This window comes from Temnothorax longispinosus, chromosome 1 (assembly GCF_030848805.1).
Source record: "Temnothorax longispinosus isolate EJ_2023e chromosome 1, Tlon_JGU_v1, whole genome shotgun sequence".
NCBI lineage: Eukaryota > Metazoa > Arthropoda > Insecta > Hymenoptera > Formicidae > Temnothorax > Temnothorax longispinosus.
In genome coordinates this window covers 14,053,034-14,125,122 of record NC_092358.1, presented here as the reverse complement: position 1 = coordinate 14,125,122, position 72,089 = coordinate 14,053,034, and the positions used below count along the sequence as shown (strand labels likewise).

At 41.5% G+C, this 72,089-nt stretch overlaps 1 protein-coding gene and 2 pseudogenes across 1 annotated transcript; 2 read left to right on the top strand and 1 right to left on the bottom strand.

Annotated features, from left to right (window-relative positions):
• Positions 1 to 1,983, top strand: part of LOC139815386 (uncharacterized) — a 3,354-nt pseudogene extending 1,371 nt beyond the window's left edge.
• A 43,112-nt stretch (positions 1,984 to 45,095) lies between these two features.
• Positions 45,096 to 52,646, top strand: LOC139824183 (uncharacterized). Its single transcript, XM_071796680.1, has 3 exons — positions 45,096 to 45,319; positions 50,648 to 51,545; positions 51,819 to 52,646. The coding sequence occupies exons 1-3, from the start codon at positions 45,096 to 45,098 to the stop codon at positions 52,644 to 52,646; spliced, it is 1,950 nt and encodes a 649-aa protein (XP_071652781.1).
• Positions 52,647 to 55,723: 3,077 nt separating this feature from the next.
• LOC139824175 (uncharacterized) lies at positions 55,724 to 57,266 on the bottom strand (annotated as a pseudogene).
• Between the last annotated feature and the right edge of the window lie 14,823 nt (positions 57,267 to 72,089).

Genomic DNA, 72,089 nt, shown 5'->3' with positions numbered 1-72,089 from the left:
CCGATTAACGCGAGCCTCCGATTAAGTAACAAATCCAGTGGAACTGATCAATTGCACTGCTTAAGGACAAATACGATTGTACAGTTCATTGGATATGTCGTACTTAATTGGAAGATTGCGTTAATCGGAGATGGTCAAACCGAACCTAAGCCCCAAGAAATTAAAATAGTTGATTATTCTTTTTAAATTCACACTTACACACAAGCCGTCAATAACGTTTTTTCGCTTGAAGTTAACTACGTTTCCGAGTTGAGGAATCATATCAAAATGATGTATGAATATCTAGATGTGATAAATACATGTAATATTCTTTTTATTGATATCTTATGTTGATATAATTTTTGAAAAATATGTATTTTTTAAATTTATTAACAGGCCAGACGTTTTACGGTTGAAGAAAAGATATTTTGCATAGGAATTTGCCGTAGATCCCGCTCATCATACAAATTTCTCTCCAAATATCTATTGTGTCCTTCAATAACTACTTTGAATAAACAATTGCAAACTATTCCTTTAGACACTGGGTGCAATAATATCATGTTCAAATATTTGAAATTAGTCGCAACAGAAATAGATCCCAAAGATTTACACGTAGTATTAATTTGGGATGAAATGTCATTGCAACCTGCCCTGCATTATGACAGAAGTAAAGACGAAATAGTTGGAATCGAAGATTGGGGGATGCAAAGAACGAGAAAATTTGCTGACCATGCAATCATGTTTTACATTCGATGTCTTACATCTGGTAATCATATGCCTATTGGCTATGGCTTTTGTAATAGTGCAACTCGTACTGCTCAACTAATAAGATGTATAAAGCAATGGTTAACAGTAATTATAAAATGTGACTTCAAACCTGTGGCAACCGTATGCGATCAGGGAGGGCAAAATATTGCAGCAATTAATATGTTGATAAAAGAGACTAATAATCTACGGTATAAGCAGCATAATAATCCTAGTAAGTAAATTGTAGTTTGTTATTTAATTTTATAAATTATAATACGTAATTCGTTTCTTTTGTAACTATTTCTTACATATCATGTAATATATGCTCATTAGGCTTTATTTTTATTGCAGAAAATACATTTATTATTGGAAACCATGAGATCGTTTCTCTTTACGACTATGTGCACCTGCAGAAAGGTGTATGTAATAATTTATTAACGAAAGATTTGGTTAATAATAAGTATAAGAAAAAATCGGAAAGACAATTTGCATCATGGAACGATATTGTAATAGCATATAAAATGGATATATTATTGGATATGGATATATTCTTTTCTAAAACAGCGACAGATGCCAAAGTTAAATGACAGACACATTTTCCCGAATCTCATTCCAAAAATGAAAGTGAAATATGCAACGCAAGTAATTAGCCATACCGTAGCAAATTTTATAAACATCGTACTTACATGGAATAAAGGTAAAGTGCATTCATTATTGCCAAATAAAATGATAAATATGTTTATTTAAGTTATGTAATACAATACAACGGACATAATACTCAAATGCTGTTTTTTATTACAGGTATTGTGAATACCGTAAAGGGGGAAATGTGCCTACCAGCCAGTGCTGCAATGACAGCAGACATAATATTATTTTTCGATAAATTGTTTGACTCCTTCAATAAAAAAGAAAATAAGGAATTGTCATGTATTATAAGTCCAGTAAGTAAACACATTTTATTTTGGCAAAATGCTGTTAATAGAATTCGGCAAATGGATTTTGTTGAAAATACAACCCATAAACATATACGACATAATGCAAAATGTCTAACGAATTGGATATGGACTATCAAAGGGCACAGTATGTGTAGAATATACTGCAAAAATGTGGATTTTCTTCATTCAATTTAAGATATCTGAATCAAGATCTTGTAGAAAACTGTTTCAGTCAGATTAGAGATCACGGGCACAGAAACAATAATCCAACCTCATATCAATTCTGTGCTTCTTTCAAGACGCTTGTGACGACAAACTTGACATCTAAACATTCTATTTCTTCTAATTGTAAGGAAAATGAGGAAGGGACATCATTATCGCTATCAAAAATGATTTCTACAGCTGCAAGTTGTGAAAACGACGAAAAAGAAGAAGAAACTGAATGTACAGATTCTTCAATACCATCAGCGACAAATTGTTATATTTTCGTGGATACAGATAAAATAATAAAAAATATTATAACAAACAAATAAAACTGTAATGTAATGTGCAGAATGTGTACAATGGCTAAAAAATGAGAATATTTTAAGAACTATAGAGCACGCATTTCAAGTTGCAGAATTGAAATTTGTAAACTTCTTCTATGAAACAGAAATCAAGAAGAAATTAAAAAGTATTTTATATTTAGAAGTATTTACAAGAATTTCAACACATTGTTCCACGCTACTTGATTATTTAATAGAGGAAACTGCACAAGAGTTTATTGTTCAATGGTGCAAATTTGTTAATAAAATATTAAATGGAACCCAACAAGAAAATTATGGAAACAACTACATTTATAATGGAGCGAAAAGAATGTCAATAAGGTTCACAAAAAAGAAAAATTTGAAGCAAACAAAATAATTGTATCAATCTAAAAGAAGTGGCACCATCTTTCGACAGATTGTAAGTATATTACAGTGTCTTGATTATTTTAATTATTATTAATTAAATTATCTGAAATTGAAATAAATATTTTATGTGCAAATTAACAATAGATTAGTGACAGTAATTTTGGTATTTTTTATTTATATATAGCAGTAATAATTATATAGTAGACGCACTTTTTGTATCAATAATATATTTCTTATTAAAAATTATGTCAAAAGTTATTTTATATCACTAAATTATTGAATGTTATATACTTAATTTAAACAAACAACTTATTTTTTTTTCTTTTCTTTTTGCAATTTTATTATAAATGATTAAGACGCTATTTTTCTTATCAATTTTCTAAATAATTGATAATATTTTGTCTACGTGTACACATATATTGCTGATTTATTTGCGCAGACAATAATATTACTGCAAATAAATGTTTATGTTTTGATTTGACGTTCTTATAACTCACACAATCTATATCGTGTAAATTTTTTTTTGCAGGACGAGGTGAACACACAAATTGCAATAAACAATAACAATAACAATAACATTAACAATAATTGAGTAAACACAAAAATTGCAATAAAGCTATCAAAAGAATAAAATTTTTTAAAAATAAAGATACTATTTAACCAATTTATTATTTTATTATTTTTAATTTATTTGTTTGTATATCAATGATAATTAAAGAAACATATATATATAGTTAAAGAATATACGGCTTGTACATCTTGAAGATAGATTAATAAATTAAAACGTAGTTTGTAATGCGATAAGCTTTATTTTTTATACAATCACTCCTTTTTGATAATTTTTAGTAAATTTTTGTAATTTTTAGTAAACTCTTTTATAACTTAATACTGATTAGAACAAAAAAAATGAGTGTAAAATAAAAAAAATACACGGTTGGTATATATTGAGGACATATGCTAATAATTTAAACCAGGTTATGTAATACACTAATACAATAATCTCTTGATTTTTTTGTTCTTTTTATGTCTGTTTATTAAATATTTTGAATACAATTTTTCGTATTCTTATAGAGGTGATTTAGAAATGTAAAAGTAGGAAATATAAACATATGCACATATATATTTCGAGGACATATATTAGCAAATTAATATAAAGATTGGATTATTATATAATTTAATTTTTTTGCAGGTTTACTTTTGATAGAATTCATTTTCTTTGCTTTGACTTGGTGAAAATAAAGTAAACACTATTAAAGTAGCAAAAGTATTTGGCACATTTTGCGTTCTTAAAATATACCAAATACATCTTAATATTAAAATGTATTTGGTCTATTATAAGGACTTTTTTCTTGGCAGATTTTATGTCCTTGATTTTTACCAACTAAAAAACTTGTAATTTTAAGGACAATCCTCAAAATATATCAAATTGAAAAAAAATAATGAGAACGGTCCTCGAAAGTACCATATGTCCTCAAAATATACTATATGTGTCGAAAAATGTCCCTAAATAGTACCAAAAACATATATATATATATATATATATATATATATATATATATATATGATATCTTAGATTGATATATATATAATATATTATATATATATATATATATATATATATATATGAAATATGATATTTATTAAATTGTATTTTTTCATTTCTTTTGGGAGCAGGGCCAACTCTCAGGAAGGGTATCGTCGTCTTCGATGTTTATAACTTTCTCGTGACCGCGCTGTTCCGCACCTGATGACTCCTCCTCCTCGTCGCCGTCATTCCCTCTCTCTCTCTCTTTCTCTCTCTCTCTCTCTCTCTCTCTCTCTCTTTCTCTCGCGAGCGCGAGCGCACTGTCCCGCACCCGACGGCTCCTCGATCGGTGGTGGCCAGCCGCGCGACATCACGATGCATCGCGCGAATATTTGTCACGAACAACCGTATTTGGTTACGCGACTTTTTTACCAGTGTGACGTCCTGGGTGATGCGAGGTGGCTCGATCCGGCAGAACGTCTCCGTTGATGGGTTCTTTTTCTTGCAGTTAAGGAGGTAAAACCCCAGGATAATTAACTGTTGGTCGGCGCTGTGGATTATGGCTCCTTGGATCCGTTGAAGGTAAGTATTCAATAATCTTTATCTTTCTTTTGATATAAAAGAGTATGATATTTATTGTAGAACTTTTACGATACAAGTGGTTTATATGGGAGGATGGAACAAGTATAAGATATGTGATCTTTCCTGGCTCGTTCCACACTCTCCGTCGAGAGGGTGAAAGATTCTGCTTTTATACAATTTTGGAAACGGTAGTGGGAGGTGACCGCACCTCGTTACAATGAGTCATAAGGCGTTGTCTAGCGGATGTGAGTCTACTTCTAGTGGTGTGGCTCGCTTGCCAGCAATGAGTCATAGGGTGGTATCTTGAAATTCATTACCTTATATGGTCATGCGTTGCGCTCTGCTTCGACATGTCCATATATGGTCTATGCGAGGACTAGATTCACTCGAATGAGTCATACGGGTGACTCGACTGAATTTCATTTTTATTCTCTAGTCTAACAGCGATTTGTATTGAGAGCGATACCTTCTTTCATTATAAAATTTCAATATGACTTTTATCATAAAGGAAAAGAAGAAATCTTTAATATTTAATCTTAAAATGTGCAAATATATGTTGAATAATATTTAAGTTTCTTCAGACATACTTTACATAGGGTAGAATAATTCAATAATACAATTAAAGTTTTTATTAGTATGTCTAAAGTATAAAAGTTATTGCTCTCTTCGTCTAACAGTTAATATGGTATATCTGACTCTCTCTTTCTCTCTTTCAGATCGTACAATACTCGCATCTCGCTCGTATTCGCGCTCCTTATGCTACGCATAATACAATTTTATCTTTCTCAGGTTCGTGAGTAACGCTTCGACGCTTGACGCTCGACATTTATACTAATTTTAATAAGTATATATATATTTGTTAATAATAATATTGATAAAAGTGATGTTAGCAGTGGTACTGATGTTTCTAATATCTTGTTAATAATGTATCGTGCAGGTAGAAATGGCCAGCATTCTCATAGTACAGGAAATAAATGAAATTAAATTGTTTATATATAATAAGATTTTTATTATTTTTATATCTCGCGAATGGTTGGGAATTTGATGGGAGTGTATTGGAAATATATTGTAGGACTTTCACTAAAGTATAATATAGCATTGGAAAAATAAATTGGTACTCTTTAATTCGCGTATTAATATTATGTTTTCTTTATTTAAGAGGTTTCGAATTTCTGGTATCATTTTGTTTATGAACATTCTTTATTTTATTTGTTATAAATATTTTGTAAATAAACAATTGCAGAAATAAAAGTTATTATCATTTTTCGTAGGTGTACTGATGCAGAGTTTACGTGCGCGATCAAAATTAGTATTTACCAAAACGGGTTTTTTATAATTATGCAGCAGTTTGACGCTCCAATGTCTCAATTTTCGCTTCTTACGTGCTTCGCTTACACTTCAGTTATTCCTCTTTTACACTCGATTCATCTTTCAATTATGCTTTACTCTTCTCTTACACTTGATTCATTTTCCAATTTACGTTTTATTAACGTTTGTTTTACGTTTTCATTTTCGCTAGGGCCCTGGTGAAAAAGAAAGCTTCTCGGAGCGTCGAAGAAGGGCAAATGAAGAATAAAAGTCTATATGACTATCCTTGTCCTTCATGGGGCGAATGTTCAATTTTCAATCTTGTTTATTAGTTTAATTAATTTAAATAGAAAATCGGCGTTAACGTTACTGGTGTTTAGGAGTATGAGGGATTCCATTTTTATCATAATAATTAAGTGTCAAAATTTTCGTTCAGAAATGAAATTTTTCGGTCTTAAAATGTATAAAAGACTAAAATATTAATGTAAAAGTGATTTGGTCTTTGTAAGTCTAAAGGGTAGGAAATTCAAAATGGCGGACGTGAAACTTTAATAATTTATAACTCGAGAACGGTAGGAGATAAAAAAATGGGGTTTCTTTTGTTGTGTTCGGACAATTAAGGGCATTATTTTAGGTTGTTTTAAATTTCTGTGTTTTATGGATTTCCATAATTTTTAATTATATATCTCGGAATTAAGAAGAGATATGATGTAAGAATTTTTGTGGGATTACTTGACATGCTCTGCTGAGTGTCTGCAGTGATTTTATTCATCATCTTTAATAATATTTTTATGATAAATTTTATTGTTAATTAGTTTATTTTGAGAGATACAATAATGGTTTATAACCAAAAGTTATTTGACTCTTTATGATAGTTCCGGTAGTCACACTAGCTAGATCTGTTAATAATATAATTTAATTGTTTATAACAATCATGTTTGAAAAAATGCTTATGAGATAATCATTATTTTAGCGTGATAATATTCGTTAGGCACAATAGGTTATGTTCTTATGAATAATATACTTTTAATTTATTTATTTATATTTTATTTTAATTTTCTGAGTTTTATTCTTATGGAACATGTATTTATTCGTGTGTTAAACTGAATTTGTATTGCATAAAGGTTCTCATAAAACCTATAATATCCATTTACGATCAATTGTAGTGATGCTGGGGAATTTTAACAAGCAATTGTCCAAAAGTTTATAGTGTGATTCATGAAAATGGGGCTTAAACTTGAAAAAGTGCCTTTAGGCAGTCATGTTCTCTAGGCTTGGGCCAGTTACTTTAAGAACGCGTGCTCGCATCAGCTGAGTGATTGTTATGACAGTTAAGTTAAGGTGTGATTATTTATTCTTATATTGTTTTCAGGTGCTGTGCAATATGGATGGAAATCGAAAAATTTATGCGGCTGGAATATAGCGGTGATTATACCGTCAGACGTGACAGGAGCGAACGACCGAGCGGATAATAATGATGCGACGGACGAGAGGCCGAGAGTAGACGCGTTGAGCGCAAACCGCTGCGCGGTCGGCAGAAACGACGCGGCGAGCGAAGACCGATGCGCCGACAACGAAAGGCGACAACGGGAGGCCACGATTAATGTGATGAAGATAAGCCAACCACCGATTGGCCAATGCGACGACTACGAAGAACAGAGTGACGAATCAACGGTAGACTACCAAGACTACATAAGATATCTGAGAAACAACAAAGAATCGGAGCAACGCGACGACGAGCAAGGCCACGTCGACCGCGTTCAGCTGAGCGAAGAGCACCGGGCGAAGGAGCCAACGACGGCTAATCGCGAACCAGCTGAAAACGAAGATAAGTCAACCGGCAGCGAGGCGGAGGCGGAAGCGGAAGAAGACGAAGACGTCGCGGAAGCCGGAATGATGAACAACGAAGGAAGATCAACGGCAACGTTGAGAATGAGAAAACACGCGAGGTTCCGCTTGACGGGACGCGCGGGGAAGGCGGATGACGCAAACCGCGAAAGTGACCGGTCGACGGAGACGAGTGCGTGAACGGAGACGCGAAAGCGAGCGGATGACCGCGCGCGTGACGAGGAAGGTCCGAGTGCGCGAAAAAGTGCGAGGGACAACGCGATCGGTGAAGAACGAAAGCGCGAACGAATCGCGAACTGAACGCGGCGCGATCGATTGATTAAAGTAAAAGCGGTAGTTAAGAACGCGGCAAGGGCGAGTGATATGTAATACGCCGACGAGACGATTCCGCGTAACGTTAAGAGTGCGCGAGCGACTGAGGATCACGAGCCGCGCGAATAACAAAGAAACCGCGAGAAACACGGCGAGACCGAGCGCGATACGCGGAATTGAAAAAAGCAATCGAGTTCGCGAACGACGAAAAGTCCCGAACGTGGCGCGCGACAACGTCGACGAAACGTCAGTCGCAAAATCAGAGCCGAGTCAACCGGACGTGCAAGCGACAGTGCGCACGAACGGAATTGTGTTGTGCGAACGCGACGTATACGAGAGTGCGGATCAAAGTGTCGAAGCAAACGAACCGAGGTGCGAGTGCTCGACACGAAAGTCCGGCCGACCGAGAGGAAGACGCCGAACCATGATGCCGTACCGAAGACCGGCAGGGTTGGACCTGCGCGACCCGATGCGACATCCGGTCGACGACAGAGACCGAGAACGACGTAGCGTTCTCACCCGGGAGATCGAAAGGATCGCCTTAATATTGCAAAACCGACAACAATCACGCCTCGTATTGTAATATGCCGAATCATACGCGGCACAATTGCCGCCGATCGATCGCGACGAAGAACAACGGCTGGACGACGATAGCCAGGTGAACGTTCGGCTTGCGAGGGCGATCTCGGCGTGCGAGGAAGGACGACAACGCACCTGGACAAGATGCGTCGATACGACGATCGACGATCCGATCGACGGCACGGCAATGGCCACGGCCACGGCCTTGGTCACGGTGACGCAACGATGCAACGAGGACGGACCGATGCCACCGCCCTATCGCATCGTCATAGATGTAAACGAGGATGGCATTAGAGCCAAAACGTATCTCGTTAACCGCAACGCGACAGCCGACAATGACAACAACGATCGCGATGAAACGTTCGTTGACGAACGAGCGGCGAGAGAGAAAGCGGCAGCGGCAGCGGCAGCGCAACAGCGACGCGAAACCGCGGAGCTGCCACGGTTAATAACCCCGCGATTGCACCGAAATGACCGGGAAATAGGCCAGGTGACCCCTATGAGACCGACGCAACCGCCAATACAGCCGGAACAAGGACAGATGACGCCGAGGACGGTGATCCAACAGCAGCAACAGCATCATCATCATCATCAGCGACCAGGGACACCGATTCCAGGTGAAATAGGCGGTTGCCAACGGACGAACGGGGCAGCGAGCGACTTGGGCAACGATTCCGAAGCGGAATCGACGACAGCCCCGAGGAGCGAAAGATCGAGCGCAGCAACGCCGAGCGAGGCTATGACAAGCAGACCGGCAAGTCGACGGACTGAGGGATCCGAAAGCGGGGAGATAGGACCGGAAACGGCAACGGAGCGACAACGGCGACAGTAACGACAACGATGACGAGGTACGACAAACGACGAACCTCGCCGAGCAAGCGATCCATGAAACCGCAACGACCGATCAAACAAGATCCGCGACAAATGCTGAAGCGCTCGAAGCGATGATCGAGATGGAGGAGGAGCATAACGCAACCCCGAACGAAACGACGACCGACAACGGGAACGCGACGATGCTCAATGTGCGAAACGACGTCGTCACGAACGATACGCGGCCGGCCGCGACGCAGGACGGCGACGGAAGCGGGAGCGAATACCGTTTGCCAACCAGCAGCGAACGTGATAGCGCCGACGAATACGGCGACGAGGACGACGTCGACGAAGACGAGGAGGAAGCAGCAGCCGACGACGTTGACGAAAACGACGACAACAACGACGACGGCGGCCACGATGACGGCCGCGACGCCGGAGATGGCGACGAGGAAGCCGACGAGATGGAAGAAAATGACCGTGGGTACGTCAGATATCAACGAGAAACGAGCACGATGATTACGGTCGAGGGAGTCGGGCGCCGCAGAGCGTTCCAAGCAGCGAGAGCAATCAACCAAAGCTTGCTGCGGGGAGAGATTAGAGAGGAGAAACGCAATCAACGCGCAAACAAGCGCAAGGCACCGAGCGTACCGACGGAGGCCGATCGGCGAGCGACCGCGGTGGCAAAGACCAACCGGGCGGACAAGGGAAAATCATTGTCCAAATTCGAGCTGACGGGAAGGATGCGACCGCCCACGGATAAACAACTGCGAAACACGGCAATACCCAGAGTCACGTTGTCACCACGAATGGCGGCGGCTCTAAAAGACGCGTTCTATCTGAACCAAGGTGTATGGGCGACAAAACCGCGTCCGTTACGAGGGCCGGCAGTGAAGCCCCAACCGGAACGACGACCAGAAACGGAAAACCGGGAGTTCCAGCAGGACCAGGAGCCGGGAACGAGCGGACTGTCGATGACAACGACCGGCACGACGGCGACAACGAGGTCGCGAGCGACGCGGAGGACGTCGAGAGCGGGAGCGTCGACGGTCGCGAAAAGGTGAAAGGACAGGCGCAAAGCGCTCGGACCAAAAGGCCTCAGGGCGAACAGAGACACCCTGTGGACCAATGTAAATAAAACGTACCGTAGAAAATAAGGATAAACGCGTCGAATAAGACGCGAGCGCGAATAATAGATTTAAGCTTGAATAGATATCATAGAAATTAAGATCCCGCGTAGATATATATCTATTGTCACTTAATTGAGGATAAACATAACGTTTAATCATTTCCGTTTCTTTTCCCGTGGCAAGAGGCACATTAGTGTAAAGTTTGAATTTTGTTTTCTCATTTCATCGTTTTTTCAATCGACTATCCGAGAGCGAAGATAGCGCATAACGATAAGATGTCTTTCCGAACTCGATTACGCAAACGCGGTGCAATGATGAACAAATAAAGAGAATTTAAGCATCGCGTAAACAAAGTCAGAGTTATTCCGAGACATGACATGTCCCATACCCCACCAAGCAGACCCACACCCGAACAACGGTGGCAGCGAACGACTGCCAGATTGGGGAGAAGTCGAGCATACGAGGCGTGCTCGAAGCTCGACTTGACGGGGAGAATGCAGCCGTCCGCCGGGCTGCACCAACCGACGACCAACCGAGCCAACAGCTGAGGAGCCATCGGCCAGAGGAGGCGACGCAGCAGCAGCAGCAGCAGCAGCGACGAGCTCGAGCGACGATAGTAGGAGACATGCGCGAGGCCAGCGGGCCAAGTAGAACCGATGTCAATCGCGATGCGGCGGAATAAAGAAAACGCGCATCAAGACCGATAGACTTATATAGAAATAAGCTCCTTTACTTGCACGAATCAAACGGGTGAAACAAACTCGACGAAGCGAAGCGGAAACCGCTTACCGCTAAGCAAGCGTGTAGTAGAGTTCACGGAGAATAGTCCGACCGAGTTGCAAGCGTATCGAAGCACGGCAAAGCAAACTCGGTGACGCGAAGCGGAAACCGCTTACCGCTAAGCAAACGCGACGTAGAGTTCGCGGAGACTCGTTCGACCGAGCTACAAGCATAGCGAAGTCGGGTGAAACAAACTCGGTGAAGCGAAGCGGAAACCGCTTACCGCTAAGCAAACGCGACGTAGAGTTCGCGGAGACTCGTGCTACCGAGTCTCGAGCAAGTTGGAGCGCGGTAATGTTCAATCGGCGTGAAAAAGCGGAAACCGCTTAGGGCTAAGCATACGCGTTGCAGAATCAACGGAGACTCGTTCTACCGAGACTCGAGCAAGTCGGGGCGCGGTGACGTTACATCCGCCCCCCTATTCTGTAACTTCTTAACGCATGCGTTATGGCCATAACGCATGCGTTAGAGGGTTCATAACGCATGCTTTACGACTTCGTATTCCGCAAATGGATCTTAACGTATGATGTGTTAACGATGGCGTTAAACAAGCGTAAACGCTTGCGTTACGGCGTTACACTGAATGTCACCAGAAAATCCTATTCTGTAAGCCACTTTAACGCAATTCATAACGCATTTTCTTGCGTTGCGTAAAAATAGTGTAACGCGAGCTGTTGGACAGCGTTAAGCTTTGTAACGCATCATAGAATTGTGCACATTTGTTGTAATAAAACTTATATTAGTGTTATAAATAGCGTTTTCGATTTGTTGACTCGACCCGACTCGGATCAGTTTGGTTTGAAACTCGATAACTAAACTATCATAGCAAAAAGCGTTTCTTAACCTCTATCAAAGATTCTTAGCGTAGATTATTGTGGCATATTATCATATTTTATTATAATTTTTCCGAACTTTCAATCTGACACGAGTCGAGTGGAGTCAACAAATTGAGAACGCTATAAGATTATTTGTATTTAAGATATGAAAATGGCTGCTGCTATGATTTTAATGGATCTATTGGAAGTTGAAGAAGAAGGAGAAATAATGAGAGAAAATTCTGAGACAATGAAAACTTTGAGAAATACTATCGACCCTTTTGATTTAACAGATCGGCAATTTGTAAAAGTCTTTCGCTTATTGAAAGATGCAGTGCGCTATTTATGTGATGTTCTTCAATGTTCCTTGCAGCGTAGAAGAAGAGGATTAAGTGTGGAAACTCAAGTAATTATATCCATTTGCATTGCAAATATAAAATAACATAGAATCATAGAATTTTTATTGAAATATATTAAAACAATTAATACAAAAACTTTAATGTTCACAGATTTTTACCGCATTACGGTTTTTTGTTACCGGTTCATATCAAAAAGCTGTTGGAAATGATTATTTAGTATCAGTGTCACAATCTGCTGTCAGTCGGGCAATAAAAGCAGTTGCAGTTAGTATTACTCAATTACTTGCTCACGAATGGATTAAGTTTCCAAGAACGGAGGAAAAACGAACAGCTTTAAAAAGAAGGTAACTCTGTAATTATAATGAAACACTAGAAATACAAATCAGAGAAACATTTATTTTCAAAACATTATATGCACATTACATAATAATATCAATCAAACTAAATTATACATGATTGTTCCGATTGCTTAGAACAATTCTTAAAAAGTCTCTTTTTTAAGTAATAAGTTCATCTATTTAATGTAATTAGTTTTCTATGAACACTTTTATTAATATTCTATTCTCTACTATATATTATTCTTACAGATTCCAAGAAGAAAGAAATTTTAAAGGAGTTATAGGTTGTATCGATTGTACCCACATTGCTATAGTAAGACCGAAAAATCACGAGGAAGCATATGCAAATCACAAGGGCTTTCATTCCATTAATGTGCAAGCAGTAAATTACATAATTAAGTACAGTAAACTACAACAAAACATAGTAATATTTTTTAATGCATGTTGCACTACATACGCTTAAACATAATTAATGTTTATTAATATTATTACAGATATCCTCGCATGATTTAGAAATCTTAAGTATAAATGCCAGATTTCCGGGAACTGTGCATGATAGTTTTATATGGAGACATTCTGCCGTGAGAAATGAAATATACATTTGTATGAATCTGGAGATCGAACAACGTGGCTTTTGGGTCAGTATTGTGATTAGCATTGTGTTTGGTATATGTATATTGAGCAATGTTTAAAAATATTTATTTATATGTGACGACAGGCGATTCAGGTTATGGCCTAGAACCTTGGCTTATGACCCCTATAACGGATGCACCAGAAGAAAGCGCGGAAGCACGATACACACACCGTCATGTCTCTACTAGAAATTGTGTGGAGAGAATGTTTGGCGTCTTAAAGAGCGTATGGAGATGTCTTCTACATCATCGCGTACTGCACTATGAACCCATCATGGCATCAAACATAATAATAGCATGTGCTATATTACATAATATACGACTTCGCTATAATGTTATTGACGTAGACTTTGATATTGATGAAGAGGATGAAGCTGAAGCTTTTCAAAGAAATATGCAACGACGTAATCTTGAAGCACGTGATCGTGTTAGAATGCAAGCACAAGAAATAATAGGAGCAGATGAAGCGCACTTAAATCCTGATAATAGATTGAGAGAAGCTAGAAGAGTACAGAGAAAAATTCTTCGCACTCAATTTGGCTTGCAAGAAGAAGAATAACAACTTTTCAATTATATAATAAAAAATATATTATGTGCATACTTTAGAAAATAAATACAATCTTTTATAAAATACAAATAAAAAATGTATTGCAAACGTAACACAATATCGTTCTTATTTCATACATTATACTTATTGTTATGTGCTACTTTAGAACAAATACTGTTTTATGAAAAAAAAATGTATTAGAAACATAACATAAAATAAAATATTGTTCTTTATAACAAAATATTGTTTCATACGTTAAACTTATAATAATAATTATTATTGCAATACTTATTATATTTATTTATTTTTTTTTTTTCTTTCAGACTTTCAATAGTTTTAGATAAGATATCTAGCGTTTGTTTATGTAGTGTTAAAGATTTTTGAAGCAGATCAGTTTGTTCTTCTGTTGCAGAAGCAATGCGGCTTAAATTTTCAGCCATTATCTGCAATGGCTGAAAATAAGATGAAACAAATGTATTAAGATTGTAGTATAATAGATGTTTTAAAATTATAAAAATTACTAAGTTTAAATAATTATTGTATGTCACTTCTAATTAATAATTATCTATTAAAATTATAATAATTTTGTGTTTAATAATTTTTTTATAAATACGATATATGTATTTGAAAAAAAAGTAAAGCATACAAGAAGATAAATTACATACCTGTAAACTTTCAATATGTCTGTCTTGCTGATCTTTAAAAGAGTTCACGCTTTCTTCCACGGAAGAGCTTTTGAAACGTTTCCCTACAAAAAAAATCTTGATTAAACCATAACATATGTATTACATAATAAAGTGACATTAGGTAATATTGAATATGTATACTATTAATATTTCATGCTTACTATTGTGACTGGTTGAATTACGTATATTAGATGTTATCAATAATTGTTCTGTTTTGTTAGGTATATTGTGCTGGTTAAGAAGTTCATCAAGGGACAATACGGGAACAGTTGCATTAGATTTATCGTGCTGGTTAAGAGGTTCATTAGTAGGCAATACAGGAACTGATACAATAGTATGAGGTTTAGATGGTTTTTCATTACGATGTAGATTTTCTTGCGGTTTAGGCGTTAGAATTGTCTCTTCTACATCTTGGATAACTGCACTTGGGTAAAACTGAAGGAGAGCTCCCTCCTCACCGATTTCGATGAAATTAGGCTTAATCGATTCGTTTTTGCACAAAACGAATGAATCTGGCAGAAAAAAGCCCCGCTCGGCCCCGCGACGCGAGATATTAACTGTTAAAGTTGACGACTATCAGGTTATGAGACCTGTCATACCGACGCGATGTAGCGACTACGGACATGCTCCGCGACCACATGCGCGCATGTCCCGTGGTCACGTGATGTACTTGAGCGCTCAACCTCAATGACATATTATATGAAACGTCGTTGTGATATACTTAATAAAACTTGCCAGTCAGGCCGTTTAACTATACCGAAAATTGTTAAAGCAGAGAATTGTTGGTATATGAAAAGTTCATATTTACATGTATTTTTCATATACCAACTATTCTCTGCTTTAACAAATTATTTCTGTTACAAATATTAAGCGTTTAAGTTAACGAAACATAAATAATTTGTTAAAGCAGAGAATAGTTGGTATATGAAAAGTACACATAAATATTTACTTTTCATATATCAACTATTCTCTGCTTTAACAATTATTTATGTTACTGATATTAAGTGTTGAAGTTAACGAATCAGAAATAAAATTGTTAAAGCAGAGAATAGTTGGTATATGAAAAGTTCATATTACATGTACTTTTCATATACCAACTATTCTCTGCTTTAACAAATTATTTCTGTTACAAATATTAAGCGTTTAAGTTAACGAAACATAAATAATTTGTTAAAGCAGAGAATAGTTGGTATATGAAAAGTACACATAAATATTTACTTTTCATATATATCAACTATTCTCTGCTTTAACAAATTATTTATGTTACAGATATTAAGTGTTGAAGTTAACGAAACAGAAATAAAATTGTTAAAGCAGAGAATAGTTGGTATATGAAAAGTTCATATTACATGTATTTTTCATATACCAACTATTCTCTGCTTTAACAAATTATTTCTGTTACAGTTATTAAGCGTTTAAGTTAACAAAACATAAATAATTTGTTAAAGCAGAGAATAGTTGGTATGTGAAAAGTACACATAAATATGTACTTACCAAACAGACAGTTGTCACGTGACCTTCTTTTGCATGCGCGTGCGGCTACGGAGCATGCGCATGTGGCCGCAGGGCATGTTCGTGGTCGCTACATCGCGTCGGTATGACAGGTCTCATAACCTGATAGTCGTCAACTTTAACAGTTAATATCTCGCTTCGCGGGGCCGAGCGGGGCTTTTTTCTGTCAGATTCATTCGTTTTGTGCAAAAACGAATCGATTAAGCCTAATTTCATCGAAATCGGTGAGGAGGGAGCTCTCCTTCAGTTTTACCTGCACTTGTACTCTCCTCAGTTGTTTCTGTTGCCTATATGAAATATTCAATTTAATATAAAAATATACAATCATATATAACAGCGTTATTTTATATGTAATATTTACATTTGGTTCTTCTTGAATAATAATAAATTCATTTAAGTCAGTAGATGATATCAATCCCAATGTCAAAGACGGATCAGCGATATCCTTAAAGTAAGCACAGCACAATTAATTAAAACCACTATAGACACATCATGTTATATATATTTTGTATATAACTTTTAATGAAAAAATAACAAACCTCAGGTCGTTCTCCAAAGCCCATCTCCATTACAGGCAGACCTACAGACGATTCGCCACCAATAACAGACAAAATGCGTAAATCCAAATCCTTTAGTTGGATTGCATTACCAGTGTTGCCAGTAAGTTTTTGATCTGCTTTGGCCTTTGCTGCCCGGCCTCTGGCTTGATTCCTCTGATCACACCAAAGCTACAATACATCATGCAAAATTTATGGAAAAAAAAATTTTTTTGTGTTGAGAAAAATATGTGAGAAAATAACTTAAAAATGAGAAATATGTAAGATGAATTCATATTTTACTTTTTTCCAAGCTTCTACACTTTTTGATGGCCCTTCTAAGCGATTCAGCTCCTCAGCCAATTCTTGCCATTGTGTATCGTGGGCTGCCTTTCCCCTTGCTCCTAATAATTTTCCAGTAGCAAATGCATTGTGACTTTGCATGTATCCAATAAGATATTCTAATTGGATACTGCTTGTTTTAGGAGCTCTTGTCTTTTTTGGTTTAACTTCCATACTATTCAAAGAACATTTGCATTCTATTAAAAATTATATTAAAAGTAGAATTTTTAGATTAATTAAGTTATATTTATATACAATTCAATTATAAGACAGATTAACATGACAGATTAATACATTGTAAGTATAATAATATATTTCATAAATTGAATGAAGAATATGGATTATAATGTATTTGCAATAAGTATACTTTGCTATATATATATCTGTAATAATATTAAAATTACAATAATATCAAAATAAATTGTAATTAATTTGTTTTTTTTAATTTTCAAATATATTTAATAACTACTAATTAAAATATCTTTTAATTTATTAATCTGACTTTTAATTAACAATATACACACATACATACACACATAACCTAACCAAACTAACCTCATACATATACGACATATACGTCATATGACAAATTAATCATTTCCCAAATAGCAGAGTGACGTGAAATGACGTATTAATAACGTCTTAATGATGTCTTTAACGTCAACAAAACATCATTAAGACGTCTTTAGACGTCATCCTGCTACGGGTTGTACAATTTATAAACAATTATTTCTATTATTACAATTATTACTTTGTATATATCTCTCTCAAGACTACAATAATTAAAAAATATATACAATAAGTAATATATAAATACTTACTTTATATATCTTCCGCTTATAGCACATGCAAAAGTTCACGCGAGTTCTCTAAAATAGGCGGTTAGAATATTTTCTTACTCTGATTGGCTTACAGCTGTAACGTCATTTGTTCCTTCTTCCTTTGCGTTATATTTCCGAAGATATCCGAACAACACGGGACTCATAACGCAAAGCGTTAACGAAGCATAAAGAATACGATTTTAGAGAGTAGTGCGTTATAGAGTAACGCATGTTTCGTTAGCGGAATCATAACGCAAGAAATTACAGAATAGGGGCCCCGGGCGAAAAAGCGGAAACCGCTTAATGCTAAGCATACGCGTTGCGGAGTCGACGGAGACTCGTTCTACCGAGTCTCGAGCATGCCGGAGCGCGGTAACGTTAAACCGGGGTGAAAAAGCGAAAACCGCTTAATGCTAAGCGAGCCTGGTATCAGCATCGCGGAACATCGGCTTGCCGAATATCAAACGATTCGGGGCGCGGATACGCGGACAAGCGACATTATCTTGTAAGTCTGAGCATAGAGCTTCGATCGCGAAAGCATCTCGAATCATCTAGAAATTACGGCGAGGAGAAAGTCGCCCGTGAATAGCGCGAAACGTCAATATGCTTTCGCGAATACGCAAAGTGCGAAGACAGGGATCGCAATGCGGAAGTGTAAACACGCGAGTTAGCCACAGGTGTACGGCAGATGTGCGGCCGAGAACAATGTGGCTATTCAGAAGCGAGCGAGCGGAATGCGGCGAGTTGTGCGAAAACACACAGGTGTCGGCCAGATGTGCGATCAGGAACAATGAAGCTGTTGACACAGCTGCGTGCGAAAGGCCTGGAAGCAGGGTCAGGGCGCGTAGTGGGGCAAACCCCAGCGACAGCGAGGCAGGGCAAGCGAGCCCAGCGATCGAGGATTCGTCTCTCGGGACTCGATGCGAGCGGTCGCATCGAGCCAATACTCACATAGACTCGTCTTCCTAACTTCTCGCGTAGTATCTTAACGGAACGGAACTCGCGATTGGCAAGCGATCTCATAGAGCGAGAACGATCCCGCTCAGCGGTCAGCGTAATCCCGCTCATTATAAAGTCCATGTAACTGAAAGAGAAGTAATAAATTATATTCTACCTATTTTCGTAAAACTTACGTGTGACATTTATTGCTATAATATCCGCGGCTACGAACCTGAAAAGACTTTCATCCATACCGAACCTACTTACCTGTCGGCCGCCCGAAACCCTCCATCGACGCAATCCTCCAGAGAGACGGTGATCCAGCCAGGAAGAGGCGCAAAACCCTTCAGCACACAGTGGTCCAAAAGTCCAGAGAGTCGAACCGGAGACAGATGGGAGCTGAAACAGAGTCGTAGAAAAGGGAATCAGTGAAGTCAGCGAAAGGTTTGTCCGCATAAATCAGTATCTTTCTCGATAGGCCGAGGTAAAAATCGAGTGGCGACCGTGATAACTAAGAATTCCGAGACGCGTGGTTAATCAACTCCCCCGTCCGGCTACAACCGCACCTCGTTACAATGAGTCATAAGGCGTTGTCTAGCGGATATGAGTCTACTTCTAGTGGTGTGGCTCGCTTACCAGCAATGAGTCATAGGGTGGTGTCTTGAAATTCATTACCTTATATGGTCATGCGTTGCGCTTTGCTTCGACATGTCCATATATGGTCTATGCGTGGACTAGATTCACTCGAATGAGTCATACAAGTGACTCGTCTGAATTCTATTTTTATTCTCTAGTCTAACAGCGATTTGTATTGAGAGCGATACCTTCTTTCATTATAAAGTTTCGATATGACTTTTATCATAAAGAAAAATAAGAAATCTTTAATATTTTAATTTTAAAATGTGCAAATATATTGTTGAATATTATTTAAGTTTCTTTAGACATATTTTACATACAATAGAATAATTCAATAGTACAATTAAAGTCATTATTAGTATGTCTAAAGTATAAAAGATATTGCTCTCTTCGTCTAACAGTTAATATGGTATATCTGACTCTCTCTTTCTCTCTTTTAGATCGTACAATACTCGCATCTCGCTCGGATTCGCGTTCCTTATGCTACGCATATACAATCCTATCTTTTTCTGGTTCGTGAGTGGTATTTCGGCGCTTGACGCTCGATATTTATATTAATTTTAGTAAGTATATATATTTGTTAATAATAATGTTGATAAAAGTGATGTTAGCGGTGGTAATAATGATTCTAATATCATGTTAATAATATATCATGCAGGTAGAAATGGTTAGCATTCTCATAGTACAGGAAATCAATGAAATTAAATTGTTTATATATAATAAGATTTTTATTAATTTTATATCTCGCGAATGGTTGGGAATTTGATTGGAATGTATAGAAAATATATTGTAGGACTTTCACTAAAGTATAATATAGCATTGGAAAATGTTATTGTTAATATATGTATTTGTTAATAACAATTTATTAATTAAATAAATCCGTACCTTTTAATTCACATATTGACATTGTTATGTTCTCTTTATTCAAGAGGTTTTGAATTTCTAATATCATCTTGTTTATGAGCACACTTTATTTTATTGTTATAAATATTTTGTAAATAAACAATTGCAGAAATAAAAGTTATTAGCATTTTTCGTAGGTGTACTGATGCAAAGTTTACGTGCGCGGTCAGAATTCGTGTTTACCCGAACGAGTTTTTATATTCATGATATATAATTGCCAATTGTACGTCATAATGCAGACGGAGGTATATATTTCGTTAATTAATTAGGTGTAGCGAATTGTTAAAAATTATGTTTTCCATATGGGCTTGAAGAGGAAGGTTTAAACTTAATTTACATGCAAACGGGGTATTTTTGCAGACGTAATTTAAGAGATATTAAGGATTGAAGTTTGAAATAGTCGAATTTCGGGTAGTTGTGATAGAAAAATATCAATTATATGGCACAACTCCCATGCTAAACCGTTATACCGGGTGTCTTTCCCTTTGGAATTTTTTGTAGCCTCAACCAGAGGAATGACGAGATTTTGACTTAAACAAAAGTTGTTATGCATAACCTGGGGCACATGTTAACGGGTATTATTAGTGTGGTTAATTATTTATTTATAATTGTTTATAAAACAAGTTGCAAAATTGAACAATCTTGTAGTAAGTATTTTTTCATTAAGTTGATCGGTTTTTCGAGATGATTTTGATGACGTAGTTAGTAAAATGGTATTGATATAATTTTAATTGTTTATAACAATTGCTTTGAGAAATATTAATAAGATAATAGTTATTTTAATGTGGTGTTTTTCCAGAAATATAAGAGAATGTATTTCTATAATTGTTTTATCTCCGTCTATTTGTTTTCATTTTTATTTTAATTTATTAAGAGTCTATATGGCTATCCTTGTCTTACTCTCTGTGAATTGGTATTGAACTATCCTCGTCTTTCATGGGGCGAATGTTCAATTTTCAATCTCGTTTATTAGTTTAATTAATTTACATAGAAAATCGGCGTTAACGTTACTGGTGTTTAGGAGTATGAGGGATTCCATTTTTATCATAATAATTAAGTGTCAAAATTTTGTTCAGAAATGAAATTTTTTAATTTTAAAATGTATAAAAGACTAAAATATTAATGTAAAAGTGATTTGGTCTTTGTAAGTTTAAAAGGTAAGAAATTCAAAATGGCGGATATGAAACTTTAATAATTTATAACTCGAGAACGGTAAGAGATAAAGAGATGGGGTTTTTTTTGTTGTGTTCAGACAATTAAGGGCATTATTTTAGATTGTTTAAAAATTGTGTTTTATGGATTTCTGTAATTTTTAATTATATCTCGGAATTAAGAAGATATATGATGTAAGGGTTTTTGTGAGATTACTTGACATGCTCTGCTGAGTGTCTGCAGTGATTTTATTCATTATCTTTAATAATGTTTTTATGATAAATTTTATTGTTAATTAGTTTATTTTAAAAGATCCAACAATGATTTATAATCAAAAGTTGTTTGACTTTTTGTGATAGTTCCAGTAGTCACATTAGCTAGGTCTGTTAATAATATAATTAAATTGTTTATAACAATCATGTTTGAGAAATGCTAATAAGATATTTATTATTTTAGCGTGATAATATTCTTTAGGCACAAAAGGTTATGTTCTTATGAATAATCTGCTTTTAATTAATTAATTTATATTTTATTTTAATTTTCTGAGTTTATTCTTATGGAACGTGCATTTATTCGTGCGTTAAACTGAATTTATATTGCATATAGGGTCTCATAAAGCCTGTAATGTCCATTTACGATCAATTTTAGTGATTCTGGGGAATTTTAACAAGCAATTGTCCAAAAGTTTATAGTGTGATTCATGAAAATGGGGCCTAAGCTTGAAAGGGTGCCTTTAGGCAGCCATGTTCTCGAGGCTCATGCCAGCTACTTTAAGAACACGTGCTCGCATCAGCTGAGTGATTGTTGTGACATGACAGTTAATTTAAAGAGTGATTATTATATTATAATATTGTTTTCAGATGCTGGGTACTTCTAGCAATGAAGATGGAAATCAAAAAATTTATTCGGCTGGAATATAGCGGTGATTATACCGTCAGACGTGACACCGCGCCGGGCACCTGTTTTGCGTATTTGGGTATATTGTTGCGTGTCGCGTACGGAAGTCCCGGATGCGTGTCGGGAGGGACCGCGCCGGGCACCTTGGGGTGCATTGGGGTGCACCGCGAGCCTCGCGGATATCATAAGTATCGAAAAATTTCCGCTGAGATCGAAGATCGGCGATTCCGATTTCACGACGAATCAGATATCTCGTTAAGTCGACGCGTCGCGGTGTGCTATTTCTCGCACGTTTTATCGTGAATCAAAACGTAGTAGTTCATTATGCTCTCATACATATCGAAGTGGCATCGGTAGAATCCCCCGAGCGAATGGGGATACAACTATTAGCGGATCCCACTTTATTTTACACTCCCCTCTACACTGTAAACAGAGCTCGTTTCCAATAGGCCAATGTGGCACGAGTGATCTTCAGATAATCCCGTGTGTTGATCCTTCATCATAAACATCACGGACACTGCCACGAACCATACACCAACATGTTTTAACGTATGAGTCCAAAGCCTGCCAATTATGTTCAGTTCTAGTGATATGCAATACAGAATGATTGGGACACCATGTGTCATTGCCAGCAAGTACGTTTCGAAATCCAATTTCTCTGCCGCGAAGCAAACGCACCATCGACGAGCAATAGCGTCTGTCCGTTTCCATACTGTATTTTTTACAGATATATTAACTTTTATCTGTGCAAGTAACTCTCGACTGCGCTCTAGAATCCTCGCAGAAAAAACCGTTTGCCGCGCCGTTCGCGCGCCCGTTCAATTTATACCCCCGTTCGTTATCTCAACGGAGGACGTACCCCTGCCGGATGCGCTTTTTCCCGGAATGACGACAACCGCTCGCCGCATCCTCCGAAAAAAAACAAAAGGAGGAAACGACGAGAGCGACCTCGAACAAGTTCAGACACGCGTTAAAAAAATAATCGCGAATCGTACGAATCGAGCGGACGAAGAGATGAATCGTCTCCCTCGATCTCGATACGCCGGGATGGGCCGGAAAACCACGTCCGGTGTGACGTCCTGGGTGATGCGAGGTGGCTCGATCCGGCAGAACGTCTCCGTTGATGGGTTCTTTTTCTTGCAGTTAAGGAGGTAAAACCCCAGGATAATTAACTGTTGGTCGGCGATGTGGATTATGGCTCCTTGGATCCGTTGAAGGTAGATATTCAATAATCTTTAGCTTTCTTTTGATATAAAAAAGTATGGTATTTATTGTAGAACTTTTACGATACAAGTGGTTTATGTGGGAGGATGGAACAAGTATAAGATATGTGACCTTTCCTGGCTCGTTCCACACTCTCCGTCGAGAGGGTGAAAGATTCTGCTTTTATACAATTTTGGAAACGGTAGTGGGAGGTGACCGCACTTCGTTACAATGAGTCATAAGGCGTTGTCTAGCGGATGTGAGTCTACTTCTAGTGGTGTGGCTCGCTTGCCAGCAATGAGTCATAGGGTGGTATCTTGAAATTCATTACCTTATATGGTCATGCGTTGCGCTCTGCTTCGACATGTCCATATATGGTCTATGCGAAGACTAGATTCACTCGAATGAGTCATACAGGTGACTCGTCTGAATTCTATTTTTATTCTCTAGTCTAACAGCGATTTGTATTGAGAGCGATTTCAATATGACTTTTATCATAAAAGAAAATAAGAAATCTTTAATATTTTAATTTTAAAATGTGCAAATATATGTTGAATATTATTTAAGTTTCTTTAGACATACTTTGCATAGGCTAAAATAATTCAATAATACAATTAAAGTTATTATTAGCATGTCTAAAATATAAAAGATATTGCTCTCTTCGTCTAACAGTTACTATAGTATATCTGACTCTCTCTTTCTCTTTTTCAGATTGTACTCGCATCTCGCTCGGATTCGCGTTCCTTATGCTACGCATATACAATTCTATCTTTCTCAGGTTCGTGAGTGGCGCTTCAGCGTTTGACGCTCGAGATTTATATTACTTGTAGTAAGTATATATATATATATATATATATATATATATATATATATATATATATATATATATATGTATTTTGTTAATTTTAGTAATGTTGATAAAAGTGATTTTAGCAGTGGTAATAATGATTCTGATATCATGTTAATAATGTATCGTGCAGGTAGGAATGATTAGCATTCTCATTAGTACAGGAAATTAATTAAATTAAATTGTTTATATATAATAAGATTTTTATTATTTTTATATCTCGCGAATGGTTGGGAATTTGATAGGAGTGTATAGAAATATATTGTAGGACTTTCGCTAAAGTATAATATAGCATTGGAAATTTTCATCATTAATATATGTGTTTGTTAATAACAAATTATTGATTAAATAAATTGGTATTTTTTAATTCGCGTATTGATATTGTTATGTTCGCTTTATTTAAAAGGTTTCGAATTTCTAATATCATCTTATTTATGAGCATTCTTTATTTTATTGTTACAAATATTTCGTAAATAAACAATTGCAGAAATATAAGTTATTATCATTTTTCGTAGGTGTACTGATGCAGAGTTTACGTGCGCGGTCAAAATTCGTATTTACCGAAACGGGTTTTTATAGTTATGCAAGCAGTTCGACTGGGTTGCCAGAATTTTCCCACTAAATCGGAAAATTCGTTATTCGGCCCTGTATTTTCTTTAAAAAACTTGTGTAGCCTTCGTTAATGGAGTAATAAGGTTTTGACTTATATAAAAGTTATTATATATGATCTGAGGTATAAATTAAAAATATTTATTGACATGGTCAATAATTTGTTTATGATTGTTTATAAAAGTAAGTTGCAAAATTAAATAACTATATAGTAAATGTTTTTCTATTGAACGGTTCTAATGATTATTCCTTATACACGTCTATATTGTTTTTATTTCAAACTATTTGTTTTCTATTTTATTTTAATTTATTAAGAGTCTATGTGGCTATCCTTGTCTTACTTTCTGTGAACTGGTATTAAACTATCCTCGTCTTTCATGGGACGAACGTTCAATTTTTAATCTCATTTATTAGTTTAATTAATTTAAATAAAAAATCGGCGTTAACGTTACTGGTGTTTAGGAGTATGAGAGATTCCATTTTTATCATAATAATTGTCAAAATTTTTGTTCAGAAATGAAATTTTTCGGTCTTAAAATGTATAAAAGACTAAAATATTAATGTAAAAGTGATTTGGTTTTTGTAAGTCTAAAGAGTAGGAAATTCAAAATGGCGGACGTGAAACTTTAATAATTTATAACTCGAGAACGGTAAGAGATAAAAAGATGGGGTTTCTTTTGTGTTCAGATAATTAAGGGCATTATTTTAGGTTGTTTAAAATTTTTGTGTTTTATAGATTTCCACAATTTTTAATTATATCTCGGAATTAAGAAGAGATATGATGTGGGGGTTTTTGTGAGGTTACTTGACATGCTCTGCTGAGTGTCTGCAGTGATTTTATTCATCATCTTTAATAATATTTTTATGATAAATTTTATTGTTAATTAGTTTATTTTGAGAGATCCAACAATGATTTATGACCAAAAGTTGTTTGACTTTTTGTGATGGTTTCAGTAGTCACATTAGCTAGGTTTGTTAATAATATAATTAAATTGTTTATAACAATTATGTTTGAGAAATGTTAGTAAGATAATTATTATTTTAGCGTGATAATATTCTTTAGGCACAAAAGGTTATGTTCTTATGAATAATCTGCTTTTAATTTATTTATTTATATTTTATTTTAATTTTCTGAGTTTATTCTTATGGAACATGTATTTATTCGTGTGTTGAATTGAATTTATATTGCATAAAGGATCTCATAAAGCTTGTAATATTCATTTACGATCAATTTTAGTGATTCTGGGGAGTTTTAACAAGCAATTGTCCAAAAGTTTATAGTGTGATTCATGAAAATGGGTCTTAAGCTTGAAAGGGTACCTTAAGGCAGCCATGTTCTCTAGGCTTGTGCGTGCTACTTTAAGAACGCGTGCTCGCATCAGCTGAGTGATTGTTTTGACAGTTAAGTTAAGGTGTGATTATTTATTCTTATATTGTTTTCAGGTGCTGTGCAATATGGATGGAAATCGAAAAATTTATGCGGCTAGAATATAGCGGTGATTATACCGTCAGACGTGACACCGGCCCGTCGCGGCGCGGATCGAAACGACGTTCGGACCGAGAATAAAACAACAACGAAGAAAGGCGATCGAGACCCGCGAAACGAACGACCTTGAACGCATTTTTTTCCCGGAACGTCGAGAGGAGCGACCTCGAACGAGTTCGATCAAGTTCGGGCGAGTCCGGACGCGCCCAGACGCGCGCGAGCAAAAAAAAATTAGCGCGCGATTTTTCAAAACGGTCGGTAACGGCGCGAGCGCCGCTCCGAGCGCCCCCCCTCGGAAAGCCCGCGTCCGAATTTACTCCCAACAAGGTCCCCACAAATACCAGTAAACAGCCTTCCCCCCGCGTCGCGCTCCCCCCTTGCCTAGCAAATCGCCTAGGGACTTTTCCCCCCGCGTAGCCCCCCTTCCGATGACCCTTAACACCGTCTTTCGACACCTTCGCCCACCGCTTACGGCGTTTCCCCTGCGGCAGCGAGGCACCCCCCGACCCCGCTAACCGCAAGCGAGATGCCTGAGGCTCGGAGTGGCTGTTACTCTCCTACTGAAGACCGAAACGAGACGCGAGACGAAACGTGCGGATGTGCGAGGAATCGGCTAGCTCGACCTAAGGGCTGGGGCGGGGGTGATGAAGGGCGGCGCGATCTCCGGCGGGGTGACACACAATAAATAAGGCTACGAACTCAAGCGATTAACAAATCATAATGTAACATTTATTCTTGCGTAACTCGCGGGTGAAATAATACATGCCAATTCGGCTTCAGTCAATCGAGCAAATCAAGTAATTAATCACGCAAGCGTCAGAAATGAGACAACAAAAATAATGATAGCGCGGACGCCAAAAATGAACGGAGTATTACGTTATCGTATAGTGAACGCGTAGAGTGCGCTGCGATTAGATCAGAGAAATACAGTAGGACGAAACTTATAATTAATATGGAACATCGACAGTAAACGCGGAACAATCATGGAAATAGAAAATATGGTCTCGCAGGAAAGATCGCAAGAGGACGGTACGTCACGCTCGGAGCGCGTGAACGCCACGTATAGAGTCGCACGAGAATTCTGTCGCCAATTATCTTAAACCTAACACTAGTGAAATCGTGGTGTAAGCCGCGGCTCAACGTAATGACGACCGTACGCAACGCAATAACGCAAGAAACATTTCGGCGCGATCACCAGGTGACGCAAAATCTTATAACTAACGCGAAAATACAGACTTAATCGACGCACGTAATAACCAAAGTCAACGCAAGTCATTCTGATCGAATTCGGAACATTGTCTCCCGTGACTTTCGAACGCGAAGAATGATACGCCGAGGTACTCGGCATAGCGCGAAATACTGGAACAAACGCGAGGAAAAATATGCGGAATTACCGCGAGCAATAATAATACGCAATCACGACGGCACTGAGCCGATCGCGAGAATGGAGTAAATCACGCGAATAACGTTCTCCCGCCCGCACGACTACTTCTTACACGCAATTACCGAAACACGCATCCGAACATAACTATCCTGACACGCATAACTTTCTAAGGCAATTAGCCCACCTAAACGGCACGTTGACGCGATTGATGTGCCGACGCGGACGACATTCCGACCTACGCAATATTTGGTAATTCGATACGCCGTGAACACCGTGTGCGCGAGACGCAACCGCGAGCGCGGACATTACACGAAAACGGACTCGCATTACCGGATTTTGCCAACGAATCTATCGCAATCTCCAGAGGCTTGTTATCACATCGTTATCGCGATTCCGCGGCCACGATACCATCCCGAGGCCCTTCGCTCTCGCTGTCGATCGCCATTCGATACTCGGTCTCAAGGAACCGTACATGTCGCGATATTACAAACGTAATCCCGGACGAGAGCGCGCACCGGAGGGCGGCGTCGTGGCGTTACATGTCGGTATTAAGTACTTGCGGGCAACCTCACAGATGCGATGCCTCCTCGTAGGGCTCCTCGCCGTCAACTCGTACCAAGGATCGTCGCAGGACGAAATGAATATTCGACTCGGGGCGGTTATCGCGAATCAGAAGGAAACTTTGATAGCGTTCGGACTCGCCGACGGACGACCAGAGAGTGTCTCGCTAAATCCGCTCGATTGCGGAATCGATGTGACACCCCCTTCCGTAGGGGCGTGCCGACCAATCGGGAGCGAGCTTGCAAGCTTGCGCGATATTCTAACGCAGGATCGTCGTAAGGTGGATCCTTCGGGGGCGCGCAATGGTCCCTCGGCGGCGTAGCGACACCTTCAATTTGTCCTTGGGCAGCGGACTGGACTTCGTTCTGGCCGGTGTGCCTCCGGTTTGACCTCGGGGCGGTGGCCAGCCACCCCGCGGGCCGGTATTTCGTGGAGATAAATTGCTGATGCCGGGTTTTTCCCGTGTCACGTCTGACGGTATAATCACCGCTATATTCCAGCCGCAATAAATTTTTCGATTCTCTATCTTCATTGCTAGAAGTCCCCAGCATCTGAAACCAATATTATAATATAACAATCACTCTTTAAATTAACTGTCACAACAATCACTCAGTTGATGCGAGCACGCGTTCTTAAAGTAACTGGCACAAGCCCCATTTTCATAAATCACACTATAAACTTTTGGACAATCGCTTATTAAAATTCCCCAGAATCACTAAAATTAATCGTAAATGGTTATTACAGGCTTTATGAGACCCTTTATGCAATATAAATTCAGTTTAACATACGAATAAATACATGTTCCATAAGAATAAACTCAGAAAATTAAAATAAAATATAAATAAATAAATTAAAAACAGATTATTTATAAGAAAATAACCTTTTGTGCCTAAAGAATATTATCACGCTAAAATAATAATTATCTTACTAGCATTTCTCAAACATGATTGTTATAAACAATTAAATTATATTATTAATAGACCTAGCTAGTGTGACTACCGGAACTATCACAAAAAGTCAAACAACTTTTGGTTATAAATCATTGTTGGATCTCTCAAAATAAACTAATTAACAATAAAATTTATCATAAAAATATAATTAAAGATGATGAATAAAATCACTGCAGACACTCAGCAGAGCATGTCAAGTAACCTCACAAAAACCCCCACATCATATCTCTTCTTAATTCCGAGATATAATTAAAAATTATGGAAATCCATAAAACAGAAATTTTAAACAACCTAAAATAATGCCCTTAATTGTCTGAATACAACAAAAGAAACCCCATCTTTTTATCTCTTACCGTTCTCGAGTTATAAATTATTAAAGTTTCACGTCCGCCATTTTGAATTTCCTACCCCTTGGACTTACAAAGACCAAATCACTTTTACATTAATATTTTAGTCTTTTATACATTTTAAGAACGAAAAATTTCATTTCTGAACAAAAATTTTGACACTTAATTATTATGATAAAAATGGAATCTCTCATACTCCTAAACATCAGTAAAGTTAACGCTGATTTTCTATTTAAATTAATTAAACTAATAAACGAGATTAAAAATTGAACATTCACTTCATGAAAGACGAGGATAGTTTAATACCAGTTCACAGAGAGTAAGACAAGGATAGCCACATAGACTCTTAATAAATTAAAATAAAATAGAAAACGAATAGTTTGAAATAAAAACAATATAGACGTGTATAAGGAATAATCATTAGAACCGTTCAATAGAAAAACATTTACTATATAGTTATTTAATTTTGCAACTTACTTTTATAAACAATCATAAACAAATTATTGACCATGTCAATAAATATTTTTAACTTATACCTCAGATCATATATAACAACTTTTATATAAGTCAAAACCTTGTTACTCCATTAACCAAGGCTACACAAATTTCAAGAGAAATAACGGATAACGGATAGGCCGGCTAACGGATATTCCGATTTAGGAGAAACTGGTCGAACTGCTTGCATAATTATAAAAACCCGTTTCGGTAAATACGAATTTTGACCGCGCACGTAAACTCTGCATTAGTACACCTACGAAAAATGATTTATTTCTGCAATTGTTTATTTACGAAATATTTATAACAATAAAATAAAGAATGCTCATAAACAAGATGATATTAGAAATTCAAAACTTCTTAAATAAAGAGAACATAACAATATTAATACGCAAATTAAAAAGTACCCATTTATTTAATTAATAATTTGTTATTAACAAATACACATATTAATGATAAAAATTTCCAATGCTATATTATACTTGAGCAAAAGTCCTACAATATATTTTCTATACACTCCTATCAAATTCCCAACCATTCGCGAGATATAAAAATAATAAAAATCTTATTATATATAAACAATTTAATTTCATTGATTTTCTGTACTATGAGAATGCTAATCATTCCTACCTGCACGATACATTATTAACATGATATCAGAATCATTATTACCACTGCTAAAATCACTTTTATCAACATTACTAAAATTAACAAAATACATATATATATATATATATATATATATATATATATATATACTTACTACAAGTAATATAAATCTCGAGCGTCAAACGCTGAAGCGCCACTCACGAACCTGAGAAAGATAGAATTGTATATGCGTAGCATAAGGAACGAATCCGAGCGAATCCGAGCGAGATGCAAGTATTGTACAATCTGAAAAAAAGAAAGAGAGAGTCAGATATACTATAGTAACTGTTAGACGAAGAGAGCAATATCTTTTATACTTTAGACATGCTAATAATAACTTTAATTGTATTATTGAATTATTCTACCCTATGTAAAGTATGTCTGAAGAAACTTAAATAATATTCAACATATATTTGCACATTTTAAAATTAAAATATTAAAGATTTCTTATTTTCCTTTATGATAAAAGTCATATTGAAATCGCTCTCAATACAAATCGCTGTTAGACTAGAGAATAAAAATAGAATTCAGATGAGTCACCTGTATGACTCATTCGAGTGAATCTAGTCTTCGCATAGACCATATATGGACATGTCGAAGCAGAGCGCAACGCATGACCATATAAGGTAATTAATTTCAAGATACCACCCTATGACTCATTGCTGGCAAGCGAGCCACACCACTAGAAGTAGACTCACATCCGCTAGACAACGCCTTATGACTCATTGTAACGAGGTGCGGTCACCTCCCACTACCGTTTCCAAAATTGTATAAAAGCAGAATCTTTCACCCTCTCGACGGAGAGTGTGGAACGAGCCAGGAAAGGTCACATATCTTATACTTGTTCCATCCTCCCATATAAGCCACTTGTATCGTAAAAGTTCTACAATAAATACCATACTCTTTTATATCAAAAGAAAGATGAAGATTATTGAATACCTACTTTCAACGGATCCAAGGAGCCATAATCCACATCGCCGACCAACAGTTAATTATCCTGGGGTTTTACCTCCTTAACTGCAAGAAAAAGAACCCATCAACGGAGACGTTCTGCCGGATCGGGCCACCTCGCATCACCCAGGACGTCACACCCGGTACCTGGGGCCCCGCTATTGGCGGCCTTCGTCCGCCGCTGCCTCACGCACCGTACGCCTGCCGCGTTGCTCTCGCCGCCCGGGATCCCAGTGATTTCCGCTTTCGCTCTCGCCACCCCTCCTCGGTCCTTGGTCCTCCCGGACCCTTCTGCTAGGTGTATTCCCTCGAAGATTCGTCGTGGTGGGGTGAGGCGCCGCGCGTATTAAGATTACATAAAAATAAAACAATAGTCAGAACGCGGAAATGATAAAAATTTTTGGCCTCTGGAGATCTCGTCGTCGCCTCTCTGGCTCGTCCCTGGGCGCGAATTTCCGCGCCTTGTGACGGCGGCGGGGCGCTGCCACGAAGCGGCGAGCCGCAACGTCACAGTGCATACATTGAATAGTAAGGGCCCGGACACACACTTCTGCACAACGCATAATGCGTAAGCATAAGAAAATTGATTGGTCCATACACATGTGCATAAGGAAATAGACCAATCAGTTTTCTTATGCTTACGTATTATGTGTTGTGCAGAAGTGTGTACTCCCCGCTTAAAGGTCTATCCAGACAAACTTGCATAGCGCATAAACATAAGCATAAGGAAATTGATTGGTCCATGTACATGTGCATAAGGAAATAAATCAATCCATTTCTTTATGCATATGCTTATGCACCTATGCAAGTTTGTCTGGATTGACCTCTAGGGCCTAGATAAACTTGCATAGGTGCATACATATTGATAATGCAATATAACCTAAATGTATAGCAGAAAGATTATGCATTCACATAGTTACTGGAACACATACACTTACTACTCAATGTATACACATACTTATTGATAGTATATATAAGTATAGCAGACAATTTATGCATTCATACCATATATACCGTAACTCAACATATGTACATTTAGGGTATACATGTGCACAAGAAAATAGACCAATCCATTTCTTTACACATATACTTATGCACGTATGCAAGTTTGTCTGGATTGACCTTTAGGGCCTAGGCAAACTTGCATAGGTACATAAGTATATGTGTAAAGAAATGGATTGGTCTATTTTCTTGTGCACATGTATACCCTAAATGTACATATGTTGAGTTACGGTATATATGGTATGAATGCATAAATTGTCTGCTATATTTATATATACTATTGATAAGTATGTGTATACATTGAGTAGTAAGTGTATGTGTTACAGTAAATATGTGAATGCATAATCTGTCTGTTATACATTTATATTATATTATCGATATGTATGTGCATACATTGACTAGTAAATAGTAAGTATAAACGTTTACTAAATTGATATAATTAGTATGACATGTATACTTACTAATCAATGTGTGCACATATGTATTGATAATATAACATATAAGTATAGCTGTAGAGGACGAGGGGTAAGAAGTGTGAGGTGAGGTTCTGTCACCATCTGTCACTATCATAGCAAGTGAGTTTTTCAGTATTTTGTAAGTGAATGTGTTGCATACTGTGTTTACGCGAACGTTACTTCTGTAGTAACTTACAATAATTCACTCTGCGTCAACGGGGTTATTCTGTAGTAACATATGATAATTACTCCACGTAAACGGGGGTCTCTGTGTTTACGCGGAGTGAATTATCGTAAGTTACTACAGAAGTAACGTTCGCGTAAACACAGTATGCAACACATTCACTTACTAAATACTGAAAACACATTTGCTATGATAATGTACTACGTTTACGCGAGCGTTACTTCTGTAGTAACTTACGATATATCACTCGTTTACGCGGAATAAATTATCGTAAGTTATTACTACAAAATCCCGTTTACGCGAAGAAATTATCGTAAGTTACTACGAAAGTAACGCTCGCGTAAACGTAGTAATAGTGACAGATGGTGACAGATGTATAACCTCACCTCACACTTCTTAACCCTCGTCCTCTACACTCATCTCTGAGTGTGTGCGTGCGTGCGTGCGTGCGACCGTGCGTGCGTGCATGCGGTGCATGCCATGGAAATTTACAGCGCCTCTATCCGAATATCTCGGAACTAATCTCCTGCTATTTTGCACTCTACTCTTATCCACAATGCACGCATGCATGCGCATCCATACATGCGCATACACACGCATACATACGCACGATACACATCGACATCATACTTTTATATTACGCTTCCAAATCTTGATTTTGGGGGGTTTATCGATGTTTTTATTGTTGTGCAATTCAGGGGAACTTGTTTTCGCGTTTGTACCGATGGTATATCTCTTATATGAAATACATCTTGTGACGAGCTGACAGCTCGCCGCAACTCGAGACGCCATATTGGGATAAAAGTAGATAAGGAAATCTGTACCTTCGTAATTTTTTCTTGTTTTCTATATAAAATCGGAGTTCCCCTGAATCATTAATGAATGTACTTCAATTCTGGAGAAGGATTTTCAATTCTGTCAATTAATTACGACGCTACGTGCCGACAAAAAAATGCCGGTAAAACAGACGGCTCCAGCATCCCCTTAAGTTTATATCCGATTTTACTGCGCGCGCCGTTTCCTACATCAACGGCTTCTACCTCTGGACCGCGATTTGCTCTAATATTGGAAGGACTTAGCTGTGTTTCCTGAGAAGCCAACCGGTTTCCCCGTAAAAATTGGAGCTCCTCATCGTGCCGGCGAAGCGTTGCGGCGAGTTCCTCATAACGTTGCGCCTGCTCCTGGCGCATCTGCTGCATCTCCTGTAGCACGGCTTGGAGAGCTGCCGTCTCTGAAGCTACCGACTCCGTCGCAGGCTCCGAAGAGTCCACCAGACGTCTCCTTCTCGTCACAACTAGTGTCGTCATGGCACACACACTCACACGCGCGATCCCGGACGAACCCCCAAAATGTTACGCTCCGTCCGTTCTTTGAGTCGTGCGCACTCGCGAACGCGTACTCCCGGGATTGCAGAAATAACCACTCTTGTAATTATAAAAGAACTCGGATTTATTCAGGCTGAGAACGGAATACAGTAAAGAGTTCTGGGAAACCGGTCCGAACGAAACGAGTCACCAGATCAATCTGACAGACGGTAATTAAATCAATAATTCTATGCGTCCCCGTTGTCAAAGGACGCGCTTCGGCTTGAAACTTCTGCGGAGCGGAGTACGAATGTCTCGGCACGGGCGCAACAATATAAACACAAAACCCGCTCTCCGTGGACGTCTTCCTCTTCTTCTTCCCCGCTTTTGCACCGGCCTCGCCCTAGGTCCTCCGTTTCTCCTATCTCGTCTCCTTCTTATTTGGCCCAGTCCCTCTTCTCTCCTTCCTCCTTCTCATTTTTCGACACTACGAGCAGTTTCTCCTCCATATCTTTCGCTATCTCCTCATCCTCCGATCTCCCTGTACTCCTGCGTATTCTCCCTTCCATTTTCTCCTCTCTCTCTCTCTCTCTCTCTCTCTCTCTCTCTCTCTCTCTCTCTCTCTCTCTCTCTCTCTCTCTCTCTCTCTCTCTCCCCCCTCCCTCCCTCCCTCCCTCTCTCCCTCCCTCTCTCTCTCTCTCTCTCTCTCTCTCTCTCTCTCTCTCTCTCTCTCTCTCTCTCTCTCTCTCTCTCTCTCTCTAACCAATGCTCGGGGGGGTATCAATTGTTCCCCGGATTTGCGATTGGCCTGTAGTAGGGTGGTTCGAAGGACCAAAGGGGAATCCCCTCACGAATGCAAGCGAGATATAATTCAAGAAAAAACGGGATAAAGCAAGCGAAGCGACTCACCGTATCGCAGCCCGGCGCCCTCCTGGGGTAGTCTCTCGGCCGTTCTCGTCTGTCCTATCAGGTGGCGAATCCTCCTCGATAGCAAGCGGGAGGCGTGCAGGCGGACAAGGTAGCGAGCAAGCAGGCAAGCGAGCAGCAAGCAAACACACAAACGGGCAAGCAAGGCACACGCCGTTATATTCTTCGAGCACTCGACTGTGGCTCGTACTCCGTCTCAACGTGTCGGCGATTCTTACGGGAGTAACCGCGTGCTCCGGAACTCTCTCGGCTCGCGCTCCTAGAAGTACGGCGCGAACGAGTACTATTGTCCCAATAATGGGGCCTGCCACCCGTGGGCGGGCAGCACGAGTCGGGTGAGTCGCGCGAGTATTGACACCTGTCGCGGTCCGCCAACGTTTCGCGCGAGTCTCAAACCGACGGTAAATTTACGATTATGAGTTTACTGACTAATATACAACGAGTATCAAACGCGAATCAACCATATCAATATTATACATGTGCGACTAACTACTATTTTACAATTATGTGCGAACGAGCGCCAACCATGCCGCCCACCAAAATCCAACGTGTTGGATTTTCTTTAATCGGTATCGGTCGCCCGTGATGGCGGGCCCATGGGCAAAGGGCACGGCCTCACCAGGGTCCGCTGAATCGAGCCGTTCGCCCCCCCGCACCGTGGCGACTTGGATCGCGCGGTGGACTTGTTCAATAACGAGTTCGGTTGACCGACGTTTAGTAGGCAATAGCGCAGGGTGCTTGGTCTCGAATGGCCACCCCGATTCCGCGGGCCAGCCGCCCACCCAGGGAACGCCCGCAGGATCAACACGGCAAGCAACCTGAGTGATCGCAATAAGTGGCCTGTCCACGAGATCGAGGTAATGGTACGCGCGCAAGCGATGCTCGTCTGACCTCCAAGTGAGGTCCGGCCGTTTGGCGACACCCGAATGACGATACGCCAAGACGGCGGTAGTTTATGACCTCCGAGTGGTTCGCCTTAAGGCCGTTAACGGCGAAGCATACGAACAGGCATACATGTCTTAAATGAAGAGACTTTTCGAGCTCGGCGGGGGGTTATCGAAAACGGACCCGCGAAGTCCACGCCGCTAATTGAGAACGGTTTGACCGCGCCAACCCTTTCGACCGGTAGATCTGCCATGGGGGGTTGGAGTGTGCAAGGATTCGCTCGGAAACACCCGTAACAATCGGAGAGGACCCGTCGTATCGCGCGATGGACTCCGAGTATCCAATATTGCTGGGCGAGCAGATACTGGAGCGTGCGTCTACCGGGGTGCAAGTGGGCGCGGTGCACCTGTTCGATAATGAGCTCGGTGAGTCGGTGGGCATTCGGTAGTAGCACGGGGTGTTTGGCTTCGAAACTCAGTCTCGAGTGGCTGCGTCTGCCGTCCACCCTGAGAAGTCCCGTTGGGTCTAGAAACGGAGCGAGTTTGCTGAGCGGCTTGGGGAGCCTCTTTCCGTTTCTTAGTCGATCGATTTCCTCGCCGAAGGACTCCAGCTGAACCAATTTTACCACCGCCAATAGCGCCGAATGCGCTTCGAGTTGATCCACGGCCAAGGTCGCGGGTACCGGCTTGGCCCTGGATCGAATCGTAAACCGTATGATATACGCGATTACCCTACGAATTTTATCTAACGACGAATCCGCTTATCTGTAACGAGATTTGAACGAGTGAATTTGCAAAATCCGCGAAAGGCGAAGGGTCGGACACAAATGGATGCGAGACAACGAAGCGATCCGAATGATTGCGCTAATGGGTTTGTCAAGCGAATCGAGATAATAGGGCGCGTGTGTGAGCAACATTTGTTGACGACCTCCGACGGAGGTCTGGCCGTTTGGCGGCACCCGCAGCCCTCCGTGAGCGCGGGAGGAACCATGGTGATCGCCAAGACGGAGATATCCACGATACCGGAAGTGGGTGGTGACTCGCCGGTTATGACCTCCGAGTGAGGTCCGGCCGTTTGGCGACACCCGAATGGTGACGCGCCAAGACGGCGGTAATGCGGTCCTACCGTTCGGCGTCACCCGAGTGGTGACACGCCAAGACGGCGGTGTCCTCGGACACCGTGAGTGTCCGATGACTCGACGGTGCACGATAACGGGGCGAGGATGTAGGGCCTCGCCCTCGTTCAACGAGCTACGATTACGCGAATATCTTCGCCGCGAACGTGCCCATGCAACGTGCGGACGAGAGACATCACGCGTGACGATGTGTGACCTCCGAATGAGGTCCAGCCGTTCGGCGACACCCTAAGCCCTCCGTAATAGCGGGAGGAAAATAGTGAGACGCCAAGACGGCGGGAGTCGAAGACCTCCGAATGAGGTCCGACCGTTTGGCGACACCTGAAGCCCTCCGTGATAGCGGGAGAACGATGGTGCTACGCCAAGACGGCGGTAACGAGGTCCTACCGTTCGGCGCCACCCGAGTGGTGATGCGCCAAGACGGCGGTGTCCAAAAGCACCGTGAGTGTATGGTGACTCGACGGTGCACGATGAGTCGTAAGGGACCCGGGACGGGGTGAGTGTGTAAGACTCGACCTCGTCCAAACGAAACTATGAGTACGCGAATCTCTTCGCCACGAAACGTGCCCATGCGACGAACGGGCGAGAGGTATCATGCTTTGCGAATTGGTGACCTCCGAATGAAGTCCGGCCGTTTGGCGACACCCGAGTGGTGACACGCCAAGACGGCGGTAACGAAAGAGACCGTGAGTATGTAGTGACTCGACGGCGTCTAAATGAAAACTACGACTAAGGGCATACAACAACGACGAAACGGACGAGAGACATCACGAGGGGCGAAGGGCGCGCGCCAATGATGTCTCGAGGCAATGTGGTCTAGTTTCCGCCTGTATCCCCCGGCGCCGCGGGGTCGTCGACCGGAGTGGCCGCCGGAGCGTTCGCGGGGGGCGGGACGCTGGCCTGCTCGAAATGCAGGAGAGTGTGGTGTTTCGCCTGACAAGACCGGCAGGTCCAAGAGCTAGTGCAATTCGTTAGATTATGTCCTGCACGGAGGCAGTTTAAACAGAGTCCCTTTTCGCGAGCGAAGTTATGTCGGTCCCTGGTCGAGAGTTTTAAGAACTCGGGGCACCTAGCCAGTAAATGCTGTTCCCCACACTTGGGGCACGCGGCGTTTTGCGCGACGAGCGAGGTCGTCGACGCGGGCCTCTTCGACGACTGATTCTGCGCTTTCGATTTGTTTGACTGCGGTGAAGCGTCCGACACCGCCGCGAGCACCGTGCAATATCCCGCTAGAAACGTTATCAGTTGTTCATACCGGGGTGGTTCTGCGGACATATGGGTTGCCTCGAATTTATCCCGTAGCGTAGGGGTGAGCTTCTCCAACAAATGATTTAGTAGCACAAAATCCCACGCCTCCACCGGATAACCCATCGTTTGCAGGGCGCGCGTGTTCTCGGTGAACACGTCCAGCAAGGCGCGGAGTGACTCGGCGGTATCCGCGACCAAGGGTTTGGCGTGTGCGAAAGCGCGCCAATAATGCGTGGCCAACTTTCGCCTGTTTTGATAGCGCCCCCGAAGCGCATCGTACGCGATCACATAATTCTCCGCGGTCAACGGCAAGTTCTTTACGACGCCAAGAGCCTCTCCCGACAGCGAGGCTAACAAATATTGAAATTTTTGTATATCGGCAACCCCAGAATTCTCGTGGATTGCCGTGTCGAATAAAGCGATGAAGGACGGCCATAAGGCGAGGTCGCCCTCGAATTTAGGGAGATCGATCTTCGGCAATTTAATGGCCGAAGTAGGCGCGGGTCGCGACGACTGTTGTGCGGCTGCTCGTTCCGCGGCGGTTAAAGTTTCGTATCGTCCTATTACCGCGAAACGCATCCGGTCGAATTCGTCGCGAATCGCGTCTTCGGCAGCGAACTCTTCATCCGTGGCATCTTGGATGATCCTGAGGTGAGCTTCCTCAAAATCCCCTACTACTTGGCGCACGGTTGGATAACGCACGAGAAAATTCGATTTCTGAGCCGCGTTGGCTATTGCGAGCGTCGAATATTGGTCTATTTCCCTCATACGACGAATACACAATTCGCGTCGCGCTCGATATCCTTTAGGCATGTTGAAAGACTGAATCCGTCAACAAGGTGAGATGTGTGTACACGCGCAAGACAGCCGGAAAACCGACGAACGGTTTCGAAACGAAGGGTCGACAAAGTCAGGAGGATGGCAGCCGGTCAACAACGCACGAAAATATGTCTCGCTTTGGAATGCCGAGACCAAAACAATTCGAATCAATAGGCGAAGAACACCTCGCCTCGCCAAGGCCAAAGGGGGGCGGACGGCTCGATTCCGAACAAGTGGTCGAAGGCGCTGGAATATGTTCGAATATTCGATCGTCTTCGACACTATCAAAGTTGCAATGCGAAGTCTGCAACGTTTATGCAGAATTTCGGCGCGGCGAAGACGAACAATGGCACATGCGCGAGCTTTTACCTTTTCACAATTTCAGTTATGCGGATTTCCTCGCCTCGTCGTGCCCATGCGACTGGCGGACGAGGGGAATCACGCGTGGCACTCGGGCGCGTGCCGATTATTTCGTTTCCCTGTTGTCAGGGCTGCGACGATTATGCAGCGGTGCAATGCCGATTGAGAAAACGGCACGCGCGCGTACGCCTATGGTCACGCGGATGTCTTCGCCGCGACGAGCGAGCGCGAGCGCAAATTCGCGATATGAAATGGTACGCGTCAACTATTCTATTTTGCGAAGGTCCGCACCGATTAATGCGGCTACTATATGGCGAAGTATGCACCGAGGGTGCAGCGACTCTGCGAGGATTAATCACGCGGATGGCTTCGTCGCGACGTGCCGATGCGACGTGCGAGCGAGAGAGCGATCACGCGGGTGGTCGAGCTAAGGGCGGGCGTGCGAGAGGCGAAATCACGCAGGGCGCGCGTGCCCGCTACGCTTAGACGCCGTGTTAAATGAGGGTTGCAACGAATGCAGCGAGCGGGAGCGCTCCAGATTCGGGCGCGCTCCAGATTCAGACGATATCGCGCGGATGTCCTCGCCGCGACGTGCCGAATGCGACGTGCGAGCGAGGGAGCGATCACGGGGTACGCGCGTGCACGCGCGGATTATTCGATTCCACCAGCGGCCTGCAACGATATGCAGCGATCGAGATTTAACGAAATAATGGTACGCGCAACGATCAGATCCCGCGGATGTCTTCGCCGCGACGTGCCGATGCGACGTGCGAGCGAGAGAGCGGTCACGCGGTGCGAGCGTGCACGCGCCGATTATGCGACAGAATGTTTGAGACGATTTACGTTGATTAGCAGACTCGCGCGAAAGGTCGGCGGGGTTCTCTAAACGCGATTTTAGATCCGGCTCGAAGGACCAATCTATGACCTTAAGCGTGATGAACATATTACTCCATATCGACGTAGGTTAAAGTGGCTTTCTGTTGAAAATAGACGGTACTACTTTCTTGGATGCCAGATTTATCGTATCCTGCATATGAACTCACCATCATACTTGCGTGAACTTTTTACTTCCCCTGATCCTACTCTTAGGAAGTCTGATCGGCTCGCTTCATCATCTACTCAAACTTTTCACATTCCTGCTCATAGAACTGTTGCCTACAGATCCTCTTTCCAGCTTTCCTCCATTTACTTCTGGCATTCTCTTCCTAATTCAGTTACCTCAGCATCGTCTTTTGCATCATTTAAAAGCTTACTTCGCATGTTCTTGCTTTCATCTGAATCAGACGTGTAAGTCTTGTGTTCTTTTCTTCTTTGTTCTGTGCACTCCCTATTTTGTGCTTTTCTTGGATCTTTTCTTCTTCTTGCACTTTGGTTTATTGCGTTATTCTGTTAAGTTTTATATTGCGCTAGTTCCTAAGTTGCGTTAGCTATAAGTTGTTTTGTATTATACTACTTTGTCTGAAAGGGGAGGACGCGAGGACCGGGAAACGGATCTGAATGAAACTTTTTCCCATAATAGCCCTTCACTAATAGTAAAACATAGTAAAGCGCTAGCGCGCAACTCTCAGCCGTTTTCGAGAAAAAAATTCGTGAAAACTTTGCGACGCAAGTTTACCGGTTCGCTAGCGGAGATCTTCGATGAAGCGGCGTAGCCGCGCAGCTAAGGCGCGTGTCTGCTACATCGCTGGCCCGGGTTCGATTCCCGTTGATCTTTTGCAAATCTTTTTTTTTTTTACTTTATTTTTTTTTCCTTATTAGCATTAATGATAAAAATGTTAAATTGAAGCAAAATAAATAAATTTGATAATTTTAATAAGAAATAAGCAAAATAAAAGGAAATGCGTACCTTACCTTTACAAAATGTTTTCAATACACAGTAATTAATAATAATTATTTCTCGCTGCTTCTCAAATGTTATAAATAAGTTTGAGGACAATAATTAATTGTAAGTTGGAGCACTTTTGAAACGAGATGAGAATTTTTTGTCAATTTTATTTCGAATAAAGAACGTCTTTCTTTCTTGAGCGGTCTTTATCTGGTGTGGTGAGTCCTCCTCCAAACTATATCCCTTTGTGACGTAAGCTACGACCGTTACTTCTGACGAAATCCTTCGACGAGCGTCATAAGCAGAGTGAGCGTTGCGTCAGTTAGTGCTAACCGTTCCTACAAATTGTAAGAATCTAACAACAAAAATAATGGAGGAGTTAGGACCTTCAACAAGTATGGAATTAGACGTTGAATCTATGGGAGAGAGATCATTTTTGGACGAAGATTTTAAAGGAGAGTTCACCAATGCTCTTTTATACGCAAATTCTATATATGAAAGCAACGATCTATTAACAAAAAAACCTCCCAAAATTATCATGTAGGACATTGTGAACGATATCCGCAGGGCATCGAAAGTGACAATGAATAAGTTTCATTAAAAGCCTTCTACAGAAAAACAATATATTTCTATGTAATATCAGTATATATACATATATTTCTTTATATTCTTGTTCATTGATTAAATAGTATAAAAAATAATTTATTATGTTTTATTATTTCAAAAGTGCTCCAACTTACAATTAATTATTGTCCTCAAACTTATTTATAACATTTGAGAAGCAGCGAGAAATAATTATTATTAATTACTGTGTATTGAAAACATTTTGTAAAGGTAAGGTACGCATTTCCTTTTATTTTGCTTATTTCTTATTAAAATTATCAAATTTATTTATTTTGCTTCAATTTAACATTTTTATCATTAATGCTAATAAGAAAAAAAATAAAGTAAAAAAAAAAGATTTGCAAAAGATCAACGGGAATCGAACCCGGGCCAGCGATGTAGCAGACACGCGCCTTAGCTGCGCGGCTACGCCGCTTCATCGAAGATCTCCGCTAGCGAACCGGTAAACTTGCGTCGCAAAGTTTTCACGAATTTTTTTCTCGAAAACGGCTGAGAGTTGCGCGCTAGCGCTTTACTATGTTTTACTATTAGTGAAGGGCTATTATGGGAAAAAGTTTCATTCAGATCCGTTTCCCGGTCCTCGCGTCCTCCCCGTGAGAGTGAGCATATGCTGTTGTAATCAGACATTGTTATCTTATTTTTGCCCCTTAGCCATTGCTCGGGCATAATTAAATTTATCTATCTATCTATCTATCTCTCTCTCTCTCTTCTCCTTCGCCCTCTTATGCGGCGGTTGCTGCCTCCGAGCGGTCGAGGCTGAGGGTTGCGCGTGGCTCCTCGATCGAGGTGCCGAGGACTACGAGTTTCATAGTCACTCCCGCGGAGGGTTCCCCCGCGAGGTACAAATCGTCGAAGGAAACGAGAGTTGCCCTTCAAAAAGTTATTAAGCCATCTGAGTACAATCTCAAAGTCAATCGTATCTCGTCTGTCAAGAATAACGGGGTGCGTATCGAGGCACATTCAGTCGACCTGCCTAAAATCAAGAACTCCATCGACCTCGAGAGGGCGGGCCTTAGACTGGAGCAGGAGCGTAAAGTCAATCCCAGAATGTTGATCCGTGGAGTTCCGTGCAATATGTCCAGAGAGGAGATTAGGTCGGACTTGATATCTCTGAATCTCGAGAAGGTTGATGAGTCTCAGATCAGGGTCGTGTACATCTTTCCCCAGAAGCATAATCGACTCACTACAAGCTGCGTCATCGAGGTCACACCGGAGGCTCGTGGATTTCTGTTAAGAGACAAATTAGTCTACATCGGCTACTTCGCCTGCGGTATTTCTGATTATGTTAGAGTACTCCAGTGCTATAAATGTCTCGCCTTTGGTCACTTTGCGAAGCATTGTCGTTTTTCATCGATGTGCGGGCATTGCGCGGGAAGTCATGAGACAAAGGACTGCTCTAGTAGGGGCGCAGATCCTACGTGTGGAAATTGTAAGCGATGGTCGCCTTTGGCGGAACAACAACACTCGGCATTTGATGACAAAAATTGTCCTATTCTACGTAGAAGATTGGCCAACAGAATAAGCAGTATCAATTATGGACAGTAAACCTACCGATCGTCTGCGCTTATATCATGTTAACTGTCAATCACTGCTGGCACACATGGACGATTTTCGAGCTCATTTCTGCAACTCAGGATATCACATCATATGTTTATCGGAGTCTTGGCTCAAACCACATGTCTCTGATCACCTTGTCTCTCTCCATGGCTATCGCCTCTTAAGATGCGACCGCATTGGCAAAATAGAGGGTGGGGTTGCTATGTATATATCAGAAGCTTTCAATGCATCAGTTATATGTACATCAGAGAACAATTACTGTGGAAAACCCGAATATCTGGTTGTGGAAGTGTCTATCAGTAATTACTCCAAGATCCTCTTAGCCGTGGTATACAGACCACCACATACAGGCTTTTTATCCGACTTTTTCACCACTTTCTCGGAGCTGTCTGCTAATTACAAGCACTCTATTATTTTCGGGGATTTCAACGCCGACCTCATTTCTCACACTTACGACTCGGAGCAGATTTTGACGTTTGTACAGGCATCTAATTTCTTCCTTGTGCCTTACCTGCCAATGCATAATACACGCACTGCCTCTACATGGCTGGATCTCTGTATTATTGACGAGGAGGAGCTTGTTCGTCATAATCAGCGTGATGTCGGCTTTTTATCTGCCCATGATCTCATTGAGATCACCTATAACATCAAGATCGAGCGTATTCCTAGGCGAACTGTACGGGTCCGTGATTTTCGTTCTTTTGATCCTGAGGATTTCCTTGCGGAGCTGGATTCGCAGAACTGGGATGACCTGTACCTTGCGACCGTGCGCAACCGCGGCTCGCGTCGCGCGCTTACAGGCGCCTAAGGTGGTGTTGCGGCGGCTGTCCGAGAACGCGGTGCGGCTGCTGGCACGACCAGCAGAACCGGACAACGCGGCCGTGCCGATCGCGGAGGCGGCAGAGGAGCCGGGACCGGCACGCGAGGCGACGCACAGTGGGCGAAATCCGGAAAAAATGGACAATAATCGGTAACTTAATTAATTCTGCAGTAAATTTTTTGAAAATTGGTATTCCTAGGTTGTTTTGGGCGTAGATTTCAAATTTTAAGTCAAAATGATCAAATTCAAAATGGTTGATTCAATATGGCGGACCGAAAAATCAAAACTGGATGGATTTTTTTGAAAATTGATATACATGAGTTATATTAGGGATGCTGATTTCGAATTTGTATTCAAAATGGTGGAATTCAAAATGGCTGATCCAATCTGGCGAAAATGTAGACAAAAATCGATAACTCATTGAATACTGAATAAAATCATTTTAAAATTGGTAATCCAATGTGTTTTTGGGATCGCTGATTTCGAATATTAAATTAAATGAACTATGGTGAATCTAGTATGGAAGACATTTCATATATATATTAATGATAGTCTCTGGATTGATATTGAATATTATCTTCAAATTAAAGTGACTGGATGTTATTTTAATTTTGCTTTCCATAAACTGCATGTACTTTCTTACAAAGTTTGTTCGTGTTCGATTCGCATTTGACCAATATTTTGCATATTTGGAAATAAAACTATTAGTTACATGCTTTTTAATTTGAAAAAGTTGCGTTTTATTGTACTCCTTATCTTTTTTTATGTACTCCATTATTGTTTCCAGATGTGACTTTCTTTTATTATTACTATTCCAAATACACTCACATAAAATTTTATTTTTAAGTACAATATCTGCCATCTTTTTAACTTTATAAGCAACCTGAATCAGCAAGCAGCATAAATCAAGAATTCTTAAAGATAAAAAAATATATAAAGAGAATGAGAGATACAAAGAGAATGATTTTAAAAGAAAATGATTTTATGAAGTAAATCGATATTAAAATGTAAGTCAATATTATAAAAGTACGAAGTAGTAATATTACGTAATAGTACGAAACTATAGAAGTATGAAGTAGTAATATTATGAAACAGTAGATATTATAAGAAAGTAATATGCAAAGTTGTACGGTACATAAACACACGAATAAAATACGTATAAAACGTAAATCAAGCCTGTCAAATCGATTATACTTATAACAAGTATAGTACAATTTTAATTGCGAGTTTTAAGGTTCCCCTTTATTCCACCTAGTGGACAAAATGTAAAGTTCGAAATAAGCACACAGAGATGACGTTGAATACTGTGGAGGACAGTCCAACATATATTTTGCTCAAAGCATTACAGATTCCATTTTAGCATTAAATATATTTATTTGTTAATAACAATTTGTTATTAACTTTAAAATGTTATAAACATGCATCAATGAACTTAATTCAAGACATTTTTTACAACAGATTCACATAAATAGCCTTTCTCGATTATCACTCTGGTATTCCTCCTTAACCATCTACATGAAAATACCTACATTATTATATGATTAATATCTTTCCAACGGGCAAAAACGGGCAAACGGGGTTTGTTTCTCAATTTAAAGGACACTTTAAGGAAAAGATTCATCCTAGTCTCGTTCGGGCACAATCGGTCAAACTTATTAAATCGCGCATCCGAAATTTACTTTCTTTATGCAAAATCGAGCTAATACATTAGTCAATCATTTAACTTGTAAATAATTAATAAACATATTTCAAAAAAATATTTGAAATTTTTTTATCGATACAGTGTATAAAGAGCTGTATAAGTAAATTTTTTGAAAATTTTGCACACAACTCTAGCTCTGTACGAGAGGTTTGAACAGACACAAAAATATTACGAAACTAAATGGATGAGCGTTAAAGGCAATATTTAAATATAAATATCAACTTATATTTAATAACATTTGACATATTTTATATGTTTTTCATAAACCTCAGGATATTCTTAAAGCCGTAAAATAATTTATTTCGTCCATTTACACAAATGTTAAAAATCGATTTTTGCCGAATTTCGCCCACTGTGCGACGTTGTCGCTGATACGGAGTCCGGGGACCCAGGAGCGGGGTCCGACTCCGACCGATGACCTAGGTCTACCGACCGACCTAGGCGCGTTGAAGGACATCGTGGAGATGCTCGAAGCCGAGCTCCCCGATATCCCGGAGGTGGAGGCGCGCGCTCCCGAAGCGTTGGGAGTCGATCGGATCCACGGTGTCGTTCCGGAGCCCGGGGGGTAGCAGCGGCTCCGAGGTGGACGAGGCGGAGCCACGTCCAATGTAGTTTTAAGTTGCGTGTTCGCGTTCCGAGGATGGGGGTAAAGTCGAGCGATAGTCATGTTATTTTTTGTTTTCTTTCAGTGATTATGATTCTTTTCAGTTCGTTTCGTTTGGTCAGAGGACGTATAGCGACCCCATCCGGCGCATGATTAGTTTTAAGCATCTAATACCGCGCCAGTATTTCATATTTAGTTGAGGCTCAGGCAACAAATCCCCTCGGAAAGAGGTCACATATTTTATTTCATTTACGCAATTTTATTTATTCCCGTCGACGCAGCTACGGGACGTCGTGCGGCGGCACGACAGGGCATGAGCCCAAACCACTGATCTATATATAACTGGATAGTGAATAGGCCGAATTTTGTGAAGCAATATGAACGGCCGCCATGTTGGCCGCAGCGGGCACTTCGGGCGTCATCGGGAGCCGTCGTGAGCGTTCGTGAATCGCCAAGTTTGAAGTTGCACACAGGAGTGAAAATCGCTTAGTTGTGTTTTTACAGTTAATTTAGGGTGCGTTCCGTTTCACGCATGATGCGCATAATGCATCACTTATTTTTGTTTAATATTTAGTGAACAACAAGGATAAATTATGCATTATGCGCATCATGCATGAAACGGAACGCACTCTTATACATACAATTGTGTAAAATATAAATGCATTTATTGAAATAAATCGCAGATTTTCGAGTGGCTGCTTATTGTTCCGTAGGTTTAGATTTTTCAGCCAAGACTGCAGTTCTCGTGGCCTTTTCGTTGGCAATCTGAATGAAAGGACAAACTTTGTAATAGTTATTTTTGTTCACTCAATTTGTAATTTTCACGACATTACCTCATGCACGGATTAATTATAATATAGATAATGTATTTTATCTCTAAAAATCGTACGACGTGAAAATAAAACTACAAAAAGCAATAAATTATTCAACATAACCAATAATTTAATATCGAGTGATTGATTGCCATTGATTTACATATAATAAATTAGATACTATAATATATACTTACCGGTGAAAAGACCTGGGCACATCTTCACCCTTGTCGCTTTTCCCACAATGTACGCAATTATTTTTCATTTTCGACAACGAAAAAGTTACCCGATTACAAATTAATAACTTTAACAACATTAAGCGGTTTTCAATTTTTTACCTGTGTGCAAGTTCAAACTCGGCGATTCACGAACGCTCACGACGGCTTCCGATGACGCCCGAAGTGCCCGCTGCGGCCAACATGGCGGCCGTTCATATTGCTTCATAAAATTTGGGGTGGGAGTAGGGTATTCACTATCCAGTTATAATACAGATCAGTGGCCCAAACACACTTTCCAGGAAAAGGGAGGCCTCCTCGCGAACGGCCAGGATGCCTTCCCATGACACGGCGGACGCGCCGAGACAGTTCGCAGAACGGGCGAGCGACGTACGGTGAAATGGTGGACCACGTTCGCGGAGCAAAGATTGCTGAGCCTCGGCGACCAACCGAGGCCCGAGAAGTTAGTAACGCGCAATAGAATAGCGGAAATGTCGCGCGGGAGGAAAATGTCGGACCGTCCGCAATTTCAGCAATGGCGCGTAGGGCACAAAAGGTAGCGCCCATGACCATTGGGGAAGACCCGCGAGACGCATTTCACGGGTGAAAATTATAATCCGACCACCCGTAAAAAATATGGCGGACCGTCGGGAAATTCCGTAACCGACGGCCCAGCGGCGAAATGATACGTCCCTGACGAAGGCGCGGGGTCCCCGAAAGACTCGTACGGGGTTGGCGGCGCCACGCGTGAGCGCGAATACGAAGTAGCGAACCGTCCGCGAACTTGCGCCAGGGGCATCATCCACAGAAGTTAGGCACCCCTGACACCGAGGGGTACTTCGCCGAGCCCGCGAGACCGAGTCCCGACGAGACCTGTCAACCGGGGAACGAAATAGCGGACCGTCCTGAATCTCGCACCAGGTGCGTCATCCTCAGGGAAACAACACCCCTGACGAACGGGGACATCCCAATAAGCATCCATATCCGGTTGCCGTCGAAATCCGACGACCGGGAGCTAAGTTACGGAACCGTCCGCTATTTCGCGACCTAGACATCTTCTACGGGGAAGAACCGCGGAAATCGTTGTACTAGGTCCAGCGTAAAGGTCAGGAGGGGTCGACGTCGTCGGCGAGCCTGGTGCTCTGCACCCGGACGTCTTCCTCAGGGAAGTCGCCCGGATGGACGTTGTAGGCAGGGTAACGGACCTGGCGCACAGGTCGGCGTCAACGGCTGCGAAAGATTCATCGCGGTGGAAAACCGCTACCCCGTCACCAGGACGGAGCGACCGCGCGAGCGCAACGCAAGTGGAAATTTCCACGGGGGTCGGCGTGAACGGCGTAAACACCCGCGTGGAAAATTACCGAGGACAATATGCGTAGTTAGCGGCGAGAGAAAGCGGAATAGGCGTCGGAGTGGGGGCTACCGATACCGATGGTGGAGAGCTCAAGCGAGACAAATAACTCGAGGCAGTCTCTCGGGAATGTTCGAGCGAACAACACGTAATAAGCCTCGCTCTTTCGTCGTCGCGCTAAGTCACCGCGAACGTTATACGAGTGCGATAATTGCGATTCGGCAACATTCATAACAACCGGGAACGCCCGCGGAACGCGTTAATTGTCGTCTTTACATTGACGAACGGTCTTTTTAGTCCGAAATAACTTCGTGGGTCGTAGATAAACGGGGCGTATGTGCCTACGTATACGAGCGTCCGACATCTTGTGTGACTTGAACTTTTGTGAACAACCATCACTGGAAATCAATATTATTGAATAAATTAAACATCCTTTTCGTAAAAGATTTCGAAAATTATTCAATTAAACTTACCTTCTACTTACCTGATCCATTGGCGTCGATCACTCGAAGTCCCTCGTTGATTCTGGATTCCGGTGGCAGCGACGATCCTGATCGGCGACGGCGATGATCCAGCGGTGGCAGGAACCTGAAAAAGGAAGATTAATTAGTCTGATTAATAATTAGAGAGATCGTTCGATACTTACCTTCTCGGTGGTTCAAAGGTCAAACCGAGTGGCGACCGTTGATTTCTAAGGACACGTAGCGTTGATTCGTGCCTCCAGTAGTACCGTCCGGTTACAACCTAACCCCGGATATTGACGTTAAAGTGAGGATCCTCAACGACTTCCTTAGGACTTGTTACGATAAACACGCGCCTTATCGCGTTATATGCCCTAAACATCTTCCTGCGCCGTGGCTCACGCCGGATTTAAGGAAATTGATGAAGGACAGAGACAGGACGAGAAGAGTCTGGAGACGGAATAAAACGGAATCAAATTACGATACTTATAGGCGACTTAGAAATTTGGTTCAGCTCGAGGTACGAAGGGCAAAGACGGAATATTTCCATAAGACTTTTTACGATGCCAAGGAGCCCAACATCTTGTGGAAAAAACTCAGGCACTTTGGCTTTTTGAGACCTAAAGCGCAGCACGATAGACTGGTTTTCACTCCTGAGGAACTGAATGCTTGTTTTACGGGTCACGCGAAGGACTCTGATCCAGAAGAGAGCATTGTCTTCGACTTGGGAGAGGTGGCATACAGTGACCAAAAGTTTTATTGGAATAACATCGAACCAGGGGAGATAGTTAGGGCTTTGCAGAGGAGTAATTCGGAGGCTACCGGGAGAGATGAGCTCCCTCGGAGTTTAATCGTCAGAGCATTACCCTGCATCCTTCCTGCACTGACCCACATCTTCAACTACTGTCTCTCTTACGGTGTCTATCCTAGTGTGTGGAGATCGGCTGTTATCTGCCCCATTCCGAAGGTGAATCACCCTTGTGAACTGCATGATTACAAGCCAATATCGATACTATGTGCTGTCTCTAAGGCCCTGGAGCGCATAGTGGCCGACCAGATCACGAATTTTCTTGAGGAGAATGATATCCTGGATCCTTTCCAGTCCGCCTATAGGAAGGACTTCTCTACACAGACCGCTTTGATTAGGATTTTGGATGACATAAGACTGGCCGTTGATAGGAGAAAAGTCACCATCGCGGTACTATTTGATTTTTCCAAGGCCTTCGACAATGTTTGTCCTCATCGCCTGATTAATAAGCTCAGGAAGTTGGGCTTCGCAAACTCAACGTTAAAATGACTCTGCTCTTATTTGACGGGTAGAAGGCAGGCTGTTCGTGATCCTTCTGGAATGTCGTCCGACCGACCTGTTCACCAAGGAGTACCCCAGGGCTCTGTGCGGGGGCCCCTCCTCTTCTTATTATACCTACTCGACTTCAGCGGGATATTAAAACACTGTAAATATCAATTTTATGCGGACGATCTTGTAATTTATTTGCATGTCCAGCCTGGCCTTCTTGCCGATGCGATTGTTAGGATAAACGAGGACATAAAGATAGTCGTGCAGTGGGCTACTGAAAATGGGCTCAAAATTAATCCTAAGAAAACGCAAGCGATTATTGTGGGGACGCTGCGTTATATTAGTAGTCTGGAAAGTGACGCGTTACCATCCATCTATGTAAATGACTCCATAATACCTTTTTCGGACTCAGTTGAATATCTGGGTGTTACATTAATCTGTTCGCTGTCGTGGGAAAGGCAGATCTCGAAAACAATAATGAGAGTTAACTCGGCGTTGTATCAACTGAAGCTTTGCAAGCATCTCCTACCGCTTCCTTTTCGCATCATGCTGGTCTCGGCCTTGATTGTACCTATACTTGACTACGGCTGCACGATCCTAACTAACATCACGGGCGAACAAAATCTTCGCTTGCAGAGAGCCTACAATAGATGCGTCCGTTTTATTTTCCAGGCCAAGTGGGACGAACATATAACGCCTTACTTCGACAGACTTGGTTGGCTTAAGATCAGTTTTCGACGCTTGTACTTCGTAGGGAGCCTAACTTTTTCGGTGCTAGCGAAGAAAAAACCCGAGGTCATCTTTTCAAACTTCGTGTTCAAACATGACAGAGTCACGCGTGAAATAAGGGCTCCGCTCGGTACCTTGATCCTTCCGCAGTGTCGCACAGAGTTCTACAAGCGTTCCTTCTGTAGCTCTGCCGCGGAACTGTGGAACGGCATACCTCCGAACATACGCAATGCGTCTTCTTTACCGGTCTTTAAATCAAAACTGTACAACCACCTACTTGCAATGTCTGGACGAACCCACGGCTGATATTAATTGTGCGCTTAATGTTTTTTTTCCCTATTTTTAATTTTTTCTTATTTTATTTTACTTTTATATCTTTTCTTTTTGAAGTGAAACTTCTTTAGGCACGGTAGTGAATTCGATTCGCAACACGAAAAAGTGTAACGGAAGTGAAACTTCTTTGTACGGTAGTAAGTTCGATTGTGCGACACAAATAGTGTAACGAAAATTTGACCAATAGGCGTACGGCGTTGGCGAGATGGTTCTTCTTCTGGCACGGTAGTAAGTTCGATTATGCGACACGGAAAGTGTAACGAAAATTCGACCAATAGGCGTACGAAATGAAACTTCTTTGGTACGGTAGTAAGTTCGATTGTGCGACACGGAAAGTGTAACGAAAATTCGACCAATAGGCGTACGAAATGAAACTTCTTTGGTACGGTAGTAAGTTCGATTGTGCGACACGGAAAATGTAACGAAAATTCGACCAATAGGCGTACGAAATGAAACTTTTTTGGTATGGTAGTAAGTTCGATTGTGCGACACGGAAAATGTGACGAAAATTCGACCAATAGGCGTACGGCGTTGGCGAGACGGTTCTTCTTCTGGCACGGTAGTAAGTTCGATTATGCGACACGAAAAGTGTAACGAAAATTCGACCAATAGGCGTACGAAATTAAACTTCTTTAGTACGGTAGTAAGTTCGATTGTGCGACACGGGAAGTGTAACGAAAATTCGACCAATAGGCGTACGAAATGAAACTTCTTTGGTACGGTAGTAAGTTCGATTGTGTGACACGAAAAGTGTAACGAAAATTTGACCAATAGGCATACGGCGTTGGCGAGACGGTTCTTCTTCTGGCACGGTAGTAAGTTCGATTATGCGACACGGAAAGTGTAACGAAAATTCGACCAATAGGCGTACGAAATGAAACTTCTTTGGTACGGTAGTAAGTTCAATTGTGTGACACGGAAAATGTAACGAAAATTCGACCAATAGGCGTACGAAATGAAACTTCTTTGGTACGGTAGTAAGTTCGATTGTGCGACACGGAAAGTGTAACAAAAATTCGACTAATAGGCGTACGAAATGAAACTTCTTTGGTACGGTAGTAAGTTCGATTGTGCGACACAAAAAGTGTAACGAAAATTTGACCAATCGGCGTACGGCGTTGGCGAGACGGTTCTTCTTCTGGCACGGTAGTAAGTTCGATTATGCGACACGGAAAGTGTAACGAAAATTCGACCAATAGGCGTACGAAATGAAACTTCTTTGGTACGGTAGTAAGTTCGATTGTGCGACACGGAAAGTGTAACGAAAATTCGACCAATAGGCGTACGAAATGAAACTTCTTTGGTACGGTAGTAAGTTCGATTGTGCGACACGGAAAGTGTAACGAAAATTCGACTAATAGGCGTACAAAATGAAACTTCTTTGGTACGGTAGTAAGTTCGATTGTGCGACACGGAAATGTAACAAAAATTCGACCAATAGGCGTACGGCGTTGGCGAGACGGTTCTTCTTCTGGCACGGTAGTAAGTTCGATTATGCGACACGAAAAGTGTAACAAAAATTCGACCAATAGGCGTACGAAATTAAACTTCTTTAGTACGGTAGTAAGTTCGATTGTGCGACACGGGAAGTGTAACGAAAATTCGACCAATAGGCGTACGAAATGAAACTTCTTTGGTACGGTAGTAAGTTTGATTATGCGACACGAAAAGTGTAACGAAAATTTTCGACCAATTGGCGTATAAAATGAAACTTCTTTAATTGGTACGGTAGTAAGTTCGATTGTGCGACACGAAAAAACGTCACGAAATAGTGTCACGAAAATTTGACCAACAGGCGTACAAAGTGAAACTCCTTTTGGATCGGTAAGTAAATTCGATTTTGCGACTCAAAAACGCGTCACGAAAATTCGATTAGGCGTACGGCACTGGCAAGACGGATATAGTGAGAATTGCGTATAACACTATATTTTCGAGTTGCGGGCGGCTTGGAGTGACTAATTCCGTTGCATTGTTTTTGTATTAATTTCAGAAAAGTTATGGCAAAGCCTTGCCTTCAGAAGTTTCACTTCTAACGCGCGTGGCGACCACACGCATGATTTTTTGTTTTTGCGACTACAGTCATATCTGTGTTATATATTATTACACTACGTCTACTTTCTGTACATATGTTTCTACGCTTTAGGGGATGTATCCCAGAGCGTGTAATAAATAACGATTCGATTTGATTCGATTCTCTCTCTCTCTCTCTCTCTCTCTCTCTCTCTCTCTCTCTCTCTCTCTCTCTCTCCCTCTCTCTCTCCCTCTCCCTCTCCCTTTTCCTCTCTCTCTCTCTCTCTTTCTCTCTCTCTCTCTCTCTCCTTTCCACCGACTTATCCTCATGTATCTTCACCCCTATGCTATTCCCTGCCTTTCTTCTCGCCTCCAACACCCGCCACTTCTCCTTTTCGTCTCCCAGCTTCACCAATATGGTCAACCATATTCCTCTCTGTCCCACCACAATCACCTCTCTCACCGTCACCCTTACCTTAAGCCCTTCCGCGAACAGCTCCTTCATCTTCTCTCAATTCGACTCCTTGCCTCCCTATTTCTCCTTCTCTACCCTTAAAATTACGTTCCTTTTCCTTTGATCGTTCTCGTTCTTTTCACCTCTCCCCGCCCACCATTTCTTCTTCCCAGTCCCACTCTCCTTATCGTCCTTCCTCTTCTTTTTGCTTCCATTTAGCTCCAATTTTTCTACCTTTCTCTCCAATCTTTTTACTTTCTCCTCAAGCTCCTCCATCCTCTTCTCCTTCCTTTTATCAGCCTCTTTCTTCTTCTTCGACATCTTCTTTACTTTCTCTTCTAGCTCCTCTAACCTCTCCTCCTTCCTTTTGTCAACCACTTTCTTCTCCTTCGCCATCTTCCTTAATTTCTTCTCCACTATCCTTTCCACCGCCTCCACTATCGCTCTCCCCTCGTATTTCATCCTGGGTTATCTGTAACAAGTTAATTGTTCGACACTTCTTTATTCCGTTTCCACTTTCCTCCTCCTCTCTCTTCCTCCTCCTCACCCCTCCACCCCTCACGATTCCCCTCTTCCCTCCTCTAATTCATCCGCCTCCCCTTTTCCTCACCTTCTTTCCCCTTCTAGTTGTCATCCATCCCTCTCCTCCCCCTTCCTCATCTAACACCCATCCCACCGCTTCCTGCCAACTACCATTTCCTGATTCCCATCTCCTACATTCTTCCCACACATGCTCCCACGTTTCCTCCCTATGATCACATAGCCTACATTTCTTTTTCTCTTCCGTTTCCCAGAATCTGCTCTCCCTCATCTCATTCCCTAATCTAAATCTCGTCACCCTGCCCCATCTACTCTCTCCCCATCTCTTCTTTAAATATCTCGGTTACCCCTCTCCTTTTATTAACTTGTACCATTTATTATAGTCTGCTTTCTCGATCCTCTCCCGTCTCTCTCTCCTTTGCACTTCTTTATCCCCACCAAACAGTTAAACCATTTGTTAAACCATTCGTCATCGTCTTCTCTCAGGCTTTCCAGATCTTTCAACTCTACTCCTCTGTCTTCAAAGAACTTTCCTCTTTTCCTCTCCCAGCTTGAACCTGTTTCCCCTTTCTTTTACCTTCCCTTCAACTCCTCCCAACATATCCTCGCCAATTCACTTCCTCTACCCTCCTCTAACTTTTTCTTGAATCTCCATGCCCTCATTCCTGCCCTCCCTCTTAACTTCTCCCTTTGCATCTCTTCCCTAACAAGATACCACGGTGTTCTTCCATCTACTCTCAAGACCCATCTGATATACCTCTCTTCTAGCCTTTTCATTCCTTCCCTTTCTTTTCATCCTCATATTTCCGCTCCATATCCCAGAACCGTCCACACCAGTCTATCAAAAAGCCACAATATTTTTCCCCAGTCTCTCCCAAATCTCCTCTTTCCTATTCCCCAGACCTTCCCCATCACTGCCGCCGCCTTCTTGATCCTTTCCCTTACCTGCGCTTTCTGCCCTCCATTCTTTTAAAACATGTACCCTAAGTATCGAAATTCCTTCACCTCTCCTAATTCTTTTCCTTCCCATCTCCACCTTCTCTTACTGTCCCTCCCTCCCCCTTTCCTAAATCTTATTATTTTTGTTTTCCCCACATTCAGCTCCAATCTCTTCCTGCTTAGATATTCCTCCAATCTTTTCAACATACTCCTCATTTGGTCCTCGTCCTCCGCCATTAACACTACGTCATCCGCATATGCCAAGGTATACACTCTCTTACCTCCTAACATTATACCTCCCCATTTGACTCTGCCCATTTCCTGTTCCATATCCGCCAATAATACGTTGAACAATAGCGGGCTCAATGGGCACCCCTGCCTTACACCCCTTCCCGTCCAGAACTTTTCTCCCTATCCGTCTCCTACCCTTACCCTGCTTCTCGTCTCCCTTAGAATCTCCTCCGTTCTCCTCACCAGCCCTTTCCTTATTCCCCTTTCTCTCACTGATTTTATCAGTACTCCTCTATCCACCGAGTCAAATGCCGCCTTCAGGTCCACAAAACATGCTATCAGTTTTCCCCCCTTCTTTTCTAACCTTCTGTTCACCAAGTAATTCAACACATATATATTGTCTATAGTTCCCATCCCCCTTCTGAGAAACCTGTCTGATTTTGTGGCACTATTTTTTTTCCTCTATGGGAAGGAGTCTCAACCTATCCGCCAAAATAGCCGTATACACCTTATATAAAGACGACATTATTGTCACCCCTCTATACTCCTCCGCCCTTTTACCTTCCCCTTTCTTTATGATTGGCGCGATTATTCCTTCCTTCCAGTTTTCTGGCCATTCTTCTTTCTTCCATATCCTGTTGATATATTTCTATGCTTAATTCTCCAACTCCTTTCTCCCTCTCTTCCATACTTTGCTTGGTATCCCATCCTTTCCCATTGCCTTTCCGTCCTTTAACTTCCTAATGACTCCCCTTAATTCTTCTAGACTTATCTCTTCTTCCCCCTTTCCTTCCTTTTCCTCCCCTCCACCTCCCTTCCTAATCCTCACCCTCTACTCTTTCCAACAACTTCATAAAGTGTTCTTTCCAATCGTCCTCCTCTATTCCTTCCTCAATTCCCCTCCTTTTCCTTCTCTCCCTGTTTACTATCTCCCATACCTCTGCCTCCCTCCTTGCTCCCTCCACTTTTCTCTCCCATTTTCTGTTCTCTTTTTCTTTCTTCCTCTTACATAGCGCCTTAAACTCTGTTAAAGTAAGTCAGATATATTTTTATGTTCACGTTCCCTATGCGCATGCGCGCCTTCTGCGAAGCTTCCGTTTACCGGCCTGCGTGCCGTGCGTGAGTTAGTCGCTCACATACCAAGCCACGAGTTGGATGTTCAAATAAAACTTCTCTGTGTGTTAACCAGTAAATGCCTATATACTGACTTCTCCCTTGACTCCTTATCTCAGTAGCGAAATACAATTAGCCGGACCTCAACAGGTTATGGGCCCAGTGGCGTAGTATTTCGAGATAAAGAGAAAGGTTGAGCGAAGGCGAGAAACGGTACGCGTCGTGTGGTTGCAAGGAGGCGGCCATTGTGCAAGACAGTTTTTCCCGCGCAATTCATGTACGAGCTAAGGAACGCGAAGTGTGAAAAATGTCGAGTGAATTGTCGGCGAGGCATGTCCAGAAGTTCGACGGAACGAACTTTCTCGGCTGGAAGTTCCAGGTTACGCAGATCTTCTTAGCAAACGACGTACTGGACGTCGTGAACGGGGATCGAGTAGAGCCGCGTGATCGAGCATCGGCGGAAGGAAAGGCGTGGGTCAAGGACAATGCGAAGGCCACGTTCTTCATCTCGTCGTCGATGGAATATTCGCAGCTCGAGCCTCTTCTGACCTGTGTCACTGCAAAGGAGATGTGGGACAAATTGGGGACAATTTATGCACAGAAATCGGCGTCGAACAGGCTGATGTTAACACAAAAGTTCCACGAGTATCGCATGGGCCCGACGCACAGTGGGAGGAAATGCCGTTTGAGCCGGACAAAAGGTCAAAAATAAAATGTTATATTCGAAAGTATATTAACATTTTTTACATTCAAAAATGTCCAAACATCATAAAAGAATGTATTCTTATTGCATATATAGCCTGCGTGTCTTTGTTTCGTGGTTGAAACGTGAGCGTTCCAAAAGCAGTGAAAATATCCAGTGCATTATACTCTATTTGCATGGTTCTCAATTTTAATGAAAACCTTAAAAATAAAGCAAATAAGTTATTTTCCATTTAGTTTTATTAATATATGCTTCATACAACCGTTTACATTTACTTCTTAATGAATTAATATTAATCTAGCCATTCAGTAATTATTTCTTATATTTATAAAGCTATTCAATAAGTGTCTCGTGTCATACAAAAGAGCCAACGTACGCCAACACTAAAATATTTGTATAAATTGAAGACCTAAACCACGAGCTTGAATCTGAAAAAAATTTTATCTGCGGCTGCTTGCGCTTTTGTTTAAAAACAAAAACGCAATCATACTGGTGCTAGGCAATACCGTCTGGCTGGTGTAGTGTACGGCTGAACACGCAGCGAGTTCGAGCTTGAATCTCATTTTCCATTGCAAAAACGTATATTAGTGCATAATACGAGTATAGGTGGAAGCACATAAAATTGCAGGAGCCATGAGCAAAATGCAGAAGCCATATGCGCATGCGCGATGGTATTTGTAGAGCTCTTCAGATACCATAGCGCATGCGCATATGGCTTCTGCTTTCTGCTCATGGCTCCTGCAATTTTATGTGCTTCCACCTTATATCAGCTTTATTAACATGTCGTTTAAAATATCCAGGCGTGATCTGTTTGAGTTATTAATGGAAAAATCTTTGGAAGCGTGGCCTATACGATACGAGCACGTTGATTGCCATGTTAGGACTGCTTTAGGCGAGAATACATCTGATGAAGTGTGGAAATTAGTAAGAGAGAAAATTCACAATCATTGTGAAACTGTGAAAAAGAGATGGGAAGAATGTAACAGAAAAAGAGAAAGGTTTTTAAAGAAATATGAGAGTTGGCTAATGCAAAATATTTCATTGATAGTTCCATCTATTTCTTCAGGTTTCAAACCTTATAATTCATTTTTTATACGCTAGCTGCGTACCGCAGGGGGGGCGACGAAAGCGCTATCTGGGCGGCACAATTCTACAACTTTTGGGTCTTTTCGTCGCCCCCCGAACGCATCTAGCGTATAATATACACCCCAAAAAAAATAATAACATTGTAACATTAGTGAGAATCATCTTAGCACAATTATTACTGAATACATTTCAGAAATTAATTTTGTAATTATTGTAAAAATCGTTGCAGCATAAAATTGTACAATTATTATTCAAGTAATAGTAAAAAATTCTTTTTAGTTTTTATTTTTACATAACTTTGCATCATTATTTTGTCAATATTTAGAACTTATAATTGTAAAATTCTATTTCAGCAAAAGATATGCGTTTTGCAGAATCATCTTGAGACAATTATTGCGAAATGCGGTAAATGGAAAGATGTAATAATTGTGCATTTATTGCAAAAGTTTCCTATCTGGGAGATTAGAGGAAAAATTACTTTGAACGTAAAATACTCTTTTTTTGGGTGTAGTATATTGTTATATCGATCTTAAACATTTTAATTCTCTCACAGGAAAAAAGTTTCAAAAACATTTTTCGACCTTGTCCGATCGTAGTAAACGAAGAAGAGTTCAAAATCTCAAAAATGAACATTCAGCAGATGAATTAGCATACGCAGCACAAATGCAGCTTCGTTCGGAAGGTAAAACTGTAGAAGCAAGTCTCGTGAAGAAAGCCATCTTCATGACAAACGGCATTACACCTACATGCAGCAAAAAAATAAATAATAATATTATCACTCCATATACTCCTCGGGAAGCACTTGCTTACATGTTAGATACTGACATGTCCAAAGCATCTTACCACTTGACAAGAATGCAAGCTAAATCAATAGGAGCAGATTTGTATCCACCATATGATAAAGTAAGAGAGGCTAAACGAGAGTGTTATCCATCTACCGATTCTATAATTATTACTGATACGAAATGTGAGATTAGATTGCAAGCACTGTTAGACCATACGATTAATCGAATTATCGAAATGCAAAAAGAGGTATTATTAAGTCTCCCGGCAAATCTTTGGAGTAAACTAATTCTTGTAAGTAAATGGGGATGTGATGGTAGCAGCGGTCATTCTATTTATAAACAAAAATCTGCTAATAATGAACAACTTCTGATCGATCGAAATTTGTTTATGACTTGCTTAGTGCCTCTGCAGCTTTTTGTCCATTCCGATAATGATAAAATAATTGTGTGGCAAAATTCTCGTCCTTCGTCAACTAGATTTTGTAGACCTGTACAATTTATAAAGGAAACGACTGAAGTAATACTTCAAGAAAAAAAATGTATAGATGAGCAAATCGAAGCCCTTTAACCAACTGTGATGACTGGTTTTACAGAAATTGTTAAAATTCAGCATAAACTGTGTATGACGATGTTGGATGGAAAAACTTGTCATGCAATCACACACACTGCTTCATCTCAAGCTTGTAATATGTGTGGTGTTACTACGAAAGATGTCAATAATATTGACAAAGTATTACAAAGAAATATTGACATGATTGTTACTGATTATGGGTTATCTACTCTGCATGCGTACATAAGATTTTTCGAGTGGTTCCTTCACGTTGCAATTAAATTGGACGTAAAAGTGTGGTACACAACAAAAGATTTAAAAACCCAAATTGAAACAAGAAAATCAATTTTACAGGCAAATTTTCGATCAAAAATGGGTTTGTTGATAGGAGTTGTTCTTCAGGGAAAGGGTACAACTCATGATGGTAATACAGCCCGAAGATTTTTCGAAAATACAGCTCTTTCAGCAGAAATTACAGGAATCAATGAAGTTCTTATATCCAGATGCGCAACGATCCTAAAAGTATTATCATGTGGTTTTGCTGTTAATGCAGATGCATTTAAAACATATGCCATAGACACTGCTCGTTTGTATGTCAGTGAATACAATTGGTATCCAATGCCAACAAGTGTCCATAAGGTGCTCATCCATGGATCCGATGTAATTTCTGTTGCTCTACTCCCTATTGGCATGTTAAGCGAAGAAGCTCAGGAAGCCCGAAACAAAGATTTTCGCAGATATCGTGAAAAAAGATGTCGCAAAACATCGAGACAAGATAACTGTCAAGATTTATTAAACATATTTTTAACATCATCAGATCCCATTATTTCTTCCATCAGATCCGTATTACCAAAGAAAGATAGCAGCCTAAATACAGAAGTACTTCAACTCTTGGAAATTCCCAAAGCGACGGAGTAATGATTAAATGAAATGAGTATATAATATATATGAAGGAAAATGGACATAGAATTTTTTTTAATATAAATAGATATAATGTATAATTAAATATGTTGTATATTTCTGGATTGTTTGTTCTCTCGAAATCATTAACTTCTTAGTTATTTATAATTTCAAATTACAAATACGTTTATTTATTTGTGTTAACATAATCTTACACGTAGTGATGACTACGCATTATTTTTTTGTTATTCATTTAGAAGTGAATACAATTTTTGCCATTTTACTCATGGGAAATATAGAAATAGATTATAAACAATACTCAAGAATTTTGAACATTGTACTTCTATATTTCTTCTAATAAAAGCGACTGCAATGCTTTTGAAAGATTTTTATATATTTATTATATAAGTTAGTATCTTTATATGTTATTAAAATCACATTTCTATAAAGATTACAGAATAAATATGTCTATTAGGAGCTTTGTCCAAGTCAAACGGCGTTTCCTCCCACTGTGCGACGGACACGGTCGTACAGCACGTGGCGAGGGTGCAGAACATGGCGACGCAGCTCATGGATCTAGGAGAGAATTTGTCGGACGTGACCATCATGGCAAAGGTGTTGGCGAGCTTAACAGCTAAGTTCTTAGCTTTTCATACTGCATGGGACAGTGTTGAGCCAGCGAGGCAAACAATCGAGAATCTCCAGGTACGTTTGCTTCGAGAGGAAAGCCGGTTAAGCGCCGATGCGGGAGAGGTAACAGCTTTTGCTGCGGTGAAGGTCACGAAAACATCTACCTCTGAGGACTCGAAAACAAAGAAGAAAAAGAAGAAGAAAGAAAAGAAAGACATCGAGTGCTTCATTTGCCAGACAAAAGGACATTTCGCGCGTGAGTGCCCCGAACGTAAACAGAAGAAAGGTGACGGTAACGAGTCTCAAAAAGTTGCGTTCGTTGCGGTGAGCTCAAGTGCGAGTGATAAAAGCGGACAAGTTGAACACGGTCGGTACAGGAGGCCAGACGACGCGCAGCGGCGCGCTGTACTCGCAGTCGAGCAAGGCGACATCTGGTATATCGACAGCGGGTGTTTGAAACACGTCACGTTCCGGAGAGACTGGTTCGCGGAATTCCGTCCGAAGAGGGATGGCGACACGATATTGCTCGGCAATAACGGAGAGTGTGCTGTGACCGGCGAAGGAACGGTGATAGTGGATAGACTGGTAGACGGCGTGTGGAGCGAGGCTCGAATTGAACACGTGTTGTATGTTCCGAGTGTCAGGAAAAATTTGTTTTCTGTTGGAATGTGCACAGTGCGCGGGTACTCAGTCGTATTTCGAGAGGATGATGCGCTGATAATACGCGGCAACGAGATTCTCGCGACTGGAGTTAAACAGTCAAACGGATTTTGCAGGTTGCTATTTCGAGTCAGAGTTCAACAAAGTGCGGACGAGGTTAACGTGTCAACAACGAGTCTAACAAGTCTGAAGGGATGGCACGAGCGCCTCGGGCATTTAAACAAACGTGCGTTGTCCGTGTTAGTGTCGAGCGGCGTGGTAAACGGAGTAAAGGTGAGAGACAAACGAGACTTCTTCTGTGACGCGTGCAGATTTGGGAAAACGCACAGACTACCGTTTAAACAAATTGTCAATCGAGTGAGTCGGGAACCGGGCGAGTTTATTCATAGCGACGTGTGCGGGCCTATGTCGGAGGAATCAATCGGCGGCGCGAGATTCTTCGTGCTATATAAGGACGATGCCTCGGGTTTTAGACAGGTGTTCTTTGTAAAACACAAGTCTGATGTGTTTGAGAGCTTCAGGATCGTCGAGCGCGCGTTGGCAAATAAATTCGATCGCGCGATAAAAATCCTGAAAACCGACAATGGACTCGAATACTGCAACGAGACAATGCGTAACTACATGCAGTCGCGCGGGATAAAGCACGAGACGACGGCTCCGTATACTCCCGAGCAGAATGGGAGAGCCGAGCGGGACAATAGGACGGTAGTGGAGTGCGCGCGTACTATGTTACACGCAAAACAACTTGGGACTTCGTTTTGGGCGGAAGCAGTCAACACTGCGGTGTACCTGCTTAATCGAATTTCGGCAACTGGGGAGGACGACAGTAAAACGCCGTATGAGATTTGGACAGGTAGAAAACCAGATCTTGGACACGTGCGAGCGTTCGGCGAGGAAGGCTACGAACACGTGCCGAAGCAGTTTACCCGAAAATTCGATGCCAGAGCGAAGAAAGTAATCCTCGTGGGATATGACGGGGACTCGTCAAACTACCGGCTGTATCATCCAGATACAAAGAAAATAACAGTATCCAGAAATGTGGTCTTTCACGAGAGTACCAGCAGAGATGCGTGCTCGAGCGACTCAAGTGACGAAGAAGAGTGGATGGAGAGAAGAGAAGAAGAGCAGCTGGCCGAGCCGAGGGAAGAAGAAGAAGAACCACGAGACGGCGCAGAGCAGGAAGCTGATAACAGGAATGCCGAGGCTGAACCGCCGGTCGAGAATGCAGAGGCCGTTCACCGCATAGAAGATCCACCTGCAGCACCTGCTAACCAAGATCGTGAGTTAAGAGATCGAGCGCAGCTCCAGAGACCGAATTGGTTGATCAATTACATCGATTTCGCTGAGTACAACGTGCCGTAAAATTACGAGGAGGCGGTAAGTGGACCTGACGCTAATCAGTGGCTCGGAGCCATTAAAGAAGAGCTTAAGGCACACGAGGTGAATCGTACTTGGGAAATTGTACCGAGAGATCAATCGAAAAAGACAATTGACTCCAAGTGGGTGTTTAAAATCAGTCAAGACCCGGATGGAAGCGTGCGTCGATACAAGGCAAGGCTGTGTGCTAGAGGGTTCCTCCAGGAAGAGGGCGTGGATTACACGGAGACCTTTTCCCCCGTCGTTCGTTACGATTCGCTGCGAGTGCTGTTGGCAACAGTCACTCAAGAAGATCTCGAGATGGTGCAATTTGATGTGCGCATTTCTATACGGCGACCTCAAGGAAGATATTCATATGAAGATACCAGTGGGCTTGAAAGTCGGACAAAGCATAAGTGAGGTTGTGTGCCGACTGAGAAAGTCGCTGTATGGTTTGAAGCAGGCGCCGCGATGCTGGAATCGCAAATTCTGTGATTTTCTGAAAAGATATAAGTTTGTGCAAATTGATGCAGACGAGTGCATCTTTTACAGTGACTTTAACGGGTGTGTAATAATCCTTGCGATGTTCGTGGACGATGAACTTGTAGCGAGCAAGTCACGAGCCGCGTTAAAAGGAGTGATTGATAAGTTAAGAAACGAGTTTGAAATTACAATTAGTAATTGTAGTAATTTTGCCGGGCTGCAAATGATTCGCGATCGCGTCGAGAAAACGATGTTTGTACACCAGGGCGTGTATACGCGAAAAATTCTTGAGCGTTTTCAAATGAGTCAGGCTAAAGCGTTGTCAGTTCCTGCAGATCCAAACGTCGCACTGCACCCAGTAGAGTCAGACGAGGAAAAATTGTGCAATGCGCCATATCGCGAAGCAGTGGGATCGCTTATGTTTCTTGCGACTGTATCGAGACCAAACATAGCATTTGCTGTAAATACCGCGAGCAAATTCTTGAATAAACCGAGCGAGAATCACTGGCGTGCGGTTAAACGTATTTTCGCGTTTCTAGTCGGAACCAAAGACGTAGGTATAATGTATCGAAGTGGCGGAAGCGAGCCACAGCTGATCGGGTACTCAGACGCGGATATTTTTACAAAAGCGTTGCCGCGAAACCGTTTCTTATGTCATAGCGAGAGCATTGGACTGCGTGAATGTAAGAATAAGAAAAATATTTAGACGGCGGAAGTGTTAAAGTAAGTCAGACATATTTTTATGTTCACGTTCCCTATGCGCATGCGCGCCTTCTGCGAAGCTTCCGTTTACCGGCCTGCGTGCCGTGCGTGAGTTAGTCGCTCACATACCAAGCCACGAGTTGGATGTTCAAATAAAACTTCTCTGTGTGTTAACCAGTAAATGCCTATATACTGACTTCTCCCTTGACTCCTTATCTCAGTAGCGAAATACAATTAGCCGGACCTCAACAAACTCCTTCCCCTTTTCCTTGTATGTGCTGCCTTCACCTCTTTTCTTCCTCCATTCACTTAATTTTCTCCTTGCCTCTTTCTTCGCTTCTCTACACTCCTTATCCCACCATCCCACCTTCTCCTTCTTGGTTCCCTCCATCTCCTCCTCTACCCCTTTTATTGCCTCTGTTATTCTTGTTTCCATTTTTTCCCATTCCTTATTTAACTCTTCCCCCTTTACTTCCACCTCTCCTATTTTTTCTATAAACCTTTTTACTCCTTCCTCGTTCCATACCCCCCTGCCTCTTTTCTTTCGCCCTCTTCTTCTGCCATCCTCCTCGTTCCCCCTTCTTAGAACAATTTCCACAGGGTGATGGTCCGAGTCCACTTTATCCCCCACTATCAAGCTCTCTATCTTCTCTCTTACTTCTCCTTTCTTATTACATAGTCAATCACCGTATCTCCTCTTCCTCCCGTGAAGGTAAATTCCCCTCCTCGTCTCCTCTTACATTTTCATTGAATATCTCCCATCCTCTCTCCTCTAAGCAATTTACCAGCAACCTCCCCTCTTTGTTCATCTTCTTATTTTTCGATCTTCCCCCTCCCGACCGTCCTCCTCCCTCTTCCTCTATACTCCCACCTTCTCGCCCAGTCCTTGCATTAAAATCTCCCCCTATTATCGTAAATCTTCCTTTTTCTTTTATTTCCATTCTGTGTCTCATTTCCTGTAAGCTCTCCTCCATCTCCTCTTTCTTTGCATATACCCCTACAATACTCCATCTCTCGTCACTTATCCTAACCTTTCCCTCTACCCAGCTCTCCCTATTAATTTCAATCTTCGTCCCCTTCTCTTTTAACCCTTTTCTTATTCCCATTATCATCCCTCCTATTGCTCTCCTTTTTTTATTCTTCCTCTTCGCCGTTTGCACTCCCTACTCGTACCCCCTTGGCAACCTTTTCCTTATTCTCTCCCAGCCCTTTTCTTCTATCCAGGTCTCTAACATGACTAATACATCCTCTTTCTTCAACCCTTCCCAAAAGTCCTTATCTTTATTTTTCAAACCAGCTACATTCCAGAATACCACCCTCCAAAACTTACCTTCCCTCCTCTTCTCCTCTGCCTTCCATATTGCCACTCTTTAATTCCTTCCCTCTCTCCTTTTACTCCCCCGTCTCCATTCTTAGTCCTTCCCCTCCTACCTTGCCTTCCTCCTCCTTCTCTCCTCTACTCTCTTTTCTTATCCTTCCCCTTTCATCCTTTAGCACCTCTTCTTCCATATCCCAACTCCACCATACATTTTCCAACTTTATTCTGCCTGCTTTAATCCACGCCCTCCTTCCCTCTCTCTCTTCTCTTCTCGCTATCTCTCTCAGTTTCCAGTTCATCCCACGTCAAACCCTCCATGATTCTCTTCTTTCTACCCACCAGGCTCCACTTTTTTTCCATCACCTCCCATTTTTGTTTTTCGTTTTCTAATTTCAACACCATTTCTTTTCCTTTTTCCACATCCCCCCTTATTTTCTTCACCTCTATTGCCTTCACTTTGGCTCCTATTCCCTCCAATAACTTTTCCGCTTCTTGTCTCCTCCCTCCTTCCTTTACTTCTAAACCCCTTATCACTATGTTTCTTCTTCTCTCCTCTTTTTCCTTCCTTTTTAGCCTTCTTTCCAACTCTCTCATTCTCTCCCTCACCTTCTCGTTTCCGTTTCCTACCTCCCCTTTTTTCTCCTCCTTTCTCTCTCCTATTTTCTTTTCCAATCTTTTTAACCTTTCCTCTATTTTCTCCTGTTTTTGCATTTCTTCCCTTTCCTCTCTCCATCTCTTCTCTTGCACCCTGAACTCTTTTCTCAGTTCCTCTATTTCTTCTATCAACTTACTTCCCTGCTCCTTGAAGCCCTTCCTAAATTCTTCCCTCATGGACCTGAAGTCCTCTGTCATCTTGTCATTTGCGACGCTATTTCTCTATATTATTGTCCCCGGGCCGTGAGGCGGGACTGAATCGCGTAGCAAATCTCTGATCGGGTGGCAGAGCGGATCTCGAAAGCGATACGAAACTACTTTGGGCGCCAGGTGTGGATACGGCCACACCACCGTTTACTCTAACCCGCGAAAAGTACTCTACATGAACTCTACATAGATCCGACATAAACTCTAATTATCGACATAACTCTTAATTCATATGTCAAGATACACCCGCTCTGGCCGATCGCAACGACTGCTCAGGATTTTCGGTAGAGGGTCGTGGTTCTGACATAGGCCGAATGCGGAGGGGTTTGACCGTGGTGAGGCGAAAACAAACACAAAAGAAAGTACTCAAGTAACATGTAAATCAGAATATAATATAAGAATAAGCTTGATAATTGCGTTACAACTTGTAGGACACGAGCGAAGTATTCGCCGCGATCAATCCATCGACCACGTAAGGTCTCTCGAAGGGTCTGCGCGTTGTAAATAAACTCGGACGCAGAAATAATATTCCCGGAAAAACGTACGTGTAACTTGTACTCGCAATAAGGGACAATCTACGCGATGAAATGCGCGAAACGTAATCATATACGCCGACGAACTAATACACGCAAGAAATAATCTACGCTATGAAATACGCGAAACGTAATAATATACGCCGACGAAATAATACTCGCAATCACAATAATCCACTCTAGGGGATGACGAAATAATACACGCGAGGAACTACGCAGAACGCAGTAATAAAGCTTAACGGGAATGCGAAAACTAATATCAAATCATACACGAAATGCAATAATATAAGTCATACCCGAATGGCGATAACATAGGCCATCAAACGAAATAATACACGCAAACGAAAGGATACACGCAATCGTAACTTACGAAAGAGTACACGCAGTATACTGGGCACGATTCTCCTCGCCCCTCGGTCCACGCCGCGAGCGCGTGATACTTCCGCACGATACACTCCGGGGCGCGTGATATCTCCACCCGGAGGAACGCAACTCTAAGACTAACGAAAACGCGAAACCAAAAATGGAATAATCTGAAATGCACACCCCCGACTCGTTACTTCGTCGCCTCACACTCGAAGCACCGGGCGCGGTAATTAACGGGTCTACGTGCCGATACGCCCCAGAATGAATGCACGGACGAGATTCACGCTACCGTGGACGCGAGACTTACGATTAACGAAACACTAAGACTACCGGAAACGCGAAATAAACCCTCGGATTAACGGAAACGCGAAAACTAATCCTAGGGTGACTGTTGAGCCGATCCGCATAATCGCATAACACTCGCAAGAATCGTGGCGCGTGGCAAGGCCGCCACGTCGTACGCCGACACGCTATCACACGCAATCATACACCGGATTGTCGAGTCGAGCGGAAAAGGACCCCCCCTTTTACTCTATTCACGGGGTAGCAGCGGGTGGGATCTGTCAGACCCGTAAAAATGACCTAAGCAATAATCCCGAGGGATTCACGACATTAGTGCGTAGGTCGGGAAGCGATCCTACGCACATCTCCAAATACGAAATACGATACGTGAAACGGTACTCGACGTTCCGCCCCGCTGGCCCCGTTACCTTACTTTCGGGATTGCAGGTCGTTTACAACACTCTCGTGGTCCTCGATCCTTCCTTCTTAGTGGGCTTGTAGGGCCGCCGCCCTCGCTTAATACACCCTCAGGACTCCTCGCCGGACGTCCACGCACGCTCGAGATCGGCCCAACAGTAACGATCGTGGCGGGCCCGCTTCTCGGCCTCTTACAATTTTGAGGCGCTTCCCCGCGCCGGCGGATGGCGCCACCCGGCCTACTCGGGCCGCCCGACCGCTTCCTCCTGTAACTAATAGCTAAACGAAAAACATGATAACTCGACGATAAGCGGGTACGCGCGCAATATAAAGGTTTGAGTGGCGAAGACTGTGACGTGCACATCGTGCAACGTCACACATCTCACCAATTATCTCTTTCAATTCTCTCACACCTATCTCTGCTTCTGTTTTTGGAGATCTCGCCGTTATCTTGCTTCTCTTGAAAATATCCTTCTCCTCCACGCTCTTATCTAACTCCTCTTTCTTCCTTTCCCTTAGCTCTTCTAACGTTACCGTGCTCCCCGTGCTCCCCCTTCTAACTCTATCCTTCTCCTTCACTCTATCTATCACCTTCTTTATCTCCATCTCGCTTTCCTTCTCTTCGTTGATCTCCTTCTACTCTGCGTTTCGCTTCGCCCTCTACCTATTCTATGTTCTATGCCCTGCCTCGGTCTGCCTGCCGCTTCCCTATTCACCCGTCGAGTCGCCTTTTTACTCACCCTAGCGTTCGCGCCCTACCACGAATTGCCGCCTTGGCTCGGCTCGCCGCCCGCGTCGCCCCTCTACACTAGCTATCGTTCGCGCCTAAACCCGTCCCTGTGACTTGCCATTTTTCTACCCTTCGTTCTCCTTTATCCGCCACTCCCTCACTCACCCCTTCTCTTCCTTGCTCACTCACCTCCACACCTCCTCGCTCCGTCTCTCTTCCTCTCCTCTGCCTCTTTTAACTGTCTTTTCTCGTCACTTTCCTCACACACACTTTCGCACCTGTCAGCCTCTGTCGTTCCGGAAACGGAAGTCCAGAATCAGTTATACTAATTCTCCTCTTTCTTTCAGGTACCCGGACTTCGTAGAATCGTCTCGCCCAATCAATGGACTGGTAAGTATAACAGGTAAGTACAAAAGGTAAGTATCTTACATCTATCGCACGCGCCAAATTAACGCTAATAATAATTAATTCGACAGGGATAAACTCAAAAGGTAAGTATAAATGACAATTAATGCGCTTTTCCCGAATTTCGCTATCTCGAGTCATTCTCGCTCCTCATTGGTCGGTTAGCCGCATGTATTTAAAGAAATAGCACAAAGTGCTCTGATTGGTTGAAGGCCTTGTAATATCATAAAATAATCTGAAATCTATCAAAATAATGTTATATAATGTAAAATAGCCAGGAAACAATCTTATTGGCTGTGGACGTGAGGTAATCAATAAGAAATATGTAAATTAGCTGAAAACATGATTAAATGATGTAAAATTGCCTGGGACGCTTCCCATTGGCTGTCGTGATGCGACATTCTAAAGAATCTGTCAAATTAATTATAAAATCATAAATGATAAATGAATAGGAAATCACTCATAATGGCTCTATTGGCCGCCTAATCTGCCCTTGGGCACGAATAACTGACAAACATGCAAATTTTTATAAAATGACTTAATTAATCTTGAACCAATCGTGGTTCGACCTCGATGCTTAATAATAAAATGTATAGTGTGTAGATTGTAAAAAGTGTCATGATTGTCTGTATGTCAGGAAATGTGGTAATTATAGGAAAAATATGATTATTGTTATTAATAGGTATTGTTTGAACTTCATCGTATGACTTTAGCTATATATATTAAGAAAATTATGTAAACTATGTAAATGGAGAATAAAATGAGAATTGCTATTAGAATAATTATTGAAAATCTATCAGAGACCATCTTTAATTACGTTTATTAAATATTGATATTCTTTTGGGAAACAAAGCCTGTGATTGGCTCTATGGTGGTACTTTACTTTATTAATGAATTGATGTGTTATTTTATTAACTAGGATAGGTAGGATAAACGTGTGTCTTAGGTATTTGTTTGGTATCGTTTCTTTATGTGCGTATCACTTACATGCTAATACATTTGCTGTATGATATAAAATAAAATAATCTCTGACTCTAATATAGTCTCTTAATATGTCAAATATCAAAATAAAACGTGACTCTTGTCAATATAAAATTTCTACCGTATCAAACGTGACTCTATAGCTCTTTGGCATTCCAATAAAATATGTAAAAAAGTAATAAAATCTTAATCTAAATATCGCGCACGGGTTTATTCTGCCGTCACCTTGTCTGATTGGCCAGGGCTGGCCATCTCCTCGTCGACTTGCTCTGGTTGGCTGGATTTGTTCGCCGATTGCTCGCTGAGTCCAGCGGGCTGTACCTCGCTGGTCAGGATTGTCTCCTCGCCCTTGGCCTTCGGAACCTCCTCAAAGAGTTGCTG

What these genes read in the sequence shown, in the direction of transcription:
- LOC139824183 (XM_071796680.1), top strand. Translation starts at nt 45,096, where the DNA reads ATGACCTGTACCTTGCGACCGTGCGCAACCGCGGCTCGCGTCGCGCGC. An exon ending in GAAAAAATGGACAATAATCG is followed by an intron (nt 45,320 to 50,647) that starts GTAACTTAATTA and finishes CGACTTCCTTAG; the next exon opens with GACTTGTTACGATAAACACG. An exon ending in TTTCCAAGGCCTTCGACAAT is followed by an intron (nt 51,546 to 51,818) that starts GTTTGTCCTCAT and finishes TTGCATGTCCAG; the next exon opens with CCTGGCCTTCTTGCCGATGC.